General features: G+C 45.9%; 2 protein-coding genes across 2 annotated transcripts in view; one reads left to right on the top strand and one right to left on the bottom strand.

Annotated features, from left to right (window-relative positions):
- PIGL (phosphatidylinositol glycan anchor biosynthesis class L) overlaps window positions 1-17,011 on the top strand; it is a 227,776-nt gene extending 210,765 nt beyond the window's left edge. The window contains exon 7 of the mRNA XM_075335204.1: window positions 16,635-17,011. Within this exon, the coding sequence (XP_075191319.1) occupies window positions 16,635-16,760 (126 nt within the window). The 3' untranslated portion in view covers window positions 16,761-17,011. The remainder of the gene's footprint in view (window positions 1-16,634) is intronic.
- A 2,043-nt stretch (window positions 17,012-19,054) lies between these two features.
- On the bottom strand, window positions 19,055-70,023 carry CENPV (centromere protein V). The gene is made up of 5 exons (XM_075333162.1): window positions 69,362-70,023; window positions 47,093-47,191; window positions 38,358-38,427; window positions 27,044-27,158; window positions 19,055-19,304 (listed from the first exon to the last, which is right to left on the bottom strand). Exons 1-5 carry the CDS (start codon window positions 69,817-69,819, stop codon window positions 19,180-19,182), a joined length of 867 nt encoding a protein of 288 aa, XP_075189277.1. The 5' UTR covers window positions 69,820-70,023; the 3' UTR covers window positions 19,055-19,179.
- Between the last annotated feature and the right edge of the window lie 2,066 nt (window positions 70,024-72,089).

Below are 72,089 nucleotides of genomic sequence, written 5' to 3'. Positions count from 1 at the left end.
TGTCATCAGAAATTTTGCTTTAAACCTAAATGTTTCCCCTTCTGCAGCTCCTGGGCTGCATTCTAGCAAGGTTCCTGTTGTTTTTTTGCCCCCTTTTAGACCAAATATAATACTTTATAAGGCTACATGCGCACGCTGCTTTTTTTGCTGTGTTTTTGGCTGCAGTTTTGTTGTCAGAACTTTCTGACATTTGACTTCCCAGCAAAGTCTATGAGAAGTCAGATTTGCTATGTACACATTGCAGTTTATTTGTCAGTATTTTAAGAGTAAGTTCACACAGTGCGTTTTTGCGCGTTTTTCGGGTGCGTTTTTGCTCAGAAAACTGCATGATTTTGCTTTCCCAGCAAAGTCTGAGTTTTCATTTTTGCTGTCTGCACACAGCAGTTTTTTTTTTAGCTGCGTTTTGTGGTGCCCACAAAAATGCAGCATGTCAATTATTTTTGCGTTTTTCACTGCGTTTTCCATCCATTGAGTTCAATGAAATGTTCAAAAACGCAATGAAAACAGCAAGTTGCAAATATAGCTGCGTTTTAGTGCGTTTTTATTACTAAAAACGCAGCTATAAACGCAAGGGGTGGGTAGTAAAGTGACATGTACAGGAAGAGGATTCCTTCTGTCAGTAAACACAGAAGCATGAATCCTCCCGGTACCGTCACCACCGCTTCCATTTCCCGCCCGGTGCCATGTCCGCTCCCGTGCAGGAAGTGGCAGCGGCTGCTAAATCAAAAGTGAACAGTAGAAAAATGTCATACTCACCCGTCTGCAGACTCCCGGTGCCATGTCCCCTCCCAGCTCCTCTCCCGGTCCCGCCACCCCCTGTGGTGTGCTGTGTGCTGGCTCCCAGGCACGTACGATACCTGCATGACCTGGCCGTGAGGACCTGGTGGTGATCACCTGATGCAGTCACCTGACGCATCAGCTGATCGTAAGTCTCGCGGTGACGCCGGATTTTACCACCGAGTGACTGATTCCCCGGCGCTTGTAGCCAGTTCATGACAGCTGCAGACAGGCTGGGGTGATCTCCGGAGTTCAGGTGAGAGCATCGGAGATTAGCCCGGGACGTCTGCAGCTGTCATGAACTGAATCGCAAGTGCCGGGGAATCAGTCACTCGGCGCTCGCTGTACAGTCTCGGCTGCAGTCTGGAGCTCATGTGAGAACTCCGGAGTGCAGTGCAGGTACATGAATCCAGGCCTGGCATTACTGGAGAGTCCTCCGGTAGCCAGTCCGACACTGCACATAAGTGTTTTTTTTTTTTTGCACTGATGCATCAGCTGATTGTATAAACAGCTTTTATACAATCAGCTGCTGTGTCATGTGATTCCGGCTCTTGAACCTGACACATCATCTGATCGTTTTGCCTTCCAGCAAACCGATCAGATGATATTAGATCCGGATTGGACCCTTGACCCAGGATTACTGCGGAGGGGGGTTCTTTATTTCAATAAAGATGGAGTCACTAATTGTGTTGTGTTTTATTTCTAATAAAAATATTTTTCTGTGTGTTGTTTTTTTTTATCTTTACTAGAAATTCATGGTGGCCATGTCTAATATTAACGTGACACGATGAATTTCGGGCTTAGGGCCAGTTGATAATATACAGCTAGCCCTAACCCCATTATTACCCAGCGAGCCACCCGACATCAGGGCAGCTGGAAGAGTTGGATACAGCGCCAGAAGATGGCGCTTCTATGAAAGCGCCATTTTCTGGGGTGGCTGCGGACTGCAATTCGCAGCGGGGATGCCCAGAAAGCTTGGGCACCCTGCGCTGAGGATTCCAATCCCCAGCTGCCTAGTTGTACCTGGCTGGACACAAAAATTAGGCAAAGCTCACGGCATTTTTTTTTTTAATTATTTCATGAAATTCATGAAATAATTCAAAAAAAAGGGCTTCCCTATATTTTTGGTTCCCAGCCGGGTACAAATAGGCAGCTGGGGGCAGCCCATACCTGCCTGCTGTACCCGGCTAGCATACAAAAATACGGCTAAGCCCACGTCATTTTTTTTGTTTGGGGGGGGGGGAAGAAATCCTGCATACAGTCCTGGAAGGAGGATGCTGAGCCTTGTAGTTCGACAGCTGCTGTCTGCTCTCCTGCATACATTATTGGATGGATTGGATGGAGCATGTTGAGCCTTGTAGTTCTGCAGCTGCTGTCTGCTCTCCTGCATCCACTAGTGGATGGAGTATGCTGAGCCTAGTAGTTCTACTCCCCCTGACTCTCCCTCCAGCATACAGTCCTGGATGGAGCATGCTGAGCCTTGTAGTTCTGCAGCTGCTGTCTGCTCTCCTGCATACACTATTGGATGGAGCATGCTGAGCCTTGTAGTTCTGCAGCTGTCTGCTCTCCTGCATACACTAGTGGAGAATAAAGAACATATGGAAGAAGGAAATGACATCAAACCTTTTTTTTTTTTTTTCTCAACAATCTTTAATGGCAATGTTCACTGATAAAAAAAAATGCAGAAAAACACAGTGAGCAAAAACGCAGCAAAACGCAGCCAAAAACACACCAAAACGCGGTAAAAACGTGTGCATTTTTTTCTTGCGTTTCTTAAAGACGCTGCGTTTCTGTGCGTTTTTAGCGCTCAAAAACGCAGCGTCAAAAAAACGCAGTGTGTGCACATAGCCTATTTGTCAAAAGTTTGTGACAAAAAAAATGCAGCATGTTCATTCTTCCTGCATTTTTGTCAACATTTGTCACAAAAACGCAGTAAAAATGCAGGTTGTGAAAAACGCACCAAAAACGCAGCAAAAACGCACCTATAATTACAAGCATTTTTTCGGAAATTTCCAGGCTCTCTCTGACAAGGTGAAGTTTTGGCTGCATTTTGGCTGCAGTTTGTGAACACAAAAAGATGCAGCGTGCGCATGTAGCCTTAAGTTGTACCTTTTGGGATGCAAATCTTCTAAATTATCCATGGTGGCGCGCTGTCTGGTGTCCGTTACTGTCCCTCCTTCCGATTTACGCCGTCCCCCAACGCTCCATTTCATACTTCAGGACGCCGCCCAGTGCGCCCGAGAGTCCGGCGCATGCGCAGTGCCACTGTAGCGGGACTGTGCACTGCGTGCACAGTGTGACCGCTGGTGATGTTTGCGCAGGCACGAGATTATGGGCGGCGCTGATTGTCATCACAAGTGCCCACCCATAATCTAGTGCCCGCGCTTTCCCCTCTGCCTCCAGCGTTCTGCGCAAGCGCTGGCCAGATGACCGCACGTCCCCTCTTTCCCATCTTTCCCTGGAGCAGGAATTAGATGGGAGGAGCGGAGCAGGACACCACCGGTTACGGCCAGGCCTTGCGCAGAACGCTGGAGGCAGAGGGGAAAGCGCGGGCACTAGATTATGGGCGGGCACTTGCGATGACAATCAGCGCCGCCCATAATCTCGTTGGGGGACGGCGTAAGTCGGCAGGATGGACAGTAACGGACACCAGAGAGCCCACCCCCATGGACGATTTAGAAGATTTGCATCACAAAAAGTATAACTTTATAAAGTATTATATTTGGTCTAAAAGGGGGCAAAAAAACAACAGGAACCTTGCTAGAATGCAGCCCAGGAGCTGCAATGGGGGGAAACTTTTAGGTTTAAAGCAAAATTTCTGATGACAGGTTCCCTTTAAAAGCAGACACTTGAGTATGGTTTGCAGAAAGACGCCCACAAAGGTGTATGCTACTTGTTGGACACTCGTGATTCATGAAGCGGCATATACTGTGCCTCCCCCATACTCTGGAATGCTCTGCCACAACACATCAGACTCTCGCCTACCTTGCCAAGCTTCAATAGGAACCTGAAGACCCACCTCTTCCGACAAGCCTACAATCTGCCGTAACCCTCAGTCTGATACAGCGCCGCACAATCAGCTCTATCCTAACCTACTGTATCCTCACCCATCCCTTGTAGACTGTGAGCCTTCGCGGGCAGGGTCCTCTCTCCTCCGGTACCTGTCTGTGTCTTGTACTGTTTATGAATATTGTACTTGTCCCTATTATGTATACCCCTTTCACATGTAAAGCGCCATGGAATTGATGGCGCTATAATAATAAATAATAATACTGTAATTAAAATAAAACCACCTAGAAAGGGCAGAATTGCAATTTTGGGAAAAAGTTATGACTCTTCAAAAAAACGATGAAAAATAATGAAAACTGAAAACTGCCTGTGTCCTTATTGGGTTAATGGCGTTTTCCAGGACTGACATATTGATGATGTATCCATAGGACCATTGATTATATATTAATAATAATCTTTATTTCTATATAGCACCAACATATTTTGCAGCGCTTTACATACATCAGCAACACTGTCCCCATCGAGGCTCACAATCTGAATTCCCTATCACTATGTCTTTGGAGTGTGGTAGGAAACCGAAGAATCCAGAGGAAACCCACACATACACGAGAACATGCAAACTCCTTACAGATGGTGTCCATGGTGGGATTTATACCCAAGACTCCAGTGCTGCAAGACTGTAGTGCTAACCACTGAGCCACCATTATATCAGTCCTGGAAATCCCCTTTAAAGGTCCTACACAGGTCTGTATAAGGCCTTGTTCACACACTGCGTTTTTACCTGCGTTTTTTTTTTTTTGCGTTTTTGCTGCAGAAATTTCTTGAGAAAATGGTTGTATCCTTTCTGCAGACATTCCCCAGCAAAACCTATGGAAATAAAAATTAGCTGTGCGCATGCTGCGATTTTTTTCTCAAGAACATTCTTTCTGCAGAATTTCTTGAGAAAAACAATGAGCATGTCACTTCTTTTCTGCAGGTACCTGCGTTTTTTGCCATAGATAATGATTAAAAAAAACGCAGGGACCTTCCCGCGGGAAAAACGCATGCATTTTTCGGTGAGTTATTGGTGCGTTTTTTGACCATAAGTGCACTAAACTTTCAGACTCTCAAGGAATTTCTTGAGAAAAATCCTTATTCTAGTGTGAACAGAGCCTTACTGTGTCCCCATGCCAGACCTACACCCTTCATCTGAAATTGAGCATCTCCTTTAAATGAAACTGTTGGTTTCCAACCACAATTAAGCGAACGTGTCACTAGATTTCACAATACAAATTGCATTAATTATTAAATCGATCTTTTAGCCTGGATGAGACTAATGTTATTTACTTGGAAAATTGGTCAGAATGGCTTCATAATACTGATATTAGCCCCTTCACATCTGGCAATATTCTAGGGGTTTTTTTGTGCTTTCGTTTTGCCTCCCCTTCGTCTTTATTTTTTCTTGGATATAATCATATGAGGACCTGTTTTTTTGTGGGACATGTTGCACTTTTGAATGACACCATTCATTTTTTATGATGGACTAGAAAGGTGGGAAAAAAAATCCAAATGTGGTAAAATTGCAAAAAAAAAATGCAATGCCACAATTTTTTTTTTTACCTTTTTTTTTTTTTAACATACTGTAAAACTGACCTAGTAATATGATTGTCCAGATCAGTACAATTACGCAGGCACTATATATATATATATATATATATATGTACCGTATATATATATATTTATATATATATATATATATATATATATATTTATATATATATATATATATATATATAATGTGGGGTTGTTGGTTTTTTCTTTTTAATTAAGTGGTGAAATTTTTTTTAGAAATGTTGAAGAAAATTTTTTTTTTTTCACTTGTGTCACCATTTTCCGGAGCTATTTCAAGTTTCAGGATATGGAGCTGTATAGGGACTTATTTTTTGTGACCTGAACAGACATTTTTACTAAACATTTTCGGGTAGATGCAGTGTTTTTTGATCGTATCTTATTGCAATGATGCAGTGGTCAAAAAACTATTAATTTTAGCATTTACATTTTTTTTCTAGTTACACTGTTTACCAATCAGATATTTTATATTTTAATGCATCGGACTTGTATGAACGCAGCAATACCAAATTTGTGTTTTGCAGGTTTTTTGTTTTATTTTTAATGGGGCTAAGGGGGGGGTGATTTGAACTGTGGAAGGTACGATCCTCTGATCGCTTGTGCTGTACATTACAGTGCATCAGCACTGCTATGTATAGTGGTAATTACAATCTCCTATGAACGCCAGCTAAATGCTGGCTTTCACAGGAGAATGGTAATGACAGGCATGGGGGTCCTCAGCAAACCCTCAGCTGTCATGGCACCCTATGACCACGCCACGAGCATGTGGACTTATGTGCCTCCTGCCAATGTGTGTTAAATGCCGCTGTCAGAGATTGACAGCGGCATTTAGCAGGTTAACAACCGCAGACGGCGCTCCACTTCAAATCAGACTGTCAAGGTATGTGCGCATGTGTGCATTCTTCATGCGTTTTGGCAGCGTTTTAAAGAGCAGCGTATATGCATGCGTTGTGTGTCCCCAGCAAAGTCTAAGAGAATTAAGCAAATTCCAAGTGCACGTTGCTTTTTTAAACAGCAGCGTTTTGGATGCCAAATATTTGACAAAATCGATGCGTTTAAAAAAGCAGCATGTCACTCCTTGTGTGCGTTTTGGTTGCATTTTCCACTCATTGAAATCAATGAGGTGGGTCAAAACGTAACCAAAATGTTTAGCTGTACACTTGCACTGCATTTTTGTTGCATTCTGCATGCTTTTTTGACAAACAAAACGCAGGTCTTTTGGTTTCTCTCTGTCGGTCTCTCTCTCTCTCTGTCGGTCTCTCCCCCTCTCTCATACTCACTGATCACCGGCGCGGCGCTGCACAGCTATCACAAAGCTCCAGCGGCTTCTCCAGCTTTTGAAAATGCCGGCCGCTCATTATTCCACCTCATATTCACTGCTTCCCCCGCCCAGAAGTGCCTATGATTGGTTGCATTCAGACGAGCCCCCACGCTGAGTGACAGCTGTCTCACTGCAACCAATCACAGCCGCCGGTGGGCGGGTCTATATCGTGCAGTAAAATAAATAAATTAAAAAAAATAACGTGCGTGTCCCCACAATTTTGATACCAGCCAAGGTAAAGCCACACGGCTGAAGGCTGATATTCTCAGAATGGGGAACCCCACGTTATGAGGAGCCCCCCAGCCTAAATATATCAGCCAACAGCCACCCAGAATTGCCGCATCCATTAGATGCGACAGTCCCAAGACTCTAGCCGGCTCATCCCGAATTGCCCTGGTGCGGTGGCAATCGGGTAATAAGGAGTTAATGGCAGCCCATAGAAGCCACTAATTCATAGGTTAATTATGGCAGGCGTCTATGAGACACTAAACTGTAAGTGAAAGTAAATAAACACATGCACCCGAAAAAATCCTTTATTTGAAATAAAAGACAAAAAAAACACCCTCTTTCACCACTTTATTAATCCCCAAATACCCCTCCAGGTCCGGCGTAATCCACACGAGGTCCCACGACGCTTTCTGCTCTGCTACATCGGAAGCTGACAGCGAGTGGTCACAGACCATGACCGCTCTCTGTCAGCTCCAGGCAGCAACTGAAGTGAGTCGTGCGATCAGCGGTGACGTCACTCAGGTTAACCGTGGCCACTGCTGGATCCTCCAACTGTGACAGCAAGTCGCCAGAGTGACTGAAGTGATCAGCGGTGCCGTCACGCGGCAACTTGAGTGACGGCACCGATGATCGCGCGGCTCACATCAGTCACTCAGGGGATTTGCGGTCACCGGTCAGTTTTTCACCTGTGACCGCAAATCAGGCCGCGGCACACACAGAGCCGCGTGACGACAATGAAGTCGGATGAAGTTTATCTGAGTTCATTCTGATCGCGTGGCTCTGCCTCGCAGCCAGCCATGCTCTATGGGGATGTAGCAGAGCCGAGTGGGAACGCACTGTCAAAAATACATCCAAAATGCATTTAAAATGCATCCAAAATGCATGCGTTTTGGATGCATTTTTTTGTCAAACGCAGTGTTTATAGTTGTCAAAACACTGCAGTTTATTTGTCAAGACAGAACGCAGCGTGCGCACATACCCACATACCCTTAAAGGCACACAATGACTGATTAAATCAGCCATTATTTGCTGGGAAAGATGCATCAAAGACTGGGATACGACTCGATGTATATGTACGTCAAAGGTCTTGAAAAGGATAAAATGGGCATTTTATTAGTCTAGCTATTCAGAGCTCTTATAAGTCCTAGTGTATTCAATCTCTCCCTGACTGACAGCTGCAGCTTGTCCTGAGCAGGGTAAGGTCTCAGCAGCAGGAAGGAGGGTCACTGAGGACCTGTCAATCAAGAAGATTGACAAAAGATTATTCAGCCATTTTGACAAACAAGTCTCATTAGGCTGAAGAGCTCTATTTAGCACTGTACTGTGAAATCTGATGACATATGCTCTAATTAAGCAAAAAAAAAACAAACCCCCACTTATTTATTCACCATTTATTTAACTAGATAACCTGTTCATGAAAATGATGATCACCGTTAAACTTGGCACATCATGGTGGAGAGGTTTACTGAGAGTAAATGATTGCAGAATTCCATAGTTACTTATTCTGAAAAGACACAAGTTCACCGACAGATGGTAGTTGATAAAGGAAAGGCGTATAGGTGATGTAAATAACACACGGTTCTTGCTTATCTTAATGGCCATGAAGTTATAACTGAGAGCTTGTCATGCAGAAAGTTTTTTTGGGTTTGTAATGTGATGTGATTCCATCTGGGGTCTCTAATTAGGACAGAGACCTTCCATAAGAAGTCATAAAACTGTTTTGAAGGCACATGGCTGTTTGTGGTTATCAGAGGAAGCAGTGCCCTTGTTTTCTGCGATGGAATAATTTGGTCTATCTGCAGAACCATGGTGTGATTTTCTTAATAAGCTTTGGGGCCGGTTCATCAAAGTGTGTAAAATGCTTTGAAAAGGTGCAAGAATTTTGTGTCTTTTGGTGTTCTCATGCCAGATTTGGCGAAAATGGGCAGAGCTGGGGAGCAGCCACAACGGGATGGGGTGTGCCACCTTCTTCTGTCAGAAATGCTACTCCAGTCCTTGACTGGAGTAACATTTCTGGCGACATGCACACTTTTCTGAAAATGTGTCTAATTTATTAAGTGAGATGCTCCTCTTAATGGATTTAGGGCATTGTACTCCGATGGCGAGCCAATTATTAAGACTAGCTTGCACAATGCCATTGTTAATGAATTGATCCCTTTACGTCTGTAACTTACAGCCTGATTTACCTTTTTGTATGCGTAACACCTTTACAGTCTGACTTCTATGTGGAAATCGAAAGCAGCCGTCATTGCACAAAGCCTGGAGCATCAGCTATGTACTGCCGACGGTGATAGTTTGCTAAGTATCCCTCAGGATTCCTGTTTGGGGCCAGAGACAGAGTAATAATGTAAAATATCATCAAGTGAGACCTTTGGGGCAGCGACATATTTCTTCATTGTATGTAGGGAGCTGCAGGCCACACTTGGGCTCACTGCTTATATATCTGTTCTAGACATCATCAAAGGAGATCTTTGTAATATACAGCTATTCTAGCGTCACATTGGGAGACAAGGCATAAAAGCAGAGTGTTACATGTCCTGATACACAGCGAGTGAAACAATTTTTTATATATATATATATATATATTTACAAAGATCAGATTTAATTTGAAAAGAGTGTCTGTCTCATGGCTGCGAGAACCACATTTGCTGACAAATATGGGAGCTGAATCCTCCAAATAAAAGAAGAAACTCAGCTTTTCTTTCCCTTCATGAGATTGCCCAAGATCTACTTATATGGCCATGTCAGGGCTGCAAAGACGGCACTTATGCTATATTTGGCTGCCATAGAGAAAGTGAGGGATGAATACTGACAAGTCTCTGTCATAAGATTAAAGGGTTAGTGCTCTGCTTTACAAACTGGCCCATGGTGGTAAAAAAAAACAAACATATTCTGATCTGATTCCATACTGTTGCCCAGATCCCGTGCCAGTCTCCCCTCTTTCAGCAAAGGTTGTCTTGTGACCGCTGCAGACAATCAGTGTTGCATTTTACACCTATAGCTGACCTCCCTGGAAAAGAGTAAAGCGGCCAGGAACCCAAGCAGGGGGGGGAGGAGATCAGTATGTAAGTGTGTATTCCTTTTTTATTTTTAACCGCACTGGGCCAGTTTGTAATAGGAAAAGCAATGAGCCGACAATACCTCTAGGCTATGTGCGCACTTTACGTCAAGGTAATTGCAGTTCTAAACGCATCCTCTGGCATAACTTGTCTTTGTTAAATTTGGTCCACAAAAGCGCTATAAATACGCTTGCGTTTTTTACCGCGATTTACATGCTTTTTCATTGCTTAAAGTCAGATGCGTTTTGAATACTAATACACTACTAAATAAAGCTTAAACATTCAAACACTTTGTAAAAAAACGGAAAAAATGATAACAAATATCATGCTCAAAATAACTCATTTAATTAAAATTATAACTATATTTTATTGTTTATGCATAAAATAACATTAAATTATGGATTTTCATTAATTTAATTGTCGGACTCTGTGCATGTGTAAAGGGACATATTATTCCCTTATTATAAAGTAAAAAATGCATGCATTTATTTTGTCAAAAAAGCATGTTTTCTGCATCAAAAAAGCATGTAAAACGCTGGGATTTTGATTTAGGATGCATTTTGAAAGTTCTCATTGACTCTAATGTTAGCAAAACGCTGCCAAAATGGCAAAAACAATTGACATGTTGCTTCTTTAAACGCTGAGTTTTTGCCAAAGTTTCTTTAACTGAAACGCTGCGTTTTTAACAGCATTGTGCGCACAACAAATCACGATTTCCCATAGACTTAGCTTAAAAGTCAAAACACATGCATTTTGGCATTAAAACGCTGCAGTTCAAAAAGCTGCGGAAACGCATGGAAAAACGCAAAGTGTGTACATAGCCTTATAGGGATTGTTCATTTTTTGGGGAGAAAAAAAAACCAACAGTCAGATGTTATAAATAACAACAAATGCTCTGCTCTGTCCCTCTTTACATCCTGTAAGTGATGATGAGCCATATCGGAATAGCTTCCATTTAGGGCAACTTGGTTAATGTCTTATGAGTTTTTTTGTTTTCTTTGATTTAAAGGGATTTTCTAAAGTTATTAAAAAGTAAAATTCCAAAATGTTTATAAAAATAAGCAACTGTGCAATTTACCTCTCATTAAAAGCCTTTCTGTTTAAAAGAACTAACTTTTTTATTTATAGTGTACAGCTCGTTCCCCAGGTTACCGGCCACCCTGCTGTCTCCGAATGGCCAATTACCTAATCAAGGAGGCTTTATGCTCTAGTCCAGGGTTCCCCAACTCCAGTCCTCAAGGCCCACCAACAGTGCATGTTTTCAGGATTTCCTTAGCATTGCACTGCTGTTGGAACCAGCACCTGGGCAGGTAATTACATTAACACCTGTGCAATACTAATGAAATCCCAAAAACCTGCACTGTTGGTGGGCCTTAAGGACTGGAGTTGGGGACCTCTGCTCTAGTCCTCCTGCGCTTGTCCCATCATGCAGAGGCTAAGCTGCCCCTACTAGCATTCTGGGAGAGGGCTCAGTTCGGACCAGTGGCACCACCATACTATATCTGAATGGTCAGTCTTCAGGAGCGCACCACCCTCTGCGACCAGGAAGCCAAGAGTAACAGAAGCGGTGCACTCCTGAAGATACAACCACAGAAAACCTCTTTAGTTAGGAGAAAAAGTCTTACGTTTTACCCTCCTTTTTCATTTTACCCCATGCTCTGGTTTCTGTGTTATATGTAAATGTTAGAAATTAGCAATTTGATTTGTACTTTCCTGGTCTGGCTTCTTGTCCGGTCCCCCATGACAGCCGGTCTTCACTTCGGCGCCCAGCATAGGTTCTGGTACTTTCTAGGTCTCGGAAAGCACATCATGATGTTGTGCAGTCTAGTAAGCGCCATAGTCACTCTGGATGTTGGGCCAGGGATGCCGGGAACAGAAGTGAGGACCGGCTAATGCAAATCCAATTCTCCATGGCTAGTATTGATGACATTATATGATATTCCAAAACCCTATTTTGACGGTGTTTCTTGTGTCTATCACACAACGTTTTTATTAGGGATTTATGCTGTGCCTTTTGTAAGTGTGTGATAACCATGGCAGATATTCCAGATTAAACACAGTTTAGTTGGTTAGCTACCTCCAGAGATGTCTGGCAGTGGCTTTGTCATAGAGAACAACTGAGCCCCCGGCATCTGGGCACTCCTGTGTATGGGAGAGTTGGGGGAGATAATTCAACCCATGGTTCAGCCTTACAACAATCTAAAGTGTATGGGGGACTAAACTGGCAACAATGAACATTTAGTTTCCAGTGTCACTTTGACTTTAACCTCTTCACAACACATAACGTACTGGGTACGTCATGGATCGTGTCACTGTAATCCATGACGGGTACCGAGGGCAGCCAGCAGCGATCCCTGCACATGTCAGCTGATTTGAACAGCTGACATGTGCGGCTGTCAGGCACAAGTGGAATTGCTGCCTGTTAAACCCTTACAGAGCGCTGTGAAAATGTCACAGCACGCTGTGAAAATGTCACAGCGCGCTGTACATGCCATCCGCGGTAAGCACTCACTAACCCGGCGCCATCGGAAGTCACGTGACGTGATTGTTGCGGACGGGGGACAGACCGTGGCAGGGGGGCTGCTCGAGACGCTCGGATCCGGGATCGTGGCGGTGGCTCGAGGGAAGCCAGATCCGGGCCTGAGCACCCGTCCGTCACCCACAAGTGAGAAGGGGTTTTTGTACTGTAGGGAAGGTTTGTCAGTGACGCCACCTGTTGGGCGTCGTGATATTTGGTGGCACCGCCGCTGCCGCTGGAAGAGGTGCCCGGGCCTGATGGAGTGGGGCAGCTGGATGGTATCCTCTCCACGGGTAGGGGAGGTGTTGACCCGGGGACCCCGGTGTTGGTGAGATAGTGGAACGGAGTGCAACCTGCGTGATTGGACCAGGTGAGTTTGGTGTACTCACAATTCTTAAGTAACTTCAGACAGAGTCCAGATAGTAAACCAAACTGCCAGTGGCCGGTCGCCTCAGGAGGGTGCATTCAGGTCCCGCACCCCAGTACGGTAGACAAGGGCCTTTTCTCCTGCACCTTGTGTTAGACTTGTTGCTTTGACCACTCCGTATGGAACGGGGAAGTCCACTCCCGGTGTTGTAGTCCTTTGGGAGTTGTGGCCCGCGAGAACTGACCCGTGGGATCTTAGCAGGCAATTGCAGAGCCCTATCCCCCTCGTTGGGCTTCCGTGTCGCTCTATCTGGGCCTCCTGTGGGACAAGACTTGGAATCTTGTCCCCGGCTGGTTAATTGGAAAGGGGCTTACAGCTACTCCTCGCCCTAGGGTCCAGGTACCCTGTCTGTGCACGGCGCCGGATCGAATTCCCGCTGTCTGCACTGGCAGGCTACAACCTTGCCCCGGTCCACTTAAGGTCTCCCACGACCGGATCTACGTCGCCTGTGGCCCTGTCCACTGACTGCCACCTAGTCCTCTCAGCTCAGGAGCTCCAACCCCTGACAACCGTCAATTTCAACGGTCACTACTCAACTCTCCGTTTGTTCTGCCGTGTCCCCACCCACTACACCTCAGAACCCCTAGGTGGGCGTCGCCATCCGCTTGGCCTCGCCCACTGGTGTGTTCCTATTGTGATGGGGGGTGACTAGGGTTTGCTGGCTGGTTTGTGCACCAGGGTGGGGATTGTGATGGCGGTCCAAGGAGGAGGGATTCCTGCACCTAGAAGAGGGTTGCAGTCATCTGTGACACCCTGATTTTGTCAGGGCGTCACATGATCACGTGACTTCCGATGCTGTCATGGTAGCACACTGTAGCTATCATGAGCCAGTTCCTCTCACAGCCGGCAGAGCGCCGGGTGTCAGAGAAGAGCAGCTAATTCTGCAAATCAGAGCAATGCTGCTCTTATCTACAGAAAGGAACAAGCAATCAGACTGCTGATCCTTATAGTCCCCTAGGGTGACTAATAAAATAAAGAAAGTCTTAAAAAATGTAAAAAAAAAATAATGGTTTAAATCACCCCCCATTCATCCCATTGAAAATTAAAGGGTTAAAAAAATAAAAACTATACACACATTTGATATTGCCTTTCAGAAATGTCCAACATATCAAAATATAAAATCAATTAATCTGGTCAGTAAATGGCATAGCAGCAAAAAAAATCCAAACACCAAAATTACATTTTTTGGTCGCCGCATATTTTGCGCAAGATGTGTTAACAGGCGATCAAAACATAGCATCTGCACAAAAATGGTACCATTAAAAATGTCAGCTCGAGACGCAAAAAATAAGCCGTCACTGAGCCATAGATCCTGAAAAATGAGTACACTACAGATTGCGGAATATGGCACAAAAAGTTTGGGACAAACTTGTAAAAATCTTTTAACCCCCTTAGATAAAAGTAAACCTGTACATGTTTAATGTCTACGAACTCGTACCAAACAGAGGCATCACACTGACACATTAGTTTTACCATATAGAGAACACGGTGAATAAAATATCCCAAAAACAATCGGGCATTCGCACTTTTTTTGCAATTTTTTCGCACTTAGAAATTTTTTTGCCGTTTTTCAGTACACTGTATGGTAAAACTAATGGTTTCATTCAAAAATACAACTCATCCCACAAAAAATAAGCCCTTATATTGCAAAATTGAAGGAAAAAGAAAAAAGTTACAGCTCTCGGAAGAAGGGGAGGGAAAAAACTAAAAAGGAAAAACGGAAAATCGACCGGGGGTGAAGGGGTTTTAAAGAAAATGTGATTTTATTGTCTCTTTAAATTAATTTATTGTTATTTTTGAATGTTAAAGGGAATCTGTCACAAGGTTTTTGGCACCTACTGTAATCTAAAGGCCCCGTCACACATAGAGATAAATCTTTGGCAGATCTGTGGTTGCAGTGAAATCATGGACCTATTGTTCCATTTGTACACAGCCACAAACCTGGCACTGATTGTCCACAATTTCACTGCAACCACAGATTTATCTCTGTGTGTGACAGGGCCTTAACAGCAGCATAACGTAGGGTCAGAGATCCTGATTCCAGCGATGTGTCACTTACTGGGCTGTTTAGAGTTATTTTGATAAAATCAGCAGAAGATTATCATTAGAGGACTACTAGGCCTGCTGCCAGGTAGTCCTGCATATTCATGAGCTCTATATAACTGCTAGATCTGCATCAGAGAGAACATTGATTTTATCAAAATTACAGCAAACAGCTCAGTAAGTGACACAGCGCTGGAATCCGGGTCTTTGTCTCTACATTATGCTGCTCTCCGATGGGAGAGCAAAAACCTGGTGACAGATTCCCTTTAAATATGTATTGTACATTCAGTTCGAGACAATTTGTCAGCTCACCTGGACACCCACCCCCTGTCTTAGCGTTCCTCACTTCAGCACGGAGAAAGCCCAGATCCGGGCCGTAGATGCAGAAGAACAGATAAAGATCCAGCGATGCGAGGAGACAAGGCTGCTTTCACATCAACGTTTTTTTGACGAATGTCAAAAAAAAGCAAAGCGCATATGACTCGATCCTGTTGATTTAGTGCTGAACGCATGTAAACGCAAGTCTTATTTTACAGGATTCTTTCACCTGCAGTTTATGGGCGGGCATTGGAGTCATGTAATCGGGAGTCAGTGGAATTGACGAGAGAGAGAGACTGGTTTCTGAGCATGCTCAGTAGAGCAAACTGGATCCTTTCTATCAGCATACCACCGTTCACATGCGGTTTTATGTGGTACAGTCAGGATCCACTGACATGCAGTATTTGGACGCAGCTCAAAAAACGCTACAAGTATCATTTTTGAAACAAGGTACAAAAACGCAAACCAATGGATCCAGTATATGACGCATGCAAGCGTATCTTACCTCGATTCCATTGAAAATGCATTGAAATGACAATGTCCATCAAAAAAACGCTGATGTGAAAGCAGCCTAAGACGTGTGAAAACTGGCTTTAATAGACCAGATTAAAAAAATACAGCATGGACTAAACCATGTGTGGAAACAGCAAATGTAGGGTGCACCCCCAGAAAAAAAAGCAACGCATTTCGGCCTATGCCTTATTCATGGTTATATCCAGTGTCTCCTTGCATCACCAGATCTTTCTTTATGTGTACATTGAGGTAAGGCCGGCTGCAGACAAGCATATTAAAAATTCTGATTTCATTATTGTGAGATCTGTTTGTCCATTTTTTTACGTCCATGTGACAGCCCTGTACGATCCATTTTCTAACATCTACATTAAAAAAAAAGGAAATAATCAAATACAGTTTCCTAGGTTTATAATAGATATATATCCATAAAATTCGGATGCCACTCGGATGTTCTGTGTGAGATACTTTATTTTACGCATCCATAGACTTAAATAGGTTTCATCTGAGATTTGGAAGAGAATAGTGCATACTACGATTTTTTTCTCATGGAGAGTCAGACCAAAAGAATAGCCCTATTGAGTAACATGGGTCAGTCTGTTGTCTGCGTGCTATCCAATTAAAAATTGCACAGGACACGTCCGATTTATAAGCTTGTCTGCATGAGCCCTCGGGTTAACAATATACATCTGTGATTGGTGGGCTTCACTTGTGATGGATGATTACAATATCGATGGCTTCATTTGGGCTGATTGTATTATATTTTACAAATCAATTTCCTATGTACTCTTCATGTTTTGTGTGGTTGTATTTCAGGAGGCAATGCTGCTCCATCAGAGTCAACTACTTTGGTTCCGCCACGTCTACCTGTTCTTCTCGCGCTACATGATGATCAACTCACTAAATTTCTTGCATGATGAGACTGCAGAAAAGGAAAGCTAAGCCACTGTCTGCCGCGCACTGGACATCCACATTCTGGCATCCAGGATGTTACATGACTTGTCAAATACTGGATTAATGGGTCATCGGTGTATTAATAACACTATTTTTTTATTAATATATTTGTGAAATGGAAAAAAAAATAATAAATGTTTCCAATCTGTGTATAGGATTGCATGTATAAGTGTATAAATATAAGAATTTGGCAATAATTTTACTGTATGGGGTGACAATAAAAAATCTGCTTTATTTTACTTACAATTCTCTATTCCTCTCCCTAGCTATAGGCGATATAGAGGTGCCCAACACCCTCTCACCACTCATGTCAATGTCAGCATGTGATAATAGGGTGATATCTCTGGGCCAATAATTTTCAAAGTGGCTTTGTCCAGTTTTGTATTTCCCCTCAGTGGAGAGATGATGGTTAATGGTTTGTTTTTACCAATAATGTAAGAGATTATTTACCAATATTATTGGTGAAAATGCTCTTGGTGCAGTCTCTTCTTTCATCCATTACTGGTTGTCCTATAATATAAAGTCACTACGTCTGCAGTGTTTAGGTAAGAAGCTGCTTGTGAGGTTTTTTTCTCCAGTTCCTATTTGCACATTGTATATCTTTTCTTAGGCAGTGCTTCTTCTACTCCTTGGGCTAGCTATGGTCTGTCTGCGATTCTTTCCTCTGGATATCACAATCCAGACATCCAATATATCCCTATTAGCACAGAAAATGGAACAGATCTGTGTATCATCTTAACCAGTTCAGGACCAATCCATTCATACTCATTACTGACCATTATCATTTCCATTTTTTTTTATTTTATATACATACATGTGTATATGTATATATATATATATATATATATATATATATATATATATATATATATATATACACACACATATATACACACACACACACACACACACACACACACACACACACACACACACACACACACACACACACATATATATATATATATATATATATATATATATATATATATACACACACATACATTTTATATATATATATATATATATATATATATAATGTAATACATACATACACACACATACAGCTTAAGTAGTTGAACAAATTTCCTCTTTCGGATTCCGGAAATAGTTTTTTTTCAAGATACGGGGGGCCTAATTGTTAATGTTATTTGCATGATCTAATGGTACTTTGAAGTGATATTTTAGAATGTCACTGTAGAGCAAAATGTGGACCGCTCAGATGTTTATAGTCTATGAGCCAAAAGGTGACTGAAGGTTGATGGATATTATTCTACTATTTTTGACTTACCAGATGAGTTGTTACTTTTTCAGCTGTATAATAACAGTTTTTAGAATATATATTTTTTTTAACCCTTTCTAGACTGATCAGATCGTGGAGGTCCAAAGAAAGTCAGAACAGCACAACTCCGTACATTGTGTCTAGCTGCTGCCTGGCTGTACAGATTAGCTCCTATTAAAGTGGATAGGAGCTGAGGTGCCCGATAACAGCCAATGCACGGTGCACAGAGCCGTGCTGCTCCGCTTCCTACACTGTTTATATCCTGCTGCCACCAGAGTTGCAAGCAGCTGATCAGTGGGGATGCTGGGTTTTGGGTGGATATTGATGATCTAGCCAAAGGATAGTATAAAGACTGATACTTCAATCCATTCCTGAATTCAGCAAAAATGGCATATTAGTTAAAAAAAAAAAACCTTACCTCTGTGATATACCCATGTAAAAAATTGATGACATATTGCTAGAATGTGCCATAGTTTTATGATTATCAGTAGTCAAACTTTTGGGACCCTCACTGGTCCTGAAAATGCAGGTACCTTAGCCCTGGTAAAGAGCTGTGCGCCTTTAAATCTTCTGACACTTCTGGCCATTCACAAAGCATGTGGACTGGTCTAATAAAGTCATAAAAGCTACTCTTGCTGCTTCCCTTGTAGCTTTGCCTGGGTCCCTGCTGGTCTCTGTGGCTCCGCTTCCAGATAATCAGAAGCCAAAGCAGTCACCAACAGCAGTCCTGCAGGAAGAGGGACCACATAGACCAGTGGGGGCCCTAGGAAGTGCTAGGAGAGGCGCAGCGAGGGATTGGTAGGCAAGTGTGCTTTTTATTAAGTACAGCATGCTGCATGCTTTATGGTGCCTATATAAACGATGGACACCATTGGCATCAGTCGTACACACAGCTGCAACTACACCTTACACATCTGGCTGCTCCACTTCTAAGGATGCATTGTGATTTTTTTTTTTGCATTCATGGATAGGCTTTAAAAATATAACAGAAGAAATCTCATTGAATGTATAGAAAAGATTTAATACACTAAACTGAAGACAGGCCACAATGGCAGAAATGTATAAAACTAGTAATGGACGGAAACCTATAAATGACTAAGAATTAAAACAACTGTCTGGACGCTCTCAGGACTTCGACATGTTGCGGATGGTCTTGTGCTCTTTCATTGCTTTCTCCCACTCTTTCCCATTTATCTGCTCCACGTGGATACTGCGCACTGTCCCATCATCAAGGCAGTGTGAAGCAATGCCTGAAAATGACAAACACAACGTATTATATATTATGATTCCATCAAATCCTGATGTCAAGATTGATTTCTGTAGAAATGAACTTCCCTCTAATACAAATCTCAGCCTTAAAGGAAATCTTTCACCAGGTTTTGCTACCTGATCTGACAGCAGCATAATGTAGAGACAGAGACCCTGATTCCAGCGATGTGTCACTTACTGAGCTGTTTGCTGTCATTTTGATAAAATCAATGTTTTCTGTGCTGCAGATCTAGCAGTTATACAGATCTCATGAATATGCTGGACTACCTGCAGCACGCCAAGTAGTCCTGTAATGATAATCTACTGCTGATTAATCAGTGATTTTATCAAAAGTACACTAAGCAGCTCAGTAAGTGACATCGCTGGAATCAGGATCCATACTGCTACATTATGCTGCTCTCAGATTAGGAGGCAAAAACCTGGTGACAGATTCCAATAATAAATGTGCATATAACAAACTACCAGGGCAGATACAATGTCTCAAATCCATCACACTGCACTAGTCAATCAAATAATACAGAGGAATTCCACAAAATAGAACGGCTTCATCTGTTTCCTTATAGGGCTGCGGCTACATGACTACTTTGTCTGCGACACAGGTTGTGTGGCCAAAGGTGTCTGTACACCGCTGCATAGTGAATCAGGACGTCTTGCAACCATCAAGCTTTTCCCCCAAAGAATTCAAATCATTTTGACCTTTTGAGATTTACTAATCACTGTATCTTGCAGGTCATAATCTTATGAGATTGTTGCCTATGGTGACTTTGTATACATACATACAGACCATATATCCAGGCAGCAGAGTACTGCTCTAAAAGTGATCTTTGTCCTCACCAGTCTCTGCTTCTGTATTAGAAGGGCAGCAATGTCTACAGAGATAGATAATAAGCTCTATATAGTTTTCTGTGAATAGATTCAACATTTTCATGTGAAAAGCTGCTGCAGCTCATGGAGAAAGGCGGTGAGAACTACGTCCACCCACACACAATGACTGACAGGTCTAACTATAAGGGTCTTTATAGATACATGCTCTGTATTTGGTGGAACCTTTAGGCTGTGAAGCAACTTGGTAGCAGCACACATAATAGAGCCGATTGTACTGTGCTGCTGCCACATTGCAGCGTAATGGAAGGAAACGTGGTGGTAAGCAGAAAGTTGCTGCATCTGGACACAAAAAAATGCAAAAACAAACTAATTCACCTGTGTGACATTTGTTACCATGCAGCCCTAAGTTTACACTGCTGGGCATCTGACCATGATCCTCCTGCCTACATGGGCCTGCACTGCTGGGCATCTGACCATGATCCTCCTGCCTACATGGGCCTGCACTGCTGGGCATCTGACCATGATCCTCCTGCCTACATGGGCCTGCACTGCTGGGCATCTGACCATGATCCTCCTGCCTACATGGGCCTGCACTGCTGGGCATCTGACCATGATCCTCCTGCCTACATGGGCCTGCACTGCTGGGCATCTGACCATGATCCTCCTGCCTACATGGGCCTGCACTGCTGGGCATCTGACCATGATCCTCCTGCCTACATGGGCCTGCACTTCTGGGCATCTGACCATGATCCTCTTGCCTACATGGGCCTGCACTGCTGGGCATCTAAACCATGATCCTCCTGCCTACATGGGCCTGCACTGCTGGGCACCTGACCATGATCCTCCTGCCTACATGGGCCTGCACTGCTGGGCTTCTGACCAGACCATGATCCTCCTGCCTACATGGGCCTGCACTGCTGGGCATCTGACCATGATCCTCCTGCTTACATGGGCCTGCACTGCTGGGCTTCTGACCATGATCCTCCTGCCTACATGGGCCTGCACTGCTGGGCTTCTGACCAGACCATGATCCTCCTGCCTACATGGGCCTGCACTGCTGGGCATCTGACCATGATCCTCCTGCTTACATGGGCCTGCACTGCTGGGCATCTGACCATGATCCTCCTCCTGCCTACATGGGCCTGCACTGCTGGGCATCTGACCATGATCCTCCTGCCTACATGGGCCTGCATTGCTGGGCTTCTGACCATGATCCTCCTGCCTGAATAGAACTGCACTACTGGGCTTCTGACCATGTTCCTCCTGCCGACATGGGCTTGCACTACTGGGCTTCTGACCATGATCCTCCTGCCTGAATAGGACTGCACTGCTGGGCATCTAAACCATGATCCTCCTGCCTACATGGGCCTGCACTGCTGGGCATCTGACCATGATCCTCCTGCCTGAATAGGACTGCACTGCTGGGCATCTAAACCATGATCCTCCTGCCTACATGGCCTGCACTGCTGGGCTTCTGACCAGACCATGATCCTCCTGCCTACATGGCCTGCACTGCTGGGCTTCTGACCATGATCCTCCTGCCTACATGGGCCTGCACTGCTGGGCATCTGACCATGATCCTCTTGCCTACATGGGCCTGCACTGCTGGGCATCTAAACCATGATCCTCCTGCCTACATGGGCCTGCACTGCTGGGCACCTGACCATGATCCTCCTGCCTACATGGGCCTGCACTGCTGGGCTTCTGACCAGACCATGATCCTCCTGCCTACATGGGCCTGCACTGCTGGGCATCTGACCATGATCCTCCTGCTTACATGGGCCTGCACTGCTGGGCATCTGACCATGATCCTCCTCCTGCCTACATGGGCCTGCACTGCTGGGCTTCTGACCATGATCCTCCTGCCTACATGGGCCTGCACTGCTGGGCATCTGACCATGATCCTCCTGCCTACATGGGCCTGCACTGCTGGGCATCTGACCATGATCCTCCTGCCTACATGGGCCTGCACTGCTGGGCTTCTGACCATGATCCTCCTGCCTACATGGGCCTGCATTGCTGGGCATCTCACCATGATCCTCCTGCCTACATCGGCCTGCACTGCTGGGCTTCTGACCATGATCCTCCTGCCTGAATAGAACTGCACTACTGGGCTTCTGACCATGTTCCTCCTGCCGACATGGGCTTGCACTACTGGGCTTCTGACCATGATCCTCCTGCCTGAATAGGACTGCACTGCTGGGCATCTAAACCATGATCCTCCTGCCTACATGGGCCTGCACTGCTGGGCATCTGACCATGATCCTCCTGCCTGAATAGGACTGCACTGCTAGGCATCTAAACCATGATCCTCCTGCCTACATGGCCTGCACTGCTGGGCTTCTGACCAGACCATGATCCTCCTGCCTACATGGCCTGCACTGCTGGGCATCTGACCATGATCCTCCTGCCTACATGGGCCTGCACTGCTGGGTATCTAAACCATGATCCTCCTGCCTACATGGCCTGCACTGCTGGGCACCTGACCATGATCCTCCTGCCTACATGGGCCTGCACTGCTGGGCTTCTGACCAGACCATGATCCTCCTGCCTACATGGGCCTGCACTGCTGGGCATCTGACCATGATCCTCCTGCCTACATGGGCCTGCACTTCTGGGCATCTGACCATGATCCTCCTGCCTACATGGGCCTGCACTGCTGGGCATCTGACCATGATCCTCCTGCCTACATGGGCCTGCACTTCTGGGCATCTGACCATGATCCTCCTGCCTACATGGGCCTGCACTGCTGGGCATCTGACCATGATCCTCCTGCCTACATGGGCCTGCACTGCTGGGCATCTGACCATGATCCTCCTGCCTACATGGGCCTGCACTGCTGGGCATCTGACCATGATCCTCCTGCCTACATGGGCCTGCACTGCTGGGCTTCTGACCATGATCCTCCTGCCTGAATAGGACTGCACTGCCATCCTTCCCACATCCTGTTGTGTGACATTACATTATCTCCTCTGTACTCATCTCTGTGTATGTTCTGTAGAAGCATTAATGGAGGATATTGCTGCCTTCCCTTTTTTCATCAAATCTTTCAGAGCTCCAGTGCAGTCTTATATTATGATTTATTGTATTATTTCTGTACTTTGATATTTCCGTGTTCATTTTACTTCTGCAGTATAAATAATTGTATACTGTAACATTGTATTTTATGCTTATTTCATTAATTTCTGCTCTATCCCAGTCCATATCCATGAGCTGTAAATTATCACATCGCTGGGTGTAATATCCCTCCTTTGTGAATGTATTGTGTATTAAGCCAGCATTGGATGGATATTGGCTGAGCCTACGGCTAATGACGAGCCTGGCCGACCCTTCCCCTATGGAAGAGATTGGAGGTGTTAGAATCAAGTAGCTGGATTTCAATTGCCCTACCTTTTTGTTCTTTTTGGCCACCAGCAGAGATGTCTGCCAACGGCTTTCTCATGGAGAACAGCGCTCTTGTGGATACGAGAACCGCCTGGGATGGCTGTCAGCCAAACGATCAGCCAAAACTTTGTCAATCATCTAATGTGTGTGCACATTGTGTGTGTGGTCACAGTCTGGTTCATTGCTCGAATAGTGTAAGACTTTTGCAGTTACCCTCTGTATCAAAAAAATCCAGCCTGCACTGATTTCCTGAAGGAAATAAGTATTGATCTCTTGCATCCCTTGCAGATTTTGTAAGTTTGCCCACTGACAAAGACATGAACAGTCTATAATTTTAAAGGTAGGTTAATTTTAACAGTGAGAGATAGAATATCCAAAATAAAATCCAGAAAATCACACGTTGTATAAATTATATGCATTTATTTACATTTTGCAGAGAGAAAAGTATTTGATCCCATACCAACCAAGTTCTGGCTCCTACAGTCCAATTAGATGCTCCTAATTAACGTGTTACCTGCATTAGACAGCTGTCTTAATTGTCACCTTTATAAAAGGCTCCTGTCCTCAGACTCAATTAATCAGTCTGGCTCTAACCTACAACATGGGCAAAACCAAATAGCTTTCTAAGGATGTCAGGGACTGGATCATAGGCTTGCACAAGGCTGGAATGGGCTACAAAACCATAAGTAAGATGCTGGGTGAGAAGAAGGAAACTGTTAGTGCAATAGTAAGAAAATGGAAGAAATACAAAATGACTGTCAATCGACATCGATCTGAGGCACCATGCAAAATCTCATCTCGTGGGATATCCAGGATCATGAGGAAGGTGAGAGATCAGCCTAAAACTACACGGGGGGAACTTGTTAATGATCTCAAGGCAGCTGGGACCACTGTGACCAAGAAAACAAATTGGTAAGGCTAGTTTCACACTACGTTTATTTAACATCCGTCCATAACGTTTTTTTAGCGGACAAGCGGATCCAGTGCAAATGCGTTTTCATTTCAATGCATTTGCAATGGACTCGCGTTAACATGCGTTCACCTGCGTTTGCGTGCGTTATAGTGAGGATCCAGTGACTTGCAGTTTTTTAACATGTTTCAAAAACGCTACTTGTAGCGTTTTTGAGCTGCGTCCAAATACTGCAAATTGCTGGATCCTGACTAAACAGCACGCAAACGCAGGTGAACGCTGGCATGCTGATAGACAGGATCCTGCTTTTGTACTGGCATGCCCAGAAAGTACTGAGCATGCCCAGAACCAGTCTCGCGTGATCTGTCTCTCTCTCCTCCTCCCTCCCTCACCCTCTCTCTCTCTATCTCTGTCTTTCCCCCTTCCTCTCTCTCCCACCTGAGAGCTGCGGACACTCGTAACCAAGGTAAATATCGCGTAACCACTTATCTTAGTTACCCGATGTTTACGTTGGTTACGTGTGCAGGCAGCCCTGCTCCTAGCAGCTGCAGACACTCGTAACCAAGGTAAATATCGCGTAACCACTTATCTTAGTTACCCGATGTTTACGTTGGTTACGTGTGCAGACAGCCCTGCTCCTAGCAGCTGCAGACACTCGTAACCAAGATAAATATCGGGTATCCAAGGCCGATGTTTACCTTGGTTACCAGCGTCTGCAGCTGTCAGAAGCCGGCTCCCAGTCTAGTTCCCCTCACTCCCGATCACATGACTCCAATGCCCGCCCCTAAACATCCAGTGACCGGATCCTGCAAAATAACACATGCGTTTGCATGCGTTTTTTGCAGTAAAAGCAGGATCCGCTTTTCCGCTAAAAAAACGTTATGGACGGATGTTAAATAAACGTAGTGTGAAACCAGCCTAACATATGACGCTGTAATGGATTAAAATCCTGCAGTGCCCACAAAGTCACACTGCTCAAGAAGGCTCATGTGCAGGCCTGTCTGAAGTTTGCCAATGAACACCTGGATGATTCTGGAGAGTGATTGGGAAAATGTGCTGTGGTCAGATGAGACAAAAATTGACCCTTTGGCCTTAATTCAACTCACCGTGTTTGGAGGAAGGGAAATGCTGCCTATGAACCAAAGAACACTGTCCCCACTGTCAAGCATGGCGGTGGAAACATTATGTTTTGGTGGTGACAACCTCCTTCCCTCTGCCAGGACATTAAAAATGGGTCATGGCTGGATCTTCCAGCACGACAATGACCCAAAACATACAGCCAAGGCAACAAAGGAGTGGCTCAAAAAGAAGCACATTAAGGTCATGGAGTGGCCTAGCCAGTTTCCAGACCTTAATCCCATAGAAAACTTATGGAGGGAGCTGAAGCTCCAAGTTGCCAAGCGACAGCCTCAAAATTTTAATGATTTAGAGATGATCAGCAAAGAGGAGTAGAGCAAAGTTCCTCCTGACGTGTGTGCAAAAATCATCATCAACTACAAAAAACAACTGACTGCTGTGCTTGCCAACAAGGGTTTTGCTACAAAGTATAAAGTCTTGTTTGCCAGAGGGATCAAATACTTATTTCTCTCTGCAAAATGAATTAAATTTATACAATGTGATTTTCTGGGTTTTATTTTCGATTTTCTATCTCTCACTGTTAAAATTAACCTACCCTTAAAATTATAGACTGTTCATGAAATTTTCTGCACCAAAAAACGACACCTTGTGGCTGAAAAAACGCATGCATTTTTTGTGTTTTTAGTAAATTCAATGGCTGGAAGGGTTAAAAAAGGCAGGAAAAAACAGACCAACAATTGACATGCTGCTTCTTTTTTTCTGCACCAAAAACTGCAAGGAATACAGAAGCCACGTGCGCACAGCAGATTTGGGCAACAAACTGCAAGATAAACTGCACTGTGTGCACAGACGAAGCCTTAAGTTTCTTGTAAATAGATAGCGTCATCTTGCTATGGCTCGTATGAATTTTAGTTATGTCCTTGCAGGCGAGGCAATAACCTGGTTATTTAGTGCAAAAAATGATCAGCCATGTTAAAATGATTGCTACTTCCAATAGGTGGCGCTAGAATTCGTCTCCTTCCTCCCTGGAGAGAGAATTTAAATATGACACAGTAATTTATATAAATCATGAAACGGCAACAAATGATCTTCCTCATATACCTGGGTAAGTAAAAAAAAAAAAAAAAATAGTTTTTTGCTGCTGAGATGCGAAGTATAACAAAAAAAAGGATGGTCATCAATGTTCTACTAGGCATGGTCTTTAAGGGGTTAAATTTGCCAAAAATGACGATTTTGTTAATACTTTGTAGAAAAGTTTTGACGTTTTTGGGGTAATTCGGTTCAACCAAGAGAAATGGTTTGCCTGATATTGATTTTGATGGTTAATTTTAATGTTGACTCATCATATAAGACCATTCTGCTCTTTACCATTGAGCACAGGGGACATTCTCATAATTTAGACTGTTTATTGAGCACTGAATAGGTTACTTTATTGGCTGTATTACGATAACACACTGACGTGGCAGGATTATATTGGTGCAGGACTAACAGCAGTAGAAAGTATAGGGATTACTTATGACTTACCATAGCCATCGGGGTTGGAGCGAGGGGTGTAGAAACTCTGGACGCCGCAGGTCTTGCAGAACGTATGCTGTGCTTTGTTAGTGTTGAACGTGTAAGTGGTGAGGTTATTTGCACCCTGAACAAGCAAAAGTTACAATTAACATGAAGTTTAATTTACTGAAACACAGAAAGAGGGTCCTCCTCCTCAATTTTAGTTTACAAAGGTCTGATTAACATCACATTAAAGAGATATTCTGGTGTCAACAACACAATGTGCAGTTTTTCATTATACTTTCTGCATTAATCCTTCATAGATTTTAAGACCTCTGCTTGCAGTCATCAATAACTCCCAATGTAATATCCCATGGGATATAAGCCTGTCCTGGTCATGTGATGGACACATGGGTGCACGACCTGTTACGAGACACTGCTCTGATACCTGTACTCTGATGAGCCGTACGCCAGTATGCCCATCACTGTACTCTGATGAGCCGTACGCCAGTATGCCCATCACTGTACTCTGATGAGCCGTACGCCAGTATGCCCATCACTGTACTCTGATGAGCCGTACGCCAGTATGCCCATCACTGTACTCTGATGAGCCGTACACCAGTATGCCCATCACTCTACTCTGATGAGCCGTACACCAGTATGCCCATCACTTACAAAATGGATACAGCCGCACACTAAATGCCATCAATGTATAAGGGAACTCTGGTACTGCATTACTACTATATGAAAAAATGAGATTTTTAGTTTATGAATTGGCCAATGCATGTAAGCCCGGAAACCAAACGGCAAGGTAAATCTCAATATTCCGGGTCCCTAACTAAAATGCCACTATCTAGGTTAAAAACATCCTTGTCTGGGCAGCTAGACTACAAATCTAACTTGAAATGCCACTATCTGGACTAACCTCCATGTCTGGGCAGCTAGGACTCCTGGTATAAGGATTGTGAACACAGCCTGGTTTATAGGGTGGAGTGCTCAGTCAGAAAAAAACTCACTGCAAATATTTCAAAAGACTGACCTGCACATCCTACAAGTATGCCCATCACTGTCCGCTGATGAGCCGTACACCAGTATGCCCATCACTGTCCTCTGATGAGCCGTACACCAGTATGCCCATCACTGTCCTCTGATGAGCCGTACACCAGTATGCCCATCACTGTCCTCTGATGAACCGTACACCAGTATGCCCATCACTGTCCGCTGATGAGCCGTACACCAGTATGCCCATCACTGTCCTCTGATGAGCCGTACACCAGTATGCCCATCACTGTCCTCTGATGAGCCGTACACCAGTATGCCCATCACTGTCCTCTGATGAACCGTACACCAGTATGCCCATCACTGTCCGCTGATGAGCCGTACACCAGTATGCCCATCACTGTCCTCTGATGAGCCGTACACCAGTATGCCCATCACTGTCCTCTGATGAACCGTACACCAGTATGCCCATCACTGTCCTCTGATGAACCGTACGCCAGTATGCCCATCACTGTCCTCTGATGAACCGTACGCCAGTATGCCCATCACTGTACTCTGATGAGCCGTACGCCAGTATGCCCATCACTGTACTCTGATGAGCCGTACGCCAGTATGCCCATCACTGTACTCTGATGAGCCGTACGCCAGTATGCCCATCACTGTACTCTGATGAGCCGTACGCCAGTATGCCCATCACTGTACTCTGATGAGCCGTACGCCAGTATGCCCATCACTGTACTCTGATGAGCCGTACGCCAGTATGCCCATCACTGTACTCTGATGAGCCGTACGCCAGTATGCCCATCACTGTACTCTGATGAGCCGTACACCAGTATGCCCATCACTGTACTCTGATGAGCCGTACGCCAGTATGCCCATCACTGTACTCTGATGAGCCATATACCAGTATGCCCATCACTGTACTCTGATGAGCCGTACACCAGTATGCCCATCACTGTACTCTGATGAGCCGTACGCCAGTATGCCCATCACTGTACTCTGATGAGCCGTACACCAGTATGTCCATCACTGTACTCTGATGAGCCGTACGCCAGTATGCCCATCACTGTACTCTGATGAGCCGTACGCCAGTATGCCCATCACTGTACTCTGATGAACCGTACACCAGTATGCCCATCACTGTACTCTGATGAGCCGTACGCCAGTATGCCCATCACTGTACTCTGATGAGCCGTACACCAGTATGCCCATCACTGTACTCTGATGAGCCGTACACCAGTATGTCCATCACTGTACTCTGATGAGCCGTACGCCAGTATGCCCATCACTGTACTCTGATGAGCCATATACCAGTATGTCCATCACTGTACTCTGATGAGCCGTACGCCAGTATGCCCATCACTGTACTCTGATGAGCCGTACGCCAGTATGCCCATCACTGTACTCTGATGAGCCATATACCAGTATGCCCATCACTGTACTCTGATGAGCCGTACGCCAGTATGCCCATCACTGTACTCTGATGAGCCATATACCAGTATGCCCATCACTGTACTCTGATGAGCCGTACATCAGTATGCCCATCACTCTACTCTGATGAGCCATATACCAGTATGCCCATCACGTCACCAGCGCAAATTTTTATTAACTGGAAGATAGCAATGAAGCCATCTATTGAATGAAAGAAACCAGTGATCTTATAATTTGCAGGATAGAGATCACTGCGAACATAGCATAGTGTGAAATTTATGTCCAAATTGCCTTTTTTCCTTGTTTTTTTTGTGTTGTTACAATACACACAAAGGAAATAAACAGGTGAATAACAAAAACTGTAATTGCAATAATTTTCTGGGAGAAATATTATATTTTCTGGAACAATTTTAAGGGTGCCAACACTTTAGACCATGACTGTATAAGCACTAATTTACTGTACAGCAGCCAAAAGTGTGCACTCATCTAATGTCCGGCTATTTTTCAATGTAGTATGCTAATGAAGAAGGGAATTTTGTTACTTACCGTAAATTCCTTTTCTTCTAGCTCTTATTGGGAGACCCAGACGATTGGGGTATAGCTACTGCCCTCCGGAGGCCACACAAAGCACTACACTAAAAAGTGCAAGGCCCCTCCCCTTCTGGCTATACCCCCCCGTGGTATCACGGGTTCTCCAGTTTTAGTGCCAAAGCAAGAAGGAGGAAGCCAATAACTGGTTTAAACAAATTAACTCCGAATAACGTCGGAGAACTGAAAAACCGTTCAACATGAACAACATGTGTACCCGCAAACAACCAAGAAATCCCGAAGGACAACAGGGCGGGTGCTGGGTCTCCCAATAAGAGCTAGAAGAAAAGGAATTTACGGTAAGTAACAAAATTCCCTTCTTCTTCAGCGCTCTATTGGGAGACCCAGACGATTGGGACGTCCAAAAGCTGTCCCTGGGTGGGTAAAGAGATACCTCATGTTAGAGCTGCAAAACAGCCCTCCCCTACGGGGATGTCACTGCCGCCTGCAGGACTCTTCTACCTAAGCTGGCATCCGCCGAAGCATAGGTATGCACCTGATAATGTTTGGTGAAAGTGTGCAGACTCGACCAGGTAGCTGCCTGGCACACCTGTTGAGCCGAAGCCTGGTGTCGTAGCGCCCAGGACGCACCCACGGCTCTGGTTGAATGGGCTTTCAGCCCTGAAAGAACCGGAAGCCCTGCAGAACGGTAGGCTTCCAGAATTGGTTCTTTGATCCATCGAGCCAGGGTGGCTTTAGAAGCCTGCAACCTCTTGCGCGTACCAGCGACAAGGGCATCGGAACGGCGTATGGGCGCCGTGCGGGAAATGTAGATTCTGAGTGCTCTCACCAGATCTAGCAAACGTAAATCATTCTCATACCGGTGAACCGGATGAGTGCAAAAGGACGGTAAGGAGATATCCTGATTAAGATGAAACGAGGATACGACCTTAGGGAGAAACTCCGGAATGATGCGCAGCACTACCTTGTCCTGGTGAAACACCAGGAAGGGAGCCTTGGATGACAGAGCTGCCAGCTCAGACACTCGCCGAAGCGATGTGATCGCAACGAGAAACGCCACCTTCTGTGACAGGCGAGAAAAGGAAACTTCCTTCAGAGGCTCGAAAGGCGGCTTCTGGAGAGCAACTAGAACCCTGTTCAGATCCCATGGATCCAACGGCCGCTTGTACGGGGGTACGATATGACAAACCCCCTGCGGGAACGTGCGCACCTTAGAAAGACGTGCTAGACGCTTCTGAAAAAACACGGATAGTGCTGAGACTTGCCCTTTGAGGGAGTCTAGCGACAAGCCCTTTTCTAACTCCTATAGTAGGAAGGAAAGAAAAATAGGCAATGCAAATGGCCAGGGAGACACTCCCTGAGTAGAGCACCAGATTAAGAAAATCTTCCACGTTCTGTGGTAGATCTTAGCAGACGTGGGCTTCCTAGCCTGTCTCATGGTGGCAACGACCCCTTGGGATAATCCTGAAGACGCTAGGATCCAGGACACAAAAGCCACACAGTCAGGTTCAGGGCCGCAGAATTCCGATGGAGAAAACGGCCCTTGAGACAGTAAGTCTGGTCGGTCTGGTAGTGACCCCGGTCGGCCGACCGTGAGATGCCACAGATCCGGGTACCACGATCTCCTCGGCCAGTCTGGTGCGACGAGTATGACGCGGCTGCAATCGGATCTGATTCTTGCGCAGTACTCTGGGCAAAAGTGCCAGAGGTGGAAACACATATGTGAGCCGGAACTGCGACCAATCTTGCACTAAGGCGTCTGCCGCCAGAGCTCTGTGATCGCGCGATCGTGCCATAAATGCCGGGACCTTGTTGGTGTGCCGAGACGCCATTAGGTCGACGTCCGGCACCCCCCAGCGGCAACAGATTTCCTGAAACACGTCCGGGTGAAGGGACCATTCCCCCGCGTCCATGCCCTGGCGACTGAGGAAGTCTGCTTCCCAGTTTTCTACGCCCGGGATGTGAACTGCGGATATGGTGGATGCTGTGTCCTCCACCCACATGAGGATTCGCCGGACTTCCTGGAAGGCTGCTGACTGCGTGTCCCTCCTTGGTGGTTGATGTATGCCACTGCTGTGGAGATGTCCGACTGGATTCGGATCTGCTCTCTTTCTAGCCACTTCTGGAAAGCTAATAGGGTAAGATACCCTGCCCCGATTTCCAGCACATCCATCTGAAGGGTGGACTCCTGCTGAGTCCACGTCCCCTGAGCCATGTGGCGGAGACAAACTGCTCCCCACCCTGACAGACTCGTATCTGTCGTGACCACTGCCCAGGATGGGGGCTATGACAATGAGGTGGGAATAAGCCACTATTGCAGAGAGTCCTCGGCCGTCAGGGAAAGGGAGACTTCCCGTCCAGGGAGGTTGACTGCCCATCCCATTGGCGGAGAATGTCCCATTGCCGTTGGCGCAGATGAAACTGCGCAAAGAGAACTGCCTCGATGGCTGCCACCATCTTCCTTAGGAAGTGCATGAGGCGCCTTAAGGGGTGCGACTGGCCTTGAAGGAGAGACTGCACCTCTGTCTGCAGTGAACGCTGCTGGTTCAGCGGAAGCTTCACTATGGCTGATAGAGTATGAAACTCCATGCCGAGATACGTTAGTGATTGAGTCGGAGACAGATTTGACCTTGCCAAATTGATGATCCACCCGAAAGTCTGGAGAGTCTCCAGCGTAACATTCAGGCTGCGTTGGCATGCCTCGAGGAAGGGTGCTTTGACGAGTAGATCGTCCAAGTACGGGATCACCGGGTGTCCCTGAGAGTGCAAGACTGCTACCACTGCTGCCATGACCTTGGTGAACGCCCGTGGGGCTGTCGCCAGACTGAATGGCAGAGCTACGAACAGAAGATGTTCGCCTCCTATCACAAAACGTAGAAAACGTTGGTGCTCCGTAGCAATTGGCACGTGGAGATAGGCATCTTTGATGTCTGTTGAGGCAAGGAAGTCTCCTCGAGACATTGAGGCAATGACGGATCGGAGGGATCCCATCCGGAACCGCCTGGCGTTCGCATGCTCGTTGAGCAGTTTCAGAACCAGAACAGGACGGAAGGAACCGTCCATTTTTGGAACCACAAGAGATTGGAGTACAAACCCTCGCCCTCGTTCCTGAGGGGGGACAGGGATCACCACTCCTTCTGCTCTTAGAGCGTCCACCGCCTGCAGCAGGGCATCTGCTCGGTGGAGAGGTGGGGCCGTTCTGAAGAATGGAGTCGGAGGACGAGAACAGAACACTGTCCTGTGCACGTGAGCACAATGTCCGTCACCCACCGGTCTGTGACCTGTGGCAGCTAAATGTCGCCAAAGGCGGGGGAGTCTGCCATCAACCGCGGATGCGGAGAGAGAGAGAGAGAGCTGAGAGTCCTGAGGAGACCGCCTTGGTAGCGGTTCCTCCGACTGCCTTCCTTGGGCGAGATTGAGCCCGGCCGGAATCTGAGCCCGTCTGAGGTTTTGTAGCCCTTTTGCACGAGGACAATTGGGACCTGCCGGAGCTTGGGAAGGACCGAAACCTCGACTGTACTTTTAGGACAGTATTAACAGGGTAAGTCGCAGTGCAGACATTGCGGGGTTACGGACGCCTCTGCGGTACAGATGTCCCTGTTCAAGGTCAGCTGCGCAAGAACAGCTGAAAAGGTTAGGTTGCCAATACGGCTGTGGATGCCGGAGCAACCGACACGCCGATAGCCTCCTAGACAGATTTCAACCAGAGTCCATCTGTCTGTGAATGGCATCTTTAAGTGAAGCCCCATCTCCAGTGCAACTATGGCTCTATATGCAAGCCTGGAGATTGTAGAATCCACCTTTGGACCCTGGGTCCAGCGCTGACCACGTCAGGGGAAAAAGGGATAACGTGTATCCTAAAAACGTTTGGAGAAGACGCTTATCTGGTAAGCGTGGTGTTCTTGGACTGCTTCTCTGAAGTCAGCGTGGCCAGAAAAATACTCAATATCTGCGTGAGATACTGAAAAGGAACTTCTCCTGTTCGTCTCCTATCTCCACTGGGGGAGCTGAGGGAGAAAGATCCAACCTTCCATTGATGGACGGTATAGGATCATTCCGTATGGCGTTACCACCCGGTGTCAGTATCAAAGCCCTGAAGAGCTGCCTTTTGGTCAAGTAGATTGCCCATGGGTGCAAGTCTCTATATTATGACTACTCCGTCCCTGTCCATGGACAGGGTTGACAGGAGGTTTCTTTGGCCACAACTAGTAGAGCCCCGGCAGACGAAGTGCTAGAGACCCCGGCAGATGACGTGCTACAGGGGAGCATGCACACAATGGGACGGTGTCATGAACAGCATCCCATGTAGTAAAAACAGCACTGAAATCTGTGTTGCTTTTTTGCCGCTGCCGACTAGCTATCTAGAAGTATATAGCCAAGATTGGTGACCGTACATTGCAATGTATAGCATACAGGCATAAAGTACAAAAGACCACTGCAGCACAAGCAATACAAGCAGCATAGAAGCCTGTGCCCTGGCACCCCTGCTCTTCTGCTGCTGTATACTAGTCATCTAGGGGAATATAGCCCAGCAGAGTGACCCTACAGTGCAATGTATAGCATACAAGCACAAGTACAAATGAACACTGCAGCACATGCAATACAAGCAGCATAGAAGCCTGTGCCCTGGCACCTCTGCTCTTCTGCTGCTGTAGACTAGTCATCTAGGGGAATATAGCCCAGAAGAGTGACCATACAGTGCAATGTATAGCATACAAGCACAAGTACAAATGCACACTGCAGCCCATGCAATACAAGCAGCATAGAAAAAAACCTGTGCCCCAGCACCCTTGGTTTTCTGCTGCTGTAGTCTAGCCATTCCAGGAGAATATAGCTAAGACTAGCGACTGTACAGTGCAATGTATAGCATATCAGCATAAACACAAATGAACACCTCAGTCGTGCAAAACAAGCAGCCTAGAAAGCCTGTGCCTTAGCACACCTGCTTTCCTGCTGCTGATGTGTCGCTCCCCAAGCGGGCATATAGCGACCTATGCAGTTAAAAACAACACATGTACACACTGCAGTTATATCGTTGGTCAGCACTATGTGTGCCTCTTACCGCCCGCCTATAAGCGGGTGTATGGCCGCCACCGTCCTGCCTTGGTGCCGAAAGTCCGAGCTCGGTGCAGTAATGGCTGCCGGCTTCTTCCCCAGCTCGTGTGAGTAGGGGCGGGCCGTGGGCGTGCCCCCAAGGCAGAGCGGGAATCCGGCGTCCGACAGTGTGCAGTGAGAGGGCTGGAGCATGTAAAAAGGCTCCAGCCCTCGGCGCTGCTGATTGCTCAGCGTCTGTCCCCTTCCCTGAGTGACAGGGAGGGGGCGGGAACGAAGCGGCACTAGGCCGCAGAAGCCGGGGACTGGAGTTATAAGCGCCGCCGCCGTAAAAGCGCGGTCGGCGCCCAGTCCCCGGCGAACTACAAGTCCCAGCCGCGCCGCCGCTCCCGGAGCGTCCGGCGCGGTAGTTCCCAAAACACAAAGTCACTCAGCAAAGCTGCAGTGACTGTAACCCTTTACTGTCCCCGGCGCACTAGCACACCCAGCAAGTCTGGAGTGTGCTGTGCCTGTGTGTACGGGGACACAGAGTACCTGTAATGGTGCAGGGCCATGTCCCTGAACGGTACTCCAGCTCCGTATCCAGCAGGTTCAAATGGGTCTGTGGATGGAGCCCGGCGTCAGAGCTTTGAGGCCGGCAGGATCCCACTTCCTCAGAGCCCCCCAGGGGGATGTGGAAGGAAAGCAGCATGTGGGCTCCAGCCTCCGTACCAGCAATAGGTACCTCAACCTTACAACACCATCAACGGGTGAGAAGGGAGCATGCTGGGGGCCCTATATGGGCCCTCTTTTCTTCCATCCGAAATAGTCAGCAGCTACTGCTGACTAAAATCTGTGGAGCTATGCGTGGATGTCTGACCTCCTTCGCACAAAGCTTGAAAACTGGAGAACCCGTGATACCACGGGGGGGTATAGCCAGAAGGGGAGGGGCCTTGCACTTTTTAGTGTAGTGCTTTGTGTGGCCTCCGGAGGGCAGTAGCTATACCCCAATCGTCTGGGTCTCCCAATAGAGCGCTGAAGAAAGAGGTATGCCTCAAAAACATATACAAGTGTAATTTTTTTAATGAGAGCCTATGAGTGACACATGTCACTGTATATCTACAATTTTGCGAAAAATACACCCCTATTGAACTCTATGGTTTCACTAATCAGCAAAGAAGGTCCTGAATGTAGGTAAATAAAATCCGCCAGACTGATGCTATTAGTTGACCATATCACAGTTCTATTTCTAGACCAGATGGATTTTCTTAATGGCATAATTAGTGACTATAATAAGGAGGAAAAAACTATTTTAGGCCCTGTGCGCGCTAGAAAATGGAATTTTCTTATGAAAATTCCGGACCCTTTGAAAGATTCCGGCACCTGCGGTAAAAAAACGCACCAATATCCGCATGCGGATTTGCAGCGGTTATGGTGCCGATCGCTGCGGTTTTTCCACAGGTTGGTCCCTGCAGGTTTTTACCATTATCTATGGCAAAAGCCACAGGTACCTGAGGAAATTACGTGACATGCACATTAATTCCGCAGCGGAAATTCCGCGGCAAAATCCGCAGGGACAAAAAAAACGCAGTGTGCGCACACAGCATTTTTTAATCCCCATAGATTTTGCTGGGGAATGACTGGAGAAATGCTATAAACATTTTCTGCAGCATTCCTTCAGCGAATTCCGCGGCAATTCCGCGGTTAAATATGCAGCGTGCGCACAGGGCCTTAAGGAACATAAATCTAAAAGATGATCAAAAAGAAAATAAAGATTGTCACTGATTTACCATATTTTCCGGTTTGTAAGACGTACTTTTTTTCCCCCAAAACTGGGAGAAAAATAGGGGTGCATCTTACAAACTCCATATGGCAGTGGTGGCGCAGGGTCGGCGATACTGCGGGCTTGTGTGGTGTCACAAAGTGAACACCATTGATGAGCTAACAGACTGCGGGCTGCTTTCAATCTCGATCTCGTCAACTGCGGGAGATTCAAAGCAGCCCGCCGGCAGATCAATGGTCCTTGCCGCCGCGACATCCAACGAGCTCGAAGCAGTATCGCCCACCCTCCGAATACTGGCCTTCCAAAGCCGCGACACCCCCTCCTCCGAGCCCGCAGCATTGCCTACCCTGCCTCCTGTGACCTTCCTGAGCCGCTCCACCACCACCGCTCCCCCTGGTGAGTTAATATAAGATTATAAGACTTGCCCTCATTTTAACAGTAAAAAAATATTTTTTTTTGTATTTTCCTCCTTCAAATTTGGGGTGCGTCTTATAATCCAGAGCGTCTTATAAATTGAAAAATACGGTACATCACAAGACATCTGATCTGCTTGATTTCTAATTGACCGTTCCAAGCAAAAAATATAATGACGTCAATAGTGCCTTAAGGTGGTGTCACACATAGCGACGCAGCAGCGATTACGACCAGCGATCTGACCTTATCAGGATCGCTGCTGCGTCATTACATGGTCGCTGGTGAGCTGTCAAACAGGCAGATCTCACCAGCGCCAGTGACCAGCCCCCAGCGACGCGTGGAAGCGTAACTAAGGTAAATATCAGGTAACCAAGGAAAGCACTTCTCTTGGTTACCCGATATTTACCTTAGTTACTGGCGTCTGCTGCGCTCACGCTGCCAGTGCCGGCTCCCTGTTCCCTGCACTCCTAGCCAGAGTACACATTGGGTTAATTACCCGATGTGTACTCCAGCTACGTGTGCAGGGAGCAGGGAGCCGGCACTGGCAGCGTGAGAGTGGCGGACGCTAGTAACTAAGGTAAATATCGGGTAACCAAGGAAAGGGCTCCTTGGTTACCCGATGTTTACCATGGTTACAGCTTACCGCAGGCTGCCAGACGCCGGCTCCTGCTCTCTGCTCGCTTCAGTTCGCTGCTCTCTCGCTGTCACACACAGCGATGTGTGCATCACAGCGAGAGAGCAACGTCCAAAAAATGAAGCAGGACATTCAGCAACGACCGGCGACCTCACAGCAGGGGCCAGTTCGTTGCTGGATGTCACACACAGCGACGGGACGTCGCTGCTACGTCACAGAAAATGGTGACTTAGTAGCGACGTCGTTGTCGTCGTCGCTATGTGTGACACCAACTTTACACTCCACGACGGAAGCTTTCACTTAGCTATTTTAATCTAATGGTTTAAAATTTCCCTGCAAATTAATAGGATTGTTTGCTTCATCTCCATGAAATCAGAAGCATGTAAAGTAATGATTTCAGATTTACATTCATCAACACATAAATTTAAACAGGACAAGAAAGAAATTTGATAAAAGTGCACATACAGGGTCTCAGCTGAACCAAAATGGAAAAAATACACCACCTTCAGTATCTTGAAGCGCGATGATGGGACGATGAAATGGCGATTCTGCTTCTTCACACAAATGCTGCAGCTAAAAAATAAATCTAAACTAAATTAAACTGCATCACAAAAATTACATTTTTACATTATGGTGGTCAACCCTGAAGATGTTTTTCATAAGCTAATGGAGGAAGACAATTAAAGCGCACCAATCACCAGGATTTTACTATATAACCTGAAGCTAACCCTATTGTTTACGGTTTAAAATTTTCAATTAAAAAGAAATCATGAAAAAAAAAAAAATTGTGTGAGTCTCAAAACATTTGGCCATAACTGTACACATCACACAGGTTCATATTTAGTGAACATGAAACATACCTGGAAAAGTTGTGTAGTTTAAGGGAAAAAAAAAAGATTGCTTTTTGTGCTTTGTGAATCCCGATTTTGCAGTGGGAAGCCTTCTCTTTCCAAAGATTTCCCCTGCAGCCAGTGCTATACTGGCATTATCAGGCGGATCCTATACATACCTTTAGTTGTCAGCTCGGATGTATAGGTTTTGAAACAAAAGCAAGTAAAGTTTGTAAAATGAGCAGCTTTTTGAATGGCAGCAGCTGCTAGTCAGCTGATAGCTGGGGTTAGCATTCCCATCAAAATATAATAATAATATTTCATCCAGTACGCAGACTGGGATAACACAGCTTGTACATACAATAGATTTATGATAAGCATTGTTGGAAACTCCTTTATCAGCAATTGGGAAGATGAAAAATGCAGTAAGATTAAATGAACCTGTCACCAGATTTGGGGCCTATAAGTGAGCTCTTATATACTGCATTCTACTATACTGTACATAAGAGCCCAGGCCGCTGTGTAGAACATACGTCATGCACACTAGCCGACACTGGGGTCCTGCGTAGGCGCACTTTGATCTGCTTCAGTGTTTTCAAAATCTTTTGGTCAGATGTTATTATGCTTACTGATGAATAATTATCAGCATTTCATACTTTTTTAACTTTTTATTTACAAATTCATCAAGTTGATACAAAGTTTGAATATTTCCTGCATTGTCCCTTATTTTTTAAGACTTGTGCTCTTTCCCCTGGCAGATAGATATCGGCTTCTGGGCCAAATCCTGACTGATGACCCATTCTTGTCTAATCAGTATTTGGAGTTGGTCCAATTTCTGTGTTTTCGTTTGTGCAACCACTTTTTGAGGATTGACCACAGATTCTCAATGAGAATGGATTTTGGACATTTCCTGGATATGGACCCAAAATGTCAACATTTTATTCACTGAGCCACTCATTTGTCACTTTTGTATAATAGTTCATCACCAAATTGCTGCTTAATCATTGGGAGACGCTGCACTCTGAGGACGTGTAGATCCCATTATTTATTCCTGGCAGTGTGAGTGAGCCTCCTCCATGGGTGAAAGGCCCCTACACATGAATGGTCTCCAAATTCTTTACTGTTGGCATGACACAGGACTCAAGGCAGCACTCACCTTGGCTTTTATGGAAAATCATTCTTCTGGATGTCCCAAACAGTCTAAAGTGGCTTCATCATAGGAAATAACTTTACCCCAGTCCTCTACAGTCCAAACCCTGTGCTCAATGAAGAAGGGAATTTTGTTTACTTACCGTAAATTCCTTTTCTTCTAGCTCCAATTGGGAGACCCAGACAATTGGGGTGTATAGGCTATGCCTCCGGAGGCCGCACAAAGTATTACACTTAAAAGTGTTAAGCCCCTCCCCTTCTGCCTATACACCCCCCGTGCTCCCACGGGCTCCTCAGTTTTGGTGCAAAAGCAAGAAGGAGGAAAAAAAAATTATAAACTGGTTTAAAGTAACTTCAATCCGAAGGAATATCGGAGAACTGAAACCATTCAACATGAACAACATGTGTACACAAAAAAACAGGGGCGGGTGCTGGGTCTCCCAATTGGAGCTAGAAGAAAAGGAATTTACGGTAAGTAAACAAAATTCCCTTCTTCTTTGTCGCTCCATTGGGAGACCCAGACAATTGGGACGTCCAAAAGCAGTCCCTGGGTGGGTAAAATAATACCTCGTAAGAGAGCCGTAAAACGGCCTCTTCCTACAGGTGGGCAACCGCCGCCTGAAGGACTCGTCTACCTAGGCTGGCATCCGCCGAAGCATAGGTATGCACCTGATAGTGTTTCGTGAAAGTGTGCAGGCTCGACCAGGTAGCCGCCTGACACACCTGCTGAGCCGTAGCCTGGTGCCTCAAAGCCCAGGACGCGCCCACGGCTCTGGTAGAATGGGCCTTCAGCCCTGAGGGAACCGGAAGCCCAGCCGAACGGTAGGCTTCGAGAATTGGCTCCTTGATCCACCGAGCCAAGGTTGATTTGGAAGCCTGTGACCCTTTACGCTGGCCAGCGACAAGGACAAAGAGTGCATCCGAGCGGCGCAGGGGCGCCGTACGAGAAATGTAGAGTCTGAGTGCTCTCACCAGATCTAACAAGTGCAAATCCTTTTCACATTGGTGAACTGGATGAGGACAAAAAGAAGGTAAGGAGATATCCTGATTGAGATGAAAGGGGGATACCACCTTAGGGAGAAATTCCGGAACCGGACGCAGAACCACCTTGTCCTGGTGAAAAACCAGGAAAGGGGCTTTGCATGACAGCGCTGCTAGCTCAGACACTCTCCGAAGTGAAGTGACTGCTACTAGAAAAACCACTTTCTGCGAAAGGCGTGAGAGAGAAATATCTCTCATTGGCTCGAATGGTGGTTTCTGAAGAACCAGCAGCACCCTGTTCAAATCCCAGGGTTCTAACGGCCGCTTGTAAGGAGGAACGATGTGACAAACCCCCTGCAGGAACGTGCGTACCTGTGGAAGTCTGGCTAGGCGCTTCTGGAAAAACACAGAGAGCGCTGAGACTTGTCCCTTAAGGGAGCCGAGCGACAAACCCTTTTCCAGTCCAGATTGAAGGAAGGACAGAAAAGTGGGCAAGGCAAAAGGCCAGGGAGAAAAACCCTAAGCAGAGCACCACGACAGGAAAATTTTCCACGTCCTGTGGTAGATCTTGGCGGACGTTGGTTTCCTAGCCTGTCTCATAGTGGCAATGACGTCTTGAGATAACCCTGAAGACGCTAGGATCCAGGACTCAATGGCCACACAGTCAGGTTGAGGGCCGCAGAATTCAGATGGAAAAACGGCCCTTGAGATAGCAAGTCTGGTCGGTCTGGTAGTGCCCACGGTTGGCCGACCGTGAGATGCCACAGATCCGGGTACCACGACCGCCTCGGCCAGTCTGGAGCGACGAGGATGACGCGGCGGCAGTCGGCCCTGATCTTGCGTAACACTCTGGGCAACAGTGCCAGCGGAGGAAACACATAAGGGAGCTGAAACTGCGACCAATCCTGAACTAAGGCGTCTGCCGCCAGAGCTCTGGGATCTTGAGACCGTGCCATGAACGTCGGTACCTTGTTGTTGTGCCGGGACGCCATGAGGTCGACGTCCGGCACCCCCCAGCGGCAACAGATCTCCTGAAACACGTCCGGGTGAAGGGACCATTCCCCTGCGTCCATGCCCTGGCGACTGAGATAATCTGCTTCCCAGTTTTCCACGCCTGGAATGTGAACTGCAGAGATGGTGGAGGCCGTGGCTTCCACCCACATCAAAATCCGCCGGACTTCCTGGAAGGCTTGCCGACTGCGTGTGCCGCCTTGGTGGTTGATGTATGCCACCGCTGTGGAATTGTCCGACTGAATTCTGATCTGCTTGCCTTCCAGCCACTGCTGGAACGCTTTCAGGGCAAGGTACACTGCCCGTATTTCCAGAACATTGATCTGAAGCGAGGACTCTTGCTGGGTCCACGTACCCTGAGCCCTGTGGTGGAGAAAAACCGCTCCCCACCCTGACAGACTCGCGTCCGTCGTGACCACCTCCCAGGATGGGGGTAGGAAGGATTTCCCCTTCGATAATGAAGTGGGAAGAAGCCACCACCGAAGGGAAGCTTTGGTCGCCTGAGAGAGGGAGACGTTCCTGTCGAGGGACGTCGGCTTCCTGTCCCATTTGCGTAGGATGTCCCATTGAAGAGGACGCAGGTGAAACTGCGCGAAAGGAACTGCCTCCATTGCTGCCACCATCTTCCCCAGGAAGTGCATGAGGCGCCTCAAGGGGTGTGACTGGCCTTGAAGGAGAGATTGTACCCCTGTCTGTAGTGACCGCTGCTTGATCAGCGGAAGCTTCACTATCGCTGAGAGGGTATGAAACTCCATGCCAAGGTATGTGAGCGATTGGGCCGGTGTCAGATTTGACTTTGGAAAATTGATGATCCACCCGAAACTCTGGAGAGTCTCCAGGGTAGCGTCGAGGCTGTGTTGGCATGCCTCTTGAGAGGGTGCCTTGATCAGGAGATCGTCCAAGTAAGGGATCACCGAGTGACCCTGAGAGTGGAGGACTGCTACTACAGTAGCCATAACCTTGGTGAAAACCCGTGGGGCTGTTGCCAGGCCGAACGGCAGTGCCACGAACTGCAGGTGTTCGTTTTCTATGGCGAAGCGCAAGAAGCGCTGGTGCTCTGGAGCAATCGGTACGTGGAGATAAGCATCTTTGATATCGATCGATGCAAGGAAATCTCCTTGGGACATTGAGGTGATGACGGAGCGGAGGGATTCCATCCGGAACTGCCTGGTCGTTACGTGTTTGTTGAGAAGTTTCAGGTCCAGGACAGGACGGAAAGACCCGTCCTTCTTTGGGACCACAAACAAGTTGGAGTAAAAACCGTGGCCCTGTTGCTGAAGAGGAACAGGGACCACCACTCCTTCTGCCTTCAGAATGCCCACCGCCTGCAGAAGAGCCTCGGCTCGCTCGGGAGGCGGGGATGACCTGAAGAATCGAGTCGGGGGACGAGAGGTGAACTCTATCTTGTAACCGTGAGACAGAATGTCTCTCACCCAACGGTCTTTTACCCGTCGCAGCCAGGCGTCGCAAAAGCGGGAGAGCCTGCCACCGACCGAAGATGCGGAGTGAGGAGGCCGAAAGTCATGAGGAAGCCGCTTTGGTAGCGGCACCTCCGGTGGCCTTTTTAGGACGTGACTTAGACCGCCATGCGTCAGAGTTCCTTTGATCTTTCTGAGGCCTTTTGGACGAGGAGAATTGGGACCTGCCCGCGCCCCGAAAGGACCGAAACCTCGACTGCCCCTTCCTCTGTTGGGGTATGTTCGGTTTGGGCTGGGGTAAGGATGTATCCTTTCCCTTGGATTGTTTGATGATTTCATCCAAACGCTCGCCAAACAATCGGTCGCCAGAAATTGGCAAACTGGTTAAGCGCTTTTTGGAAACAGAATCTGCCTTCCATTCCCGTAGCCACAAGGCCCTGCGGAGTACCACCGAATTGGCGGCTGCAACCGCCGTACGGCTCGCAGAGTCCAGGACAGCATTAATAGCGTAAGACGCAAATGCCGACGTCTGAGTGGTTATGGACGCCACCTGTGGCGCGGACGTGCGTGTGGCTGCGTCAATTTGCGCTTGACCTGCTGAGATAGCTTGTAGCGCCCATACAGCTGCGAACGCTGGGGCAAAAGAAGCGCCGATAGCTTCATAGATGGATTTCAACCAGAGTTCCATCTGCCTGTCAGTGGCATCTTTGAGTGAAGCCCCATCTTCCACTGCAAGTATGGATCTAGCTGCCAGTCTGGAGATTGGAGGATCCACTTTGGGACACTGAGCCCAACTTTTGACCACGTCAGGGGGAAAAGGATAACGTGTATCCTTAAGGCGCTTAGAAAAACGCTTATCTGGACAAGCATGGTGATTCTGGACTGCCTCTCTGAAATCAGAGTGGTCCAGAAACATACTCGGTGTACGCTTGGGAAACCTGAAACGGAATTTCTCCTGCTGAGAAGCTGACTCCTCCACCGGAGGAGCTGAGGGAGAAATATCCAACATACGATTGATGGACGCAATAAGGTCGTTCACTATGGCGTCCCCGTCCGGAGTATCAAGATTGAGAGCGGCCTCAGGATCAGAATCCTGATCAGCTGTCTCCGTATCATCAACCAGAGATTCCCCCCTCTGAGACCCTGCACAATATGATGATGTCGAGGGAAAATCTAAGCGAGCTCGCTTAGTCGGTCTGGGGCTGGGGTCTGTGTCAGAACCCTCAGCCTGGGATCCATGAGATACCCCGGGAGGACATTGTTGGTCCAGCTGAGGTGGGCCAGGGAACAAAGATTCAACAGAGTCCCTGTGCTGAGATACCGGCCTGGACTGCAAGGCTTCTAGTATCTTAGCCATAGTCTCAGAGAGTTTTGCAAACTCCGTCCCCGTCACCTGAACAGTGTTAGCAGGTGGCTCCCCCTGGGCTCCTCTTAGCAGAGGCTCCGGCTGAGTAAGTGCCACAGGGGCCGAACAGTGCACACAATGAGGGTCAGTGGAACCTGCCGGTAGCGGGGTCGTACATGCGGCGCAGGCAACATAATAAGCCTGTGTTTTGGCACCCCTGCCTTTCGTGGGCGCCATGCTATTATCTTCCCTGAGTAACACAATAGGGTATATAGCCAGAAATCAACTGTGCACCATACAGTGTAAAACATATATACCATAAACATATAATGTTACACTACTGCACAATGGGGCTAGCACCACAGGTGCTGCTTACCACCCGCCTAAAGCGGTTGTGAGGCCACCAGAGTCCCTGCCTGGGTCTCCCAGACTTTGTCCCCCTCTGCAGCGTCCGAGGAGCTGACAGGAATGGCTGCCGGCGTCCTGAGGAGAGGAGGGAGCCGTGGGCGTGACCCAGAAAGAGCGGGAACTGGTGCCCGCACTGTGCACAGTGAGAGGGGTGGAGTATGCAAAGCATGCTCCAGCCCTCAGTGCTGCTCGTTCTGTGCAGCGTCCCGCCCTTCCCCTGCCTGTCAGGGCTGTGGGCGGGAGGAAAGGAAACTAGGCCGCAAAAAGCCGGGGACTCTAGTAATAAACGCGGCCGCCGTAAAAGCGCGGCCGGCGTGAAAGTCCCCGGCGCACTACAAGTCCCAGCCGCGCCGCAGTGTTTCCATGGCCGCGGCGGTCAGTGCGGCAGTCCCTATACATAAACACACTCAGCAACGCTGAGTGTGTAATGGCACATATTAACCCGGTCAGCGCCGTGGTCCCCGGTGCACTAGCACACCCAGCAAAGCTGGAGTGTTGCTGTGCGCTGTCCCCACAGGGATACAGAGTACCTCCAAGTAGCAGGGCCATGTCCCTGAACGATACCCGGCTCCTATCCAGCAGGCTCCACAGGAGTTGTGGATGAAGCACGGTCTCAGTGCCTGGAGACCGATAGGATCCCACTTCACCCAGAGCCCTGAGGGGGATGGGGAAGGAAAACAGCATGTGGGCTCCAGCCTCCGTACCCGCAATGGATACCTCAACCTTACAACACCACCGACAAGAGTGGGGTGAGAAGGGAGCATGCTGGGGGCTCTATATGGGCCCACTTTTCTTCCATCCGACATGGTCAGCAGCTGCTGCTGACCAATCTGTGGAGCTGTGCGTGCGTCTCTGACCTCCTTCGCACAAAGCAAAAAACTGAGGAGCCCGTGGGAGCACGGGGGGTGTATAGGCAGAAGGGGAGGGGCTTAACACTTTTAAGTGTAATACTTTGTGCGGCCTCCGGAGGCATAGCCTATACACCCCAATTGTCTGGGTCTCCCAATGGAGCGACAAAGAAAAGTTATTTCCTATGATGAAGCCCCTTCAGACTGTTTGGGACATTTGGAAGAATGATTGTCCGGAAATGAAAAGCTGAGAACTACCATGCGTCCTGTGTCTGCCAACAGTAAAGCATCCTGAGATCATTCATGTGAGGGGTCTTTTCATCCATGGAGGGGGGCTCAGTCACAATTTTGTATAAGAATACTGCCATGAATAAAGAATGGCATCTAAACATCCTCCAAGAGCAACTTATCCCAACCATCCAGGAGCCACTTGGTCACGAACCATGCTTTTTCCAGCACGATGGAGACCATGGCACAAAGCTAAGTGATAACTTAGTGGCTTGGTGAATAAAACATTTACATTTTGGGTCCATAGATCTCAATCCCATTAGGAACCTGTTCTCAATCTTCAAAATGCGGATGGACAAACACAACAAGCTGAAAGCACTGGTTGGGCAAGAATGGGTCATCAGTCAGGATCTGACCCAGAAGCCGATATCCAGCTGCCATGGCAAAGAGCCATCTTGAGCCACTGTATAAATTTGATGTTTTTTTCAAAGTTTTAAAACTTATGTAAAGCTTATGGTTGTACTTCAGTCAACATAATGAAAGTAAATGGAAGACAGAGGAGTGCAAATAGGGTCTTACCCGGGTGAGAAACAAGGGGGTGAAACACGGAAAAGGCTCACCTTGTCAGGTTGTGAGAGTCACAACCACTAGGACATGGCTGCTGCAGCCCCATGAGGATGTAGACTGTAAACCGCTAATGGAAAGGATTTAGGACAATATGAGGATACCTCAGTGGTGATTTTATTGAACAACGCATTTCTTAGACTCCATCTCCTTCATTAGGTGAAGATCCCTGGATTGTCCTTTCCTTCACGGCAGCATTAACTCTTTCCATTAACGCTTTACAGTCTACTTTATTAAACATAGAAACATCTGACTAAAACATTGAAGCACCAAACTTTTATGAAAACCAAAACTTTTGTCAGTGTCAAAACTTATGGCCACGACTGCACTTATGTATATGTTACCTTACGCTGGCACATATATAGCATTTTCACATTGTACTTCTTAACAACTTACTTGCAATCAAACACATGGAGGTCAGCAGATGCCCAAACCTCAAAACGAACCGCTCCGCAGTGACATCCTCCGCTGTGCTTCACCAGCCCCTTGTACTCACTGCAGAATGACATAAATATATCTTTCAGATCGCCTACATTGATTGACATCCTACGCACATTTATAAAAGTTTATATTATTGAACTTTAACAATTTATAACTGGATTTTAGACATTGTCATCGCTGTTTTTTCACATAAGCAAATAGCGGTCCAAGTTTCATCAGTGTTTGCTTAGTGTCCATTTTCACCATCAGTTCTTGGTCAGGGTGTCAGTTTTTCCCATCAGTGTTTTTTCTGTGATTTTCATGTATTCATAAATAGATAAATGACAAAGCTTTTCCTATACATTGCAATGCTAATCACAGACTGCATAAAGATGCCATCCGTGTTCTGCCCAGGAGTTTCAAGAACCAAGAGACTTGGATGGGTAATTTTAATTCATTTGGATGAAAAAAAAACAGATTTTCATGATTTGATTGTGGGCACATGTTGAACAAAAAAAAATGTGCAAACAGCCCCATAAGCTATAATGGGTATGTATTGCATCCGTAAAGAACACGTATGTGACTTATGGATGAATGAATGAGTCCAAGAAATGTCACATGAATAAATATACGTAGAAGAGGACAATCTGCCTGCATGGTCATCTTGATCCTCAGGCCCCCATACACATTAGATGGTCGATCCCACTGATATTGAGATTGATTGACAGTTTAATGTGTATGGGGCTCTCCTGACTCCCCTTGACAGGTAGTATCGGGGCAGATAATGGTTAACTAGTTTGAATTTTAATGCCTGACCCTTCTATTAAAAGATAAGCTCCTGTCAAAGCTGTTTGGCAGTGGCTTTCTCCATGTTCTCTGCAGAAAACCCACTAATGTCTATTCGTGCTGAACACTCATGTGTATGGGGAAATCAGGAGAGATAGGTGGTCGAATGAGAGCTCAGCCATAAGCTATAAATGAAGCAGCCACATTGCTGGTCAAAGATTTTCTGAGACCCAGTATGTACTACGTTATGTCAGGAGGACAGATTTGCTTGTACTTGTGCTGAGCATGCACTGGTCTTCTTCCCCCATGGTAAGGCTATGTTCACACATTGCTTTTTTGATGCTTTTTTTTTGCAGCAAAATCTGCTCTAAGAAGTATTAAAAAGCTGCTTCCAAAAGAAGGTTTTTGCTGCTTTTTATTTTCCTGTGTTTTTGTTGCATTTTTAGTTGCGTTTTGCTGTCATTTGTCTACAGTACATTTAAATAAATTTAGTTTAATTCACCACAAAAGCAAACGCACTTGCCTTTTTGCCCTTTTTCATTGATTTCAATGGTGAAAAAAAGCTGCTTCTTTCAAAAACACGGCAGTTTTCCATTTCAGTCAGGAAAAAAAAAGCAAGTGTGTGAGATTTCTTGAGTCTCAGTTTTTCCTGGTACTGTAAAAATTAGCTTTTAATTTGCATAAAACTCATGAAAAAAAACAAAATAAGCAAAAAAGCAACGTGTGAACACAGCCTAAGATACTGTAGGAATTGTAGTCTATGCAGCGCTCACAAGCCACAGGGCCTATAGTGTGACCAACAAACACTGAGCGCCTGCTCCTCGAGATCACCAAAAAACCTTCAAAATTGTAAAAAGGTGATCATTTAGTTTTATTGATTTGGTATAAGTAGATTTTACAGAAGATTTTGGAATTAAAATAATATAAAAGAAAAAACATTTTGTATCAGCTTCACCAATTTCTGCTGCTTTGTACTATTATCAGCAGGGGTCTCAGGGGGTCCCCGTTTATATTCTAAATTCCTCAACAGGATGGTAAATCTGAAAAACAGCCTCATATAGAATGAATTGTGCAATGTCACCTCTGTCACTAGATCTCAGGGTAATTAGTGCACAGAACAGGCAGCTCAGGGTGCAAAAGTCATCGCCATGTAATAAGGACGTTCCAGCCATGTGGGGTATCGGCTGCAGTGAGCGGAGTCTGATTCAATCATTTACCCTCCGCTGGCCACAAATTTCTAAACTATTAACCAATTAAACAGATCCTGGATGGCCTCACGGCGGGGTACAGATAACAGTCTGTAACCGTATACAGAGGAGAATGCCAGAGTGCCAACCCATATAATACTGCTGTACTGAAACTGGATCTGAAAGTCAAGGAGCACCAAAGTAGTGCAACGGCACACAGAAGATTAGTATTGGGAAAAATTACCATAAAACCAAAGAATATAATAATATTATATTTATTCACTTATATAGTGCCATTAATTCCACAGCACTTTACATACATCAGTAAGGCTACTTTCACACATCAGTTTTTTTCCATCAGGTACAATCCGGAAAAAAACGAGTTAAACGGATCCGGTACCGCATCCGTTTTATCCCCATAGATTTGCATTGTTACCGGATTGTACCTGATGGCTTTGCGTTGCATCCGTTTTTTTCCGGATGCGGCAAAATTAATTAAAGCGGCGGCCGGAGGCAACGTGTCTTGCAACGTTTTTTTGTCCGGCAAAAAAACCGCATCGTGCCGGATCCGGCGTGTTTTACAATGAAAGCTTATGGACGTCGGATCCGGCGCAATGCGGTAAAATATGGATGCGGCTGCCGGATCCGTTTTTGTTAACTGCGCATGCACCAAATTAACTAAAAAACCTGATCCATCAAAAAAAACAGACAAATCGGATGCAAAAACGGATGCAAAACGGATCCAACGGATCCGGTTTTTTACGCATCCGGCATAACAGATCCGTTAAAAACCGGATCCGGTGGATACGGCTTTACATTTTTTTTCCCGGATCCTTTGGATCAGGAAAAAAAAGGATTGTGCCTGAATGCAGAAAACTGATGTGTGAAAGTAGCCTAAGGCTATGTTCGCACGTTGCGTTTTTTTCCGCGTTTCTGCAGCGTTTTCAGCAGCAGCGTTTTTGCACTAAAACGCATGCGTTTTTGTTTTCCAGCAAAGTCTATGGGAAAAGCAGAAATCCTGTCTTCACTTTGCTTTTTTTTCTGCAGCGTTTAATTTGCATATTTGTGGTCAAAAACCATGCTGAAAAAGAAGCAGCATGTCAGTTGTTTTTGCCATTTCTGTAGCGTTTCCTTAACATTGGAGTCAATGAGAAATGGCAAAACGCATGTTGGAGTGAATATTCTGCGTTTAATATGCGTTTTACATGCTTTTTACCAGCGTTTTCCTAAGCAAAAACGCAGTTGCAGGTGGGAAATAAACAAGCCAGAAACGTCATTACCTACATCACTTCCTTTTTACTATAAATACAGAGCTGTGTATGTTTCAGTGCCTGCTACTATTGTGATTTCTCATACTATACATACTTGGAGCTAGTTAAATATAAAATGGCTTGGTTCCAAAGAATGAAAATAGATGTTGCTAAATTAATTTCTATGGTAAGTACATGAATATTTCTCATTTTTTATCCAATTATTCATTAACTATAGGTAAGAACTTTTTAATAAATGGCGTTAAAAATAGACATAATATTCCTTGACAACTTCACAAATTGTTGCAATCCTACTACCAAAGTAATTTGTGTCTAAAATGTTATAAATACTTACCTTATTTAATTTTTGTATATGTTCTGTGATGTTTGTTTGCAGAATTTGCAAGACAAATGTTATAATGTTAAGGTATACCTTTATAATTTTCTTATAAATTTAGTAATCACTTAATAACAATATTTATAAATTACGATAAGTATCAGCAGTGAGAAAGGGAATAATACATAACTTTTATTAGAATTATTAAAAAAATTGCGTAGTGCTGCAATTTATAAATTAATTTTTTGTGCAAAAAAATGAAACAATACTCATGTCCAAGAGGACCAACAAAGATAGCGTTGGAGCCCCCCCGGTGGTGTCCGTCAATGATAGACCATAATCACCAGATGGACATTGAGGGGCTTCGACGCCAAATCAGTGTCCAAGATTCATAGACATGACCCTAGAGTCTGACCACTTGTATGTTGGGGTCTCTATACCTGCATCTTGAGCCCTTCACCTACAGTATCTCCCCTGATGAATCCTGGCGGAGGAAACGCGTCGGGAGGTTCCATGGTGATGAATCTTTAGGGCTAATTTAATCAGGGTCAGTTTGGGACGGTCCTTGTAAGGGCTGGAGCTAATGGGGCTTGAGGGTTCAGCTAGTTCCTGCCAGGGAGAGAGCTCCTGCCCGGCCATGGACAGCCACCCGATTCATCTATCCTGATGACCCCCTTCTAACTACTGACCTGCACCTACAACTGGGTGAGACCATTCCATTTCTCTATTTATAATTGCATGATGTATAAATGAGCCGGTCATTATAAGCAAGAGGCAATAATTATACCTATATGTTTACTGCCGTGATTATACTCTGAATTAAATCCAAGAAACACCACTGTGATCTTGGATGGATTTTTGTTAGATTTCTGTTAGGTTATGGTTGGTAATTGGTGTTTACATGTATGAAAAGCTTGTTTTTTGGGGGATTTAGTAACCCCATACTGTATATTACATTGGTGAGTCCTATTGGGGGGCTTGGTTCCCACTGGAATATATCCTCCCATGACCCTAACCTGACTAATAGGATTATAGGTTGTTGCCCCATTTATCCGGCTCATAGTAGTCATCAAATTCACAGTGTCTATGAATCTTGGACACTGATTTGGCGTCGAAGCCCCTCAATGTCCATCTGGTGATTATGGTCTATCATTGACGGACACCACCGGGGGGGCTCCAACGCTATCTTTGTTGGTCCTCTTGGACATGAGTATTGTTTCATTTTTTTGCACAAAAAATTAATTTATAAATTGCAGCACTACGCAATTTTTTTAATAATTCTAATAAAAGTTATGTATTATTCCCTTTCTCACTGCTGATACTTATCTTAATTTTGAGAGGTAATTTGGGAACGGCTTCTCATCACCTGTTTCTATACTGCTGGTATTTATTTATAAATTACCTAACAGGTTGAATCCATGCCATGCCTATGGGATCCTACATGCCCTGATTATATGCAGAAAACAAAGAGGATGGACTGTTGGGGAACAATTTGTGCAGAACTGTTCCCACAATGGCATGAGGCTGATGCAGCCTTACAACATAGAATTGGTATAATATTTATCGGCCTGTTAAAAATTTTAATTTTAAAAACAAAATTTACAATTATTATTATTATTTTTTGTTTGTTTTTTTACATGTAAAATTGTAATAGAGCTTGACGTGCGCAAAAGATGGCGTTCTGTAAAGGACCGTTTTCATAAGCTAAGGAATGAGGGCATGAAAAGTGGGAGTTCACCCAAAAAACCCAATTTCATCTATTATGATGAACTGTCCTTTTTATGCACAAGTCGCAAAACAAGAGAGTACGTATTCATGTAACAGTATGTTTGCATTGTTTTATTACAATAATGTTATCATCACACTTATTTAAATTGGTTTTTATTGATTTGTATGTTTTCTTTCCCTTCAACAGAACTTCTGGAAATGTAGCAACAGAAACACCTGTTGATGATGAAGAAGGGCAAGAGAGCCTTCATCAACAACACCAGGAAGGGCCATCTGCCAGTATGGATCACAATTCCTCTGAAAATGAAGGGGAGATTGAAATTGTTAGTGTCCCTGAAAAATCACCACCAAGATCCACACCAATTAGCTCTGGTCCCTCAAAATATATAAAGCCAAAAAACAAAAAAAAATACCAAAAATATACAATTAGAGGAAGAAGTGATATGTAATGAAACATTGAAATTACTAAATACTACTGCACAAGAAGATGACATAGATCATTTTGGCATTAGTATTGCAGGTAGAATTCGTAAAATTAAAGATGCAAAGAAAAAAAATACATGCATGACAGCCATATGTGGGATGCTGAGTTGCTATGAGGAAGAGGGTAGGTTCCCTTCTTCAGGCTCCATTATTTCGAAAATCGAACAGATTTTTGAAGATGTGAAAAACCCACCAACCCAAAAGAATACTGATGGCCACCAACCCAATCTACATACCCAGACATTATTCCGTTAATCAAAATACCTATAATCCAACTGGCCAACAACAATACTTTCAACAACCCATAACAACTCAAAAACCCCAAAATAGCCAAATGAATATTCACCCTCCGTTAAATGTAAATTTGCAGTCACGAGAACAACCTCATGGTTATTTCAGTAGCCAATTATTTTCAGATCATTAATTTTATAATGTTAGAATCTTTTTTTTTTGTATTATTGTTGGGAAAAAATATGTCTTAATTTTGCATATAAATAATATGTTGCAAATATGTGGCAATGTGTTTAAAAAAGGCTTTATGAGTGTAATAAATCTATGTAACGAAATAAAATAATGTTTTGTTTCAAAATCTATGTTTGTATACTTTAATTTTGCTACATTGACTTATAACTTGATGATTTTAGAGTTATCATTGCTTCAGGAAATGACATCATAACAAATTAACATAAACTAGACAGGAAAGGCAGACATTTTTGTTTTTGAATCATTTAACTTTATTTTTGAGTCAAATAACATGACAAACGCATATGCGTTTTTTTTACAAAAACGCAGGTAAAAAGCGCTAAAAACGCGGAAAAAACGCATGCGTTTTTAGCGCTTAAAAATGATCAAAAGCCATTTGGTCAAAAACCAAGGGAAATAAAACGTGCAGAATAAACTGCAGGTACTCCGACGCAACGTGCGAACATAGCCTAACACTGTCCCCATTGGGGCTCACAATCTAAATACCCTATCAGTATGTCTTTGGGAAGAAACCAACACAAAAACAGGGAGAACATACAAACTCCTTGCAGATGTTCTCCTTGGTGAGATTTGAACCCAGGACACCAGTGCTGTAAGGCTATGTGCGCACTTTGCGTTGAGGTAGTTGCAGTTCAAAAAGCATCCTCTGGCAGAAAGGACAATGCTTTTGGCTTTAAAAATGCATGTAAAATGCAAAGAAAGTAGCCTATGCGCACCTTGCGGTTTTCATGAATTTTTAGTGCTTTTCCGGTGCTTTTAGAAACGCTGCAGTTTTGTATTAAATTGAATTGATGGGAAACGCTGCCAAAATTGCAAAAACAATTGACATGTTGCTTCTTTAAATGCTGAGTTTTTGCCCAAATTTATGCAAATTAAACGCAGCGTTTTGAACAGCATAGTGCGCAAAAGAAAGCTCAATGTCCCATTGACTTTGCTTGAAAAGCATAACGCAAGCATTTTGGCATGAAAACGCTGCAGTTGAAAAAGCAGTGAAAAAGCAGGTAAAAAAGTAAAGTGCGCACATAGCCTAAGACTGTAGTGCTAACCACTGAGCCACCGTGTCGCTAATATCACATACATTTGATGTATCACATATAAAGCCCTGTGCGCACGCTGTGGATTTGCTGCGGTTTTGCTGCATGAATTTCTGCAGAAAATGTTCATAACCTTGCTGCTATCCTTCCCCAGCAAAACCTATGGTAAAACTGCGTTTTTTTTCCCCTACAGGTTTTGCTGCAGAATTTCTGCAGCTAAAAGAATGAGCATGTCACTTCTTTTCGACAGGTACCTGCGCTTTTTGCCACAGATAATGGACCAACCCACAGAAAAAGCATGGCAAAACCGTGGCAAAAATGCAGCAAACTGCAGCAAAAACGCGGGTGCGGTATTCTGCCAAAGGGTGCAGATTTTCTTAAGAAAAGTCAATTTTCTAGTGCGCAGATGGCCTAAGGAAGATATATTTCTGCCAGCTCTCCTGACATTTCTGGTTTATTATATACTTCTATTTCCTATTATAAATCATTTTGGAGCACCTTGTCTTAAATCTCTGCATTGTGTCCTCCCTCTGTTATTCCTCCTCCAAATATGTTAATATACTGACCACTAGGTTGTACAATTCCCCCTGGCAAAGGTGAATTCCTGTCTGAGACTGTATGTACTGACTGGTAGCAATAAATGTCTTCTCTGTGAGCGGTGCTCAAAGAAGGGTAAATATGTATAAAGTACAGACCATATATTATTGCTACAGCATATACCATACTAGAAATATTAAAAATACACTATACCTTTATTCTATTAGTATATCAAAAGCACCTAGAGAAAACTATATATATATATATATATATATATATACATACACCAAATGCTCAATGGGAGCACCACGTTGTTAATTTAGGGTGCTAAACCTCCATTGATAGGTAGGAAATAATCTGTGACCTGTGCTGCAATGATGATGTGGCAAACATCCATATGTGAACACTGCAGACGATCACTGTCCTCTGTGATGATGGTAGTTGGTTGGCACATGATTCAAAGACTTCACTAGGCGAGTCTCATCCAAAATACGGAAGAGAAAGGGGCAAGATGCCTTTTTTTTTTCAGACCGACATTCAAATAACCTTACTGAATGACATTGTCATGAGTTTTTTTCCACGGACAGCACTCAGACAGAAAATACAGTCGTTAGAGCATATTTATACATTGCTTTTTATCCTGCAACAAAACCTGATATCTTAGCAGCAAAAAAAAAAGTGCATTTTTGCAGCATTTTTTGCAGCATTTTTTATGTCATTTATCTACAATACATTTAAATAGTTAGTTTGATTCACCAAAAAAGCAGCAAAAACGCAGCAAAAAAAAAATGCAGCTGCGTTTTTACACTCTCATTGCTTTCAATGGTAAAAAAAGCAGCAAAAACCACTGAATGAATTGACATGCTGCTTCTTTCAAAAACGCATCAAAAATGCAGCAGTTTTGCATTTCAGTAAGGAAAAAAAAACAGTTGTGTGTGCATGAGCTTTCTGAAATCTCATAGGTTTTGCTGGTGCTGTAAAAGCAGCTTTTCATTGGCATAAAACCAATGAAAAACACATGCAGCAAAACCGCACTGTGTTAACATAACCTTAGGCCATGTCCACACTTTACGTCGTCGTAGTTGCAGTTCTAAACGCATCCTCTGGCAGAAATTGCTTTTGCCAAAGTTGCTTTTGACCACAAAATCGCGGTAAATACACGTGCGTTTTAGTTGCGTTTTTAGCGCTTTTTACCTGCGTTTCCATTGCTTAAATTCAGATGCGTTTTGATTACAAAGACACTACTAAATAAAGTTTTGTCATACAAACACTATGAAAAAAGGGTAAAAAAAAATGACAAAGAAATATACTTATTTAAATCATAACGAAAATAGTTATATGTAATATAATTATAGCGGTTTTATACTATTTATATAGCTAGAATTCCAATAAATTAATATTTTTCATTAATTTAATTGTCGGACTATGTATGTGTGTGTGGACATATCATTCCATTATTTTGATGTCAGAAACACATGCGTTTATGTAGTCCAAAACACATGTTTTCAGCAGCTAAAAAGCAGGTAAAACGCTGGAATTTTGATATTTCTTGCTTTTTACAACTTCTCATTGGCTTCAATGTTAGCAAAACGCAGCCAAAATGGCAAAAACAATTGGCATGCTGCTTCTTTGGCTAAGACCGCACTTTGCGTTTCCACCTGCGTTTCAGCTGCTTTTTAGGTCCGTTTTAAACTGCACCTTTTTCATGCCAAAAGGCATGCGTTTTGATTTTACAGCAAAGTCAATGGTAAATGTTGATTTTCAGACCGCACTTTGCGTTTCTAAACGCTGCGTTTAATTTGCATATTTTGTGGCAAAAAACATGCGTTCAAAGAAGCAGCATGTCAATTGTTTTTGCCAGTTCTGCAGCGTTTTGCTAACATTGAAGTCAATGAGAAGTGTCAAAAAGCAGCAAACATCAAAATTCCAGCATTTTACCTGCTTTTTAGGTGCAGAAACATTGCGTTTTTAACTTCAAAAATGCATGCTTTTCACACATTAAAATAATGGAATAATATGTCCCTTTACACACACATAGTCCGACAATTAAATTAGTGAAAAATTTGTTTTTATTGCTATTTTTGCAATAAATTTTATTAATACGCAATATTTTCAAGAAAGTTAACAAATTTCATTGTTAATTTATAAATTATATCTGTTTCTTATTTTTTTCTCTTTTTTTCAGTTTGTTTGACTATTTAATCTTTATTTAGCCGTCCCTTGATGTTCAAAACGCATTTGTCAAAACGCAAGGGGAAAAGCACTGAAAACACATCTTAAACGCGGTAAATACGCATGCGTTTTCAGCGCTAAAGTTCTGAAAAAGGCAACTTTCGTCAAATCAATTAAGCCCAAAACGTGTGTTTAGAACTGCAAGTAGATGAACGCAAAGTGCGGTCTTAACCTTTGAACACAGAGTTTTTGCCCAAAATTATGCAAATTAAACGCAGTGTTTTGAACTGCAAAGTGCGCACAAGAAATCCACTTTTCCCATAGACTTTGGTGGAAAATCAAAACGCATGCATTTTGGCATGAAAACGCTGCAGTTCAAAACGCTGCAGAAAAGCGGGTGAAAACGCAGAGTGCGGACACAGCCTTACTCGGCATAAACTGATCTACAGTGCGTGTTTCATATCAACAGCATGTCAATTTCTTTGAGGAGACTGAATTTTCTGTGCAGATATTTCCCATAGATTTCCATGTGGAAAATCCATAGGTAAAAAACACACGTTTTTAGTGTGTTTCTCTAACGGAAACACAAGTAATTCGCACTTTAGTATACCAATAAAGTTTTGTCAAAGCCAAATACCAGGAATATAAAAAATCAACACAGCTTGATTTAAAGCATGACACGCCAAAAGAAGACAAAAACTGCAGCGTCAAAAACGCATATAGAATATGCACTCCAAACGTAATGAAAAACTACAAGTAACCTAATTTAAATAAGTGCAGAAATGGTGGAGAAATTCTGCAATATCAAAAATTCGCCAAAACCAAGAGTAGGTGTATAAAATGCAGAAGTGGTGCCCATGTTTCTATTATACTTTTCCACTGATTGTTCCACTCCTGGTTACAAATACTGAGGTAAAAAAAAACTCACCAAATACTCAACGTGGGCTACATTCCCACAATGAGTCTAACACACATCTAGGGGGAATTGAGCACATAAAATCCGAGTACCTGTGTGTATTGTGTGATCTATGGCAGATCGCTCAGTGCACATCGTTGGTGGCGGTGTGGCTGTGTAAGCCGGCTTCTATACCACCGCCGATAGGTAAATACTTACCAGTCAGTAATCGCTTAGTGCCTCCGGACGACTTCAGAAGCGATTTGCGTCTGACCTTATTAAAGACATAAAGCAGCAAACCTCTCTCCCAGCTGTTTACTCTGCAGCCCCAATCCTGGAGATTAGATAACATTACACGGTATATTCAGTTTCTTGGATTAGGTCCTGTAATTCTATAGGTGTAAGAGATACCGACCAAGAAAGCAGATGGACTTACAATATTAAAATTCCTGTCAGATAAGGAATAGTATCAAGTGAACAAGTCACCTCACGAACCAGCCAAAATTCGAAATAGTAAAACACCTATTGAGGGTGTACTTACTCTTTTATGCTGAGGTTCTAGCTGTTTTATCTGTTTTAAAATAAGTTATTTTAGCAAAAATGCACTAAAAAGTGCAAAAAAACCCCAACAAAGTACTCACGCGTCGCAGTATACACTTAGGCCACCTTCACACATTGAGTATTTGGTGAGGTTTTTTTACCTCAGAATTTGTAAAAAAAAAAAAAAACAGGAGTGGGTGATAAATACAGAAGTGGTGCCCGTGTTTCTATTATACTTTTCTTCTGATTGTTCCACTCCTAGTTTTGGCTACAAATACTGAACTAAATAACTCACCAAACACTGAGGTAAAAAAACCCTCACCAAATACTGAGGTAAATAACTCACCAAACACTGAGGTATAAAAACCCTCACCAAATACTGAGGTAAATAACTCACCAAACACTGAGGTAAAAAAACCCTCAACAAATACTGAGGTAAATAACTCACCAAACACTGAGGTAAAAAAACCCTCACCAAATACTGAGGTAAATAACTCACCAAACACTGAGGTAAAAAACCCCTCACCAAATACTGAGGTAAATAACTCACCAAACACTGAGGTATAAAAACCCTCACCAAATACTGAGGTAAATAACTCACCAAACACTGAGGTAAAAAAACCCTCAACAAATACTGAGGTAAATAACTCACCAAACACTGAGGTAAAAAAACCCTCACCAAATACTGAGGTAAATAACTCACCAAACACTGAGGTAAAAAAAACCCCTCACCAAATACTGAGGTAAATAACTCACCAAACACTGAGGTAAAAAAACCCTCACCAAATACTGAGGTAAATAACTCACCAAACACTGAGGTAAAAAACCCTCACCAAATACTGAGGTAAATAACTCACCAAACACTGAGGTAAAAAAAAAAACTCACCAAATACTGAGGTAAATAATTCACCAAACACTGAGGTAAAAAAACTCACCAAACATTCAATGTGTGTACATGGCCTAACAAATCATCCTTCATTTATGAGAAAGGAAAAGCTACAACGCTGGTTACCTTGTCGGCATTAGATTACAATAAAGAATCATTTAATATCCACAGGAGACAAAAATTATTTTTCAAAACTGCTGTCAAGGAAAAGTAGATCAGTTGCCAAAAGCAACCAGTACATTTCCATCTCTTGATTATGAAAGCTCATTGCTTAATGCGGTAGCCTGGCTTAATTGTCAAAATAATGGCTTGTTGGCAAGTGGGCCACCAAAGACCGTCCGCATTTCATACCAGTACGGTTCTGGGCATATTGCTCCTTTGCCTTTGGTTGGCATTAAATTTTGAGGAGATGATCATATGTATACGTCCGATATAAGCTAAGGCATAGTTGTATAGAGGAATACTTCACCAATAAGAATGGAGACAGTGTACATTATACAGCAGGCGTCTATGTAGGAGATTCAGTGCTTTCCTAAATAATAGAAAAATGAATATGGCGATTCATAGCTCCCTGGGGGAGGCTAAAAGGACACTCTGGACCCCTGTCACGTCATTGGGGCTTTGTTCCATTTAGCACATATTCTTTTCCCTGTGTACCTGCTTCTGGATGGGGCTACACGGTGACTTTTGTTGTGACAATGGCTGCGCGGCCATTTTTTTTAGGTGACGCTGTTACTTTGTAGCACAGTACAAGTGAATGGGGACTAAAAGGGCACGAGCAAGCCACAAAACATCCGCCAAGTTTGGACTTTTCGCTTGTTTTGTGCTGTACTGTAGAAGCGATACCAAGCAAAATTTGGCCACGCGACTGTGACATAGCCAAAACCGGCATGTAGCCATACACCGTGCACTTTTCCGTTACCTTCCCCTTACTATAATAGCTGCATGTCTTCACTGCTCCTTGTATGATTTAATCACATTCAGACGTCCATCTCTCACATATATACTATATGCATTATAGTCTATGGCTGCTCACATGTCAGTTTTATTGCAGATAGAGTGTGCCTCTCCCCCAAAATAACAGACATGTCCATTTTTGATCAGTCACAGATTACACCCTCAAATATAAATCACTCGGCATGTGAAAAAAACGGACAACAAACTGATGCCATTCGCATCCTTTATAAGGCCTCGCTCAAACGTCCCTGTATTATTCATGGTTATCATGGATAGAAGATGTGCCCATTATAGTTTATGGGGCTGTTTAAATGTACATTTATACCGGCATCACAGATGAATAATACCAATATAAGGCTGCGTGCCCATGATCAGGCTGCGTGCCCACGATCAGTATTTGCAGCATTTTGGACACAGGATGCTTCAGCTGCGTCCAAAACGCTGCGGTGTACAGTGCAAGCACAGTGGATGGGATTTCTAGAAATCCGGTGCCCACTATGCTTCTTATTTCTGCAGCAAACACTGACCTGCGGAGTGTCTTTCCAGACCACAGCATGTCAATTTGTTTGCTGTGGAATCGCATGCGTCCTCCATAGGGAGAACACAAGCGAGAGACAGCAGCGCACCGAACCCTGATCTTGGGTACGAGCAGCTGTGGTCTCCTGTGGAGGAGACAGGGCCGTATTTACCATTAGGCACCCGTGGTCCGGTGCCTAGGGCGGCAGATTGTGAGGGGCGGCACCTTCTGGCAGCAAAAAAAAAAAAAAATTTTTTTTTTTTTTTTTTTTTTTACATTTTTTTTTTGTGGCTGCCGAGCACAGGGAGCTGATTGACCCCGGAACTGCCGGCGCCTGCACTTCCGGGGTCACAGGCGCGCGCCAATCAGCTCCTTCCTCTGTGATGCGTCCACTGCTGTGTGGACGTCACATGCAGAGCTCACAGCAGGACGCCGCGGATGATGCCGTGATGGAAGTCGGTGTCAGAAGAGGATACTCACGTGAGCCAGGAAGATGGTGGCGGGCACTGGAGCAGGTAAGTGGATTCATAAGGAGCGTGGGAGTGTCTCTAATGCAGACCGGAGATCTGCGCATGCGGGGGGGGGGGGGAGGCGGCAAAGGCTGATACTGGAGGGAGGCAGAGGCTGAGACTGGGGGGAGGCTGGAGGGAGGCAGAGGCTGAGACTGGGGGGAGGCTGGAGGGAGGCAGAGGCTGAGACTGGAGGGAGGCAGAGGCTGAGACTGGGGGGAGGCTGGAGGGAGGCAGAGGCTGAGACTGGAGAGAGGCAGAGGCTGAGACTGGGGGGAGGCAGAGGCTGAGACTGGAGGGAGGCAGAGGCTGAGACTGGGGGAGGCTGGAGGGAGGCAGAGGCAGAGACTGGGGGAGGCTGGAGGGAGGCAGAGGCTGAGACTGGGGGGAGGCTGGAGGGAGCAGAGGCAGAGACTGGGGGGAGGCTGGAGAGAGGCAGAGGCTGAGACTGGGGGGAGGCTGGAGGGAGGCAGAGACTGGGGGGAGGCTGGAGGGAGGCAGAGGCAGAGACTGGGGGGAGGCTGGAGGGAGGCAGAGGCTGAGACTGGGGGGAGGCTGGAGGGAGGCAGAGGCAGAGACTGGGGGGAGGCTGGAGGGAGGCAGAGGCAGAGACTGGGGGGAGGCTGGAGGGAGGCAGAGACTGGGGGGAGGCTGGAGGGAGGCAGAGGCTGAGGCTGGAGGGAGGCAGAGGCTGAGACTGGGGGGAGGCTGGAGGGAGGCAGAGGCAGAGACTGGGGGAGGCTGGAGGGAGGCAGAGACAGAGACTGGGGGAAGGCTGGAGGGAGGCAGAGGCAGAGACTGGGGGGAGGCTGGAGGGAGGCAGAGGCAGAGACTGGGGGGAGGCTGGAGGGAGGCAGAGGCAGAGACTGGGGGGAGGCTGGAGGGAGGCAGAGGCAGAGACTGGGGGGAGGCTGAGGGAGGCAGAGGCAGAGACTGGGGGGAGGCTGGAGGGAGGCAGAGACTGGGGGGAGGCTGGAGGGAGGCAGAGGCAGAGACTGGGGGGAGGCTGGAGGGAGGCAGAGGCAGAGACTGGGGGGAGGCTGGAGGGAGGCAGAGGCAGAGACTGGGGGGAGGATGGAGGGAGGCAGAGGCAGAGACTGGGGGGAGGCTGGAGGGAGCCAGAGGCAGAGACTGGGGGGAGGCTGAGGGAGGCAGAGGCAGAGACTGGGGGGAGGCTGGAGGGAGGCAGAGGCAGAGACTGGGGGGAGGCTGGAGAGAGGCAGAGGCAGAGACTGGGGGGAGGCTGGAGGGAGGCAGAGGCAGAGACTGGGAAGAGGCTGGAGGGAGGCAGAGGCAGAGACTGGGGGGAGGCTGGAGGGAGGCAGAGGCAGAGACTGGGGGGAGGCTGGAGGGAGGCAGAGGCAGAGACTGGGGGGAGGCTGGAGGGAGGCAGAGGCAGAGACTGGGGGGAGGCTGGAGGGAGGCAGAGGCAGAGACTGGGGGGAGGCTGGAGGGAGGCAGAGGCAGAGACTGGGGGGAGTCTGGAGGGAGGCAGAGGCTGAGACTTGGGGAGGCTGGAGGGAGGCAGGGGCTGGGACTGAGGGGAGGCTGGAGGGAGGCTGAGGCTGAGACTGGGGTGAGGCTGGAGGGAGGCTGAGACTGGGGTGAGGCTGGAGGGAGGCTGAGACTGGGGGGAGGCTGGAGGGAGGCTGAGACTGGGGGGAGGCTTGAGGGAGGCAGAAGCTGAGACTGGAGGGAGGCTGAGACTGGGGGGAGGCTGGAGGGAGACTGAGGCTGAGACTGGGGGGAGGCTGGAGGGAGGCTGAGGCTGAGACTGGAGGGAGGCTGAGGCTGAGACTTGAGGGAGGCTGAGGCTGAGACTGGAGGGAGGCTGGAGGGAGGCTGAGGCGGAGACTGGGGCAGGCTGAGGCTGGGGGGAGGCAAAGGCTGAGACTGGGGGAGAGAGGCTGATGCTGAGGGAAGATAGAGGCTGATGCTGGGGGAGAGAGGCTGATGCTGGGGGAGTGGGAGAGAGGGGCTAATGCTAGAGACAGAGGACAAGGGATGAGGGATAGTGCAATGACAAAATCGATTGGGTGGGGGGAGTGTAAGGACTCAGAATAAGAGGGGGCAGCATTGGGAGCTCATTGTGAAGAAGGGGCAGCATGTGTGGGATCAGTATGGAGTGGAGCAATGTAGGGGAGTCAATATCAAAAGTGGGGTAGTGTGTGTGGGGGGGGTCTCAGCATAAGCGTTAGTGTGGTGGTCTTAGCATGAGTGGGGCAACATGAAGGTCTCATTATGGAAAAGAGGAAGGCAGCATTAGGAGCTCATGGAGAGGGACAGCATGCATGGGACATTGTGAGAAGGGGGCAGCATGCATGGGACACTGAGGAGGGGGCAGCATGCATGGGACACTGTGAGGAGGGGGCAGCATGCATGGGACACTGTGAGGAGGGGGTAGCATGCATGGAACACTGTGAGGAGGGGGAAGCATGCATGGGACATTGTGAGGAGGGAGCAGCATGCATGGGACATTGTGAGGAGGGAGCAGCATGCATGGGACATTGTGAGGAGGGAGCAGCATGCATGGGACATTGTGAGGAGGGAGCAGCATGCATGGGACATTGTGAGGAGGGAGCAGCATGCATGGGACATTGTGAGGAGGGAGCAGCATGCATGAGACACTGTGAGGAGGGGGAAGGATGCATGGGACATTGTGAGGAGGGAGCAGCATGCATGGGACATTGTGAGGAGGGAGCAGCATGCATGGGACATTGTGAGGAGGGGGCATCAAGCATGAGACATTGTGAGGAGGGAGCAGCATGCATGGGACATTGTGAGGAGGGAGCAGCATGCATGTGACATTGTGAGGCGGGAGCAGCATGCATGAGACATTGTGAGGAAGGAGCAGCATGCATGAGACATTTTGAGGAGGGAGCAGCATGCATGGAACATTGTGAGGAGGGAGCATCAAGCATGAGACATTGTGAGGAGGGAGCAGCATGCATGGGACATTGTGAGGAGGGAGCAGCATGCATGGGACATTGTGAGGAGGGAGCAGCATGCATGGGACATTGTGAGGTGGGAGCAGCATGCATGAGACATTGTGAGGAGGGAGCAGCATGCATGAGACATTGTGAGGAGGGAGCAGCATGCATGGGACATTGTGAGGAGGGAGCAGCATGCATGGGACATTGTGAGGAGGGAGCATCAAGCATGAGACATTGTGAGGAGGGAGCAGCATGCATGGGACATTGTGAGGAGGGAGCAGCATGCATGGGACATTGTGAGGCGGGAGCAGCATACATGAGACATTGTGAGGAGGGAGCAGCATGCATGAGACATTGTGAGGAGGGGGCAGCATGCATGGGACATTGTGAGGAGGGGGCAGCATGCATGGGACATTGTGAAGAGGGGGCAGCATGCAAGGGACATTGTGAGGAGAGAGCAGCATGCATTGGACATTGTGAGGAGGGGGCAGCATGCATGGGACATTGTGAGGAGGGGGCAGCATGCATGGGACATTGTGAGGAGGGAGCAGCATGCATGGGACATTGTGAAGAGGGGGCAGCATGCATGGGACATTGTGAGGAGGGAGCAGCATGCATGGGACATTGTGAGGAGGGGGCAGCATGCATGGGACATTGTGAGGAGGGGGCAGCATGCATGGGACATTGTGAGGAGGGGGCAGCATGCATGGGACATTGTGAGGAGGGGGCAGCATGCATGGGACATTGTCCTCAAATCATGCTGCTCCCTCCTCACAATGTACAGATCATATTTCATAATCGAGGAAGGTGTGGTGGGTATACAGTGGTTTATAAGGGAGGGCAGAGTGGTGTTTTAGTTTATTAGGGGCAGTGTCACAGTCACAGTATAAAAGTGGGGACGGTGTGGTGGGAATATTTTATACTCATGCTATGTTTTGATGTGCCTGTGGTGATTCCCATTGGGGGGGGGGTTAGTTTCTTATTGATACTTTTTAAAGTGTGCTACAGAGTAGATCTGCCTTAAACAGATGTCGTGTGCGAAAACTCAGTTTTACGTTGTCACTAAGGGGCGCGACCACTTAAAGTGCCTAGGGCAGCATGAAGGCAAAATACAGCCCTGGGAGGAGACTCGCGGCCCCGCAGGTCAGGACTTGCTATGCTCTGAATGCAGCGCGTCCTGATCGTGGGCACATACCCTAAATCTAATCACAAACAGCAGATGGATGACATCGGGGTGCAGTCCGCGATTAACATTACAATGGACTGAATAAGCTTTGTCATTCATTGATTTATCCATATGTGAAAAATACTGATGATAAATACTAACCAAACACTGATGACATTCTGCTGCAAAACACTGATGACACTCTGCTGCAAAACACTGATGACACTTGACTTGAACCATTAGGCTATGTGCGCATGTTGCGTTTTTTTTACGCTGCGTTTTTGTGTGTTTTTGGCCGCTAAAAACGCACAAAAACGCACCTGCGTCGAAAAAACGCATAAAAAACGCATGCGTTTTTACCGCGATTTGGTGCGTTTTTGGCTGCGTTTTGCTGCGTTTTTCCAATGCATTGCATGGGCGGAAAACGCAGAAAAACGCAGGAAAGAATTGACATGTCCATTTTTTTTTTCAAGCTCAAAACCGCAGCTTAAAAAAACAGTTGTGTGCGGACGGCAAAAATGAAAACTCATAGACTTTGCTGGGGAAGCAAAGTCATGCAGTTTTGAGGCCAAAAACGCACCCGAAATACGCCGCGAAAAACAAACTGTGCGCACATAGCCTTATTCTGCGTAAATAAATAAACTTTGCCGTCTGAATGAGGCCTTTTGGTCAGAAGAAGCCTGAATTGTTTTTGTTTTTTGCATGGGTGAAAAACAGATGCCACACATAGTAAAATTGGATATCAAACCAAAAAAAATGAATATTGGATCCAACACACTGATGAAAAACAGCTTATCTGTTCTTGTACAGAAATAAAAAAGTGACTGAGCGTGTGGGTTGATTCAGGTGACCTCATAAATCGGACATGTGCTGTCCCATTTTCTATCGGATACCACGCTGACCAATGTTTGTCAGTGGGGCAGTGCTGATGATTTTTTTCAGTCACAGAACCTGATACGATTTTTACAGATACATTAAAATTCTGTAATAGTACACTGTAAATAATTAATAACTGCTGTAAAAAAAACAGATCGCAGACGGATGACAAGTTAGGAAAAACTCGTTACACTTTTCTAGATGAAAATCGGACCAGTTTTTAATACTGACATGTCAACTTAACTTTATTCCTGTATGAGTCTGTATACAATAGGAAAACCTCCCGGTGTATACAGACAACCACTGTCAACTGCACTTATTAAAAGGAACCTGTCACCAGATTTGGCCCCTATAAGCTGCGGCCACCACCAGTCAGCCCTTATATACAGCATTCTAGACTACTGTATATAAGAGCCCAGGCTGTTGTGTAGAACGTAAAAAACATCTTTATTAAGGCCTAGGACACACGGCGAGAAAAACGGACCAATATTACTCTATGGGCAGCAATTGTTTTCTCAGCCCTAATCGGACCGAGAATACAGTTGCAGCATGTTGCGGGTGGAATGCGATCCTGTTCGACTCGCACCCATTCAAGTCTATGGGGTGAGAGAAACATTGCACTGCTCTCGCTTTACATCGGTGTAACACGAGAGCAGTGCGATTCTGGCATCAGCCAACAACGGAGGAGATAGGGAGATAAATCCCTTCCTCCCCTCCACAGCGCTGGCCCTTCCATCCACCGCGCCCCCCCTCCGCAACTGTGGTCTGATCGCACGATCGGACCGCAGTCGCATGACACTCACATGACACTCGTCTCCCGCTGTGCTGCGAGCGTGTGCCAAGTGTCATGCGAGCACTCGCACAAATTCCCGTGTGGCCTCGGCCTTATACTCACCTGCGGGGCAGTTGGGTCTGATGGGTGGTGCTGGTCTCGGACTGGCGCCTCCTCTCTTCCTTACATCACTGTTCGGCTTTCCTGCTACATGTGTGTGGCGCGTCCTACATCATCTACACAGAAGCCTCCATTGCGCTACTATGCAAGTGTATTTTTCATTGCCCTTCTGAGTGCAGAGCAAAGTATTGTATACAATTGCGCCGGCGGTCTTTGACCTTTTCCCTGCTCCTGCGCATTACAGTATTTTGCTCTGCCTACAGCAAGGCAAAGAAAAGTGCACATGCGCAGGAGCACAATGGAGGATTCTGTGTGGATGACGTAGGATGCGTCACCCATATGAAGCAGGGAAGGAAGACGGCGATTGCAAGAGGAGAGGAGGCGCCGGACCAGAGACCAGCAACGTCCATCGGACCGGACCACCCCGCAGGTGAATATAATAAAGGTGTTTTTTACGTTATACAGAGCGGTCTGGTCTCTTATATACAGTATTCTGGAGTGCCATATATAAGGGCTCACTGGTGGTGGCTGCAGCTTATAGTCACCAAATCTGGTGACAGGTTCCCGTAAATGCAACTACATATATTAAAATAATCTATACCTTGTTGTATACATTTTTATTTCATTGGGGAGATGTACATAAACATATAATCTTGTGTTTGCAGACGTTTGAGCTCAACATTTAGGGTATGTTCACATGTTATGTTTTTGCTGCATTTTTTTCATGAGTTTTATGCAAATTAAAAGCTGTTTTTTACAGTACAAGCAAAATCTGATATTCCAGAAATCTCACACACTTGTTTTATCCTGACTGAAATGAAAAACTGCTGCGCTTTTGAAAGACGCAGCGTGTCCATTGTCTCAGTGGGGTTTTTTTTACCATTAAAAGCAACAAAAACGCAACTGTGTTTTTTTGGTTTTTTTTTCCTGTGTTTTTGCTAATTTTGTGGTGAATGAAACTAACTTTATCTACACATTTACTGTAGACAAACGACACACTAAAAACACAGCTAAAAAAGCAGCTAAAACACAACAAAAACACAGCTTTTTGGAAGCAGCTTTTTTTACTGCCAAAAGAGCAGGTTTTGCTACAGCAAAAAAAGCAGCGTGTGAACATAGCCTTAAAGTGCCAAGTGTGACCTAAAACTAGTCTACCGTCATTATTACCAAAACACCCTGCACAACCCCCATCATTCGTCCTGCAGAGGATGGGAGTCCCTTTGGCTCCGTCCTCAGTCTTTATTATGTCTTAGATATATGTAATATCAGAGAGTGATCTGTGGTATATACTACTATATATATATATATATATATATATATATATATATATATATATTATTATTATTATTATTATTATTATTTATTTATAGAGCACCATTAATTCCATGGTGCTGTACATGAAAAGGGGGTTACATACAGAATACATATACAAGTTACAATAGACAGACTAGTACAGAGGTATGTGTATATATATATAAAATTGGCATTATTATACCACTGACCCCCACTCCAATCTCTTCTGGTGAATGTGATGCCACATATGTTGGCGGCGCTCATCCCTGTGATATCTGTATACGGCTGGACCTGGGGTAGATCTATGTATACCCATCAGTTATCAGACCATGGCTTTGCCTATAATATCACACTGCCATTTTGTGCTATGTCTGTATGTATGCTGACCAGTATTATGGCACAGAGGAGGTGATTATTACTGTGTGATGTGCAATAAATAAGGAAATTCTGTGTACATAAATATACAATGTACAGAGAGAAGATGAATGGATATCACAGGACCAACCCCCAGTAATCTGCTGGTCCCACAAAGACCCCTGAGACCCCCTAACCAAGAAGAAAGAGACCCTTGTGTGATCAGCTGCCATGTTCTCAGAGGCTGTTGATCACAATGGCCAGTGCTATGTGGCAGCCATGTAATCTGCCACACTGCCATGTTCTGCCATAGACGTGTATGGGATGTGAGCACCTCCAATACATATGGCGGCAGTGGCATCTGCACGTCTCTGTCCAGCACATAGATATCACATATAATAGTAAGTTCTCAGTGCCCCCAGGTCACTTACAAGGAGTCCAGCAGAAGTTTGGCGGCGTCCTCGGTGCTGAGGCTCTGCTGCCGGATGAAGCTGACCCAGCGATCCTTCTGCGCCCCCAGGTCCAGCACTGAGTCGCCATCGTCCTTGCTGTCCTCCTCCACCTGTTTCTTGATGGCAGCCTTTTTGGCTTTGCCCTTCTTCGTGCTCGGCACTTGCACTGCGGGTTTAGTCGCCTCCAGGAAAGCGCCAGCTGCCGCCGCGGTCCTGGTGTGTCGCTCTGCGGCTGCGACACGTTTAGAGGAAGATTTTTTCGCCTTCACCATCTTGGTTGTCCCTGTTGTTGTAGCTCCCCCGGGGGATATCGCCAGGCAGTGCGGAGATAAGCGGCTGTCACCGACAACTCCGAGCTCAGGACGGAGCCGCTTTTTTTTCGCTTTGTTTGGTAGATTCGACTCCTTTTTTTTCAATTCGCTCGCTTCACTGAACATCCAGCAGGGGGCAGGAGAGAGCGCAGTATGGAGGCCGCTGCCCTTCCGTGGTGTGGAGGACGACGAGCAGGGTGGGAACTGGTACTGCCCAAATGGTCTGCAGCCAGGAGGACTGGTGCCAGAAGGACTGGTGCCTGGAGGGCTGGTGCCTGGAGGACTGGTGCCTGGAGGACTGGTGTCAGGGGCACTGGTGCCAGGAGGGCTGGTGTCAAGAGGACTGGTGTCAGGAAGACTAGGAGGACTGGTGTCAGGAGGACTGGTGCTAGGAGGGCTGGTGTCAGGAGGACTGGTGCTAGGAGGGCTGGTGTCAGGAGGACTGGTGCTAGGAGGGCTGGTGTCAGGAGGACTGGTGCTAGGAGGGCTGGTGTCAAGATAACGTGTGCCAAAGGACTGGTGTCAAGAGAACTGGTGCCAGAAGGACTGGTGTCAGGAGAACTGGTGTCAGGGGCACTGGTGCCAGGAGAACTGGTATCAGGAGGGCTGGTGTCAGGAGGGCTGGTGCCAGGGGCACTGCTGCCAGGAGGACTTGTGTCAGGAGGACTTGTGTCAGGAGGACTGGTGTTAGGAGGGCTGGTGTCAAGATAACTTGTGCCAAAGGACAGGTGTCAAGAGAACTGGTACCAGGAGGACTGGTGTCAAGAAGACTGGTGCCAGGAGGACTGGTGTCAGGAGGATTGGTGCCAGGAGGACTGGTGTCAGGGGCACTGGTGCCAGGAGGACTGGTGTCAAGAAGACTGGTGCCAGGAGGACTGGTGTCAGGAGGATTGGTGCCAGGAGGACTGGTGTCAGGGGCACTGGTGCCAGGAGGACTGGTGTCAGGGGCACTGGTGCCAGGAGGATTGGTGCCAGGAGGACTGATGCCAGGAGCACTGGTGTCCGGGGCACAGGTGCTAAGAGGACTGGTGCCAGGAGGACTGGTTTCAAGAGGACTGGTGCCAAGAGGACTGGTGCCAGGAGGACTGGTGTTAGGGGTAGTGGTGCCAGGAGGACTGGTGTTAGGGGTAGTGGTGCCAGGAGGACTGGTGTCAGGAGGATTGTTGTCAGGGGCAATAATGCCAGGAGGACTAATGCCAGGAGGACTGATGTCGGGGGCACTGGTGCCAGGAGGACTGATGTCAGGACCGCCAATTACCACCGTGCACATGTATGATGTGATCTTTGCAGATGCACAGATATAGCAACTTTTATTACCCTTATACACTGATGTTCCTTCAGTTAGAACATCAACAACTGGATAAGGTATCTTTATCAAATAAAATAATAATTAAAAAAAAATCTCAGTGGGTTCTTCGCCGATTTTCCCCCTCACATTCTTAGAGCTTTTTTCTTTTCCGATCTGTGGAGCTTATTATTTACTGTAGTTTTATCTTCACCATTTTGGAATCATAGAACTTTATGATCTCTCTAATAATTTTTTGAGGAGATTAAAATAACCCCACTATTTACCTTATTTTAATTCTATTTACCATACGGGATACATACACTATCTTATTAGTTCAGACAGTTACATAGGCGCCAATATCAAATATAGTGTGTCCACCCATATCCTGTCCACCGCCATTAACTTGAGAATGGCGGCAGCTATAGGCATAGAAGTGGTGTCTAGGTATAGTAAAGTAGCCATGCGCTACGCAATGAAACAACATATAGCGCCACCTGGTGGAAAACAACGGAGTTAGCATTTTTATCTTGAAAACGGAACGAGATAGAGAAAAAAAGTGAATTACAAAGTTGTAGGGCATCATCAATTCAATACGAATCGACACCTTGCATATAGAAATGCTATGAATAGAATGTGTAAAGCTCACAAGGCTGCAGACGTGAAGTGATACCTCATGGAGACCTTCCGACAAGTTATTGGGTATGGTGGCTCACCTGACCTGACCCCATTGGACTTCTTTCTGTGAGGTCACATCAAACAGCAGGTGCATGCGACCCCTCCACCATCATTTCAGGACCTACGACGATGTATCACAGATGCTTGTGCAAACATGTCCCCTACCATATTGCACAACGTGCAGCAAGATACAGTATGCTGTCCAGAGTCCAGATGTGCATTGCAGCTGACGGTGGCCACTTTGAGCATCAAAGTTAAATGGGCGCCATATGCGTGACCTGCATTCAATGTTTTGGGGGGGTCATGGGTTTCATATCATAGCATTTCTATATGCAAGGTGTCGATTTGTATTGAATTGATGATGACCTGCAATTTTTTAATTCACTTTTTTTCTCTATCTTGTTCAGTTTTCGAGATAAAAATGCTATAATAA

Source organism: Anomaloglossus baeobatrachus, chromosome 2 (genome assembly GCF_048569485.1).
Source record: "Anomaloglossus baeobatrachus isolate aAnoBae1 chromosome 2, aAnoBae1.hap1, whole genome shotgun sequence".
Classification (NCBI taxonomy): domain Eukaryota; kingdom Metazoa; phylum Chordata; class Amphibia; order Anura; family Aromobatidae; genus Anomaloglossus; species Anomaloglossus baeobatrachus.
This window is presented reverse-complemented; position numbering and strand designations above follow the sequence as displayed.

Coding starts and splice junctions, on each gene's coding strand:
- CENPV (XM_075333162.1), bottom strand. CDS start 69,819: ATGTTCAGTGAAGCGAGCGAATTGAAAAAAAAGGAGTCGAATCTACCA. Junction 47,192..69,361: donor AAACTTCTGCTGGACTCCTT/GTAAGTGACCTG, acceptor GTCATTCTGCAG/TGAGTACAAGGGGCTGGTGA. Junction 19,305..27,043: donor CTCCAACCCCGATGGCTATG/GTAAGTCATAAG, acceptor TGTCATTTTCAG/GCATTGCTTCACACTGCCTT.